Source organism: Carcharhinus amblyrhynchos, chromosome 10 (assembly GCF_965287045.1).
Source record: "Carcharhinus amblyrhynchos chromosome 10, sCarAmb.v2.hapA, whole genome shotgun sequence".
In the NCBI taxonomy this organism is placed as follows: Eukaryota; Metazoa; Chordata; class Chondrichthyes; order Carcharhiniformes; family Carcharhinidae; genus Carcharhinus; species Carcharhinus amblyrhynchos.
Window position 1 is genome coordinate 96268686 of NC_137333.1, and position 72089 is coordinate 96340774.

General features: G+C 45.8%; 1 protein-coding gene and 1 long non-coding RNA gene across 2 annotated transcripts; both read right to left on the minus strand.

Annotated features, from left to right (window-relative positions):
- Nucleotides 1-5912: 5912 nt before the first annotated feature.
- Nucleotides 5913-29023, minus strand: LOC145349437 (interleukin-5 receptor subunit alpha-like). Its single transcript, XM_080197976.1, has 8 exons — nt 28890-29023; nt 23762-23882; nt 23504-23667; nt 23264-23403; nt 20027-20168; nt 16033-16126; nt 13911-14001; nt 5913-7044 (listed from the first exon to the last, which is right to left on the minus strand). The coding sequence occupies exons 2-8, from the start codon at nt 23824-23826 to the stop codon at nt 6964-6966; spliced, it is 777 nt and encodes a 258-aa protein (XP_080054102.1). The 5' UTR covers nt 23827-23882; nt 28890-29023; the 3' UTR covers nt 5913-6963.
- A 1299-nt stretch (nt 29024-30322) lies between these two features.
- On the minus strand, nt 30323-58807 carry LOC145349438 (uncharacterized). Its single transcript, XR_013888076.1, has 4 exons — nt 58717-58807; nt 34658-34794; nt 34392-34541; nt 30323-30475 (listed from the first exon to the last, which is right to left on the minus strand). It is a non-coding gene; the product is annotated as an uncharacterized LOC145349438 (long non-coding RNA).
- Nucleotides 58808-72089: the final 13282 nt, after the last annotated feature.

Consider the following 72089-nt stretch of genomic DNA (forward strand, 5'->3'; position numbering starts at 1 on the left):
AATTCCGGCTGGTTCCTGACCAGATTGGATCCAAAACATGAGGATCATAATCTGATCGACATGCAACTTATTCAATTTGCAAATTGCAGAAGCTGATTTTGAGCAGGGTCAAGAGTTTATTGCGTTGCACAATGTGCGGTAACTGTGTGAGAGAGCAGGCTGAATAGACCAGACAGCCTTCTTGGTCAGTAACTGTCTGTACGTGCAAATCCTGTACTTTGTGTTAAGGGATGTTGAGAAGGCCAAAGGCATTTTTAAGAGCATGACTATCAATAGCAAATTTCAATGTAACCAACAAAATCTGTATTCATCTGTTTCCCCAGAATGCAGTGACACAACAGAGCTAGAAGATGGACTGGAACTTGATTACAGGTGACGGCTTGGTTCGGGAAATAATGATCATGCTTTAAAAGTGGAAAATGATTTGGAGATTGAAATTTTGACTGCCCAGAGGGAAATAAATTGGGGTTGAATACTTTGGAATGGGTGATCTTACCAGCGCCATGGCAAGGAAGGATGGCCATTCGAAAAGACAGCAGGGAATGCATTCCTTGCCATGGCTGCCAATCCCACAGCAATTCCAAACGCCAACAAACTTAAACCCCCTCAGTCCAAGTGCAAAATTGTGTGGCGGGCAGGAACCGTGCCAGAAGGCCACCAGGAAATAATATATTCAGGCCCCTTCTGCCTCCATACCCACCAGCAGGGGGAAGGAAAATTATATCCATGGGTTTCTCAATCTGTAATCAACTGTCTTTTTGTTGTGAAGGGAATGGGGATGAACGTCTGGAAACCGAGAGGCTGCTTGAGCATTTTGACCTGACCTTTAATAAGCAGGTCTGGCAGCCTCTGCAGAGAGAGAAACAGAGAACTGAGTTTAACTTAGGCGGCTTGTTGGTACAGTGGATGGTATGGCAGCATTGTGGGCAGCAATGTGGCACAGTGGTCGGCACTGCGGCTTCACAGCTCCAGGGACCTGGTTTCAATTCCCAGCTTGGGTCATAGTCCGTGTGACGTCTGTGCGTTCTCCTCATGTCTGTGTGAGTTTCCCCCCACAGTCCGAAAGATGTACTGGTTAGGTGCATTGGCCATGCTAAATTGCCCCTTAGTGTTCCAGGAGGTGTAGTTTAGAGGGATTGGCAGGGTAAATATGTGGGATTACAGGGATAGGGCCTGGGTTTGATTGTGGTTGATGCGGAGCTGATGGGCCGAATGGCCTCCTTCTGAACTGTGGGAATTTCTATGTTTCTTGCTTGTTCACGAGCCAGCAAGGTGATGGTCGAGTGGTATTACCTCTAGACTATTAATCCAGAAACTCAGCTAATGTTCTGGGTTCGAATCCTGCCATGGCAGAAGGTGGAATTTAAATTCAAAAGTTAAAAAAAAAATGAGATTAAGAATTTGCTGATGACCATGAAACTACTGTCGATTGTTGGAAAAACCCATCTGGTTCACTGATACCCTTTAGGGAAGGAAATCTGCCGTCCTTACCTGGTCTGCACTGCATGTGACTCCAGAGTCACAGCAATGTGGTTGACTCTCAACTGCCCTCTGAACAAGGGCAACTAGAGATGGGCACTAAATGCTGGCCAGCCAGCGATGCCCATATCCCACAAATAAAAAAAGGGAATGTCTTGTTTCCTTCAGAAAACGGAATGTCACAACTCAGCAACAAATGCTGCAAAATCACAAAACACCACTCTAAAACTTTAATAAAAATCAGGGGACATGAATATATAGAATCATAGAATCCTACAGTGCAGAAAGAGGCCCTTCAGCCCATCGAGTCTGCACCGACCACAATCCCACCCAGGCCTTTCCCATATTCCTGCACATTTACCCACTAATCTACACATCCTAGGACACTAAGGGGCAATTTTTTTAGCATGGCCAATCAACCTAACCCGCACATCTTTGGACTGTGGGAGGAAACTGCAGTGCCCGGAGGAAACCCACGCAGACATGAGGAGAATGTGCAAACTCCACACAGACAGTGACCCGAGCTGAGAATCGAACCCAGGTCCCTGGAGCTGTGAAGCAGCAGGGCTAACCACTGTGCTACTGTGCCGCCCAAGGCTGATATATTCAGCCTTTTCATAGAAATTATACCTCAGATCAATTATCATGTTACTCGTTTAGTGATTAAATACCATTTAGACAATATGGGCAGGATTTTATGACCTCACCTGTCCCACAGCCAGAAAATCTCAGCCAAGCTCAACAAACCTGTCCATGCTCTGCCCCCTCCAATTGCCACAGCAGGAAGGGTGGTTAAAATCCCAGTCTATAAATTTACCACAGGACTACCTGCTTAATGCAAGAAAACAAAATGCGCACAGAGACATTTTAGGTTTTGAAAAATAAAACTATTTAATGCAATGTGACATTCTCACAAATCACAAAAAATATTTAAATCAATACACAACCCAGAATTATTTGTACATTTCTCTGCCAGCGAGCTGTAAGGCTATCTAAAAAAAGACTAAATGTCATTTTTTTAAATTTCAGATAGGCTAAAATAGGTAACCATTATCGAAGTCTTTTGCTTAAAAATACTCCTTGTAGTAATAATCTGCTTCACACACATTGACACGTTTCCACATCTCGTGAAAAGCTTTACACTGAGATAGCTGTGGCAAGGATTTCCCTCAAGATGTGAAAAATGCTACAAAAGGGAAATTCCAGTAAGGTTCTACAAGTGTAGAAATTGCTGATTGTTAATCAGCAAATATTTGAAAGTATTTGTTCGACATTTTATCCTTTATTTCAAAGAATGAAGAAAATTACGGTACAGGAACAGGCCCTCCAAGCCTGTGCCAATCACCATACCCTAATTAAAAAAACCTTTCTGCCTTTACTTGGTCTGTATCCCTCTATTCCCTCCCTATTCATGTACCCATCTAGATGCCTCTTAAATGTTGCTAATGTGCCTGCTTCCACCGCCTCCTCTGGCAGCGCATTCCAGGCTCCCATCACTCGCTGCGTGAAAAATTTTCCCCGCACACCTCCCTTAAACTTTCCCCCTCGCACCTTGAACCTGTGCCCCTTTGTAAGTGACATTTGTACCATGGGAAAAAGCCTTTGATTATCCGCCCTGTCTATGCCTGTTATAACTTTGTAGATCTCTATCAGATCTTCCTCTTTCCAGTGAAAACAACTCTGGTTTATTCAATCTGTCTTCATAGCCAATGCACGCGAGACCAGAGAACCTTCTTCGCATTCTCTTCAAAATTTCCATGTCCTTTTTGGTAGTGTGGTGACCAGAACTGCACACAATACTTCAAATGTGGCCTAACCAAGGCTTTATATAGCTGCAACATGATTTCCCAACCCTTGTACTCAGTGTCCTGGCTGATGAAGGTGAGCATGCCATGTGCCTTCTTAATCACCTTGGCCACCTTGGCATTGCCATTTTTGGGGACCTGTGGACCTGCATGCCCAGATCCCTCTGTTTGCTAATGTTCCCAAGGGTTCAGCCATTTACAGTATAATTCACACCTACATTTGACCCTGCAAAATGCATCACCTTGTATTTATCCGCATTCAGCGACTGCACTATGCCAATGAAAATTAGCATCTCTATTTAAATAATGGAGCAAACATGTCAAATGGTCCCATGTTAACAAATGTACACTGGGTCTCAAGATTGTGATTGCTCCGCCTTTATTGTAGAATCTAGTAATTCCTTGACAACAATTGTTAGGCTCACTGATCTAAAACTCCCTGGTATCCCATCTCATCTATCAATGGTGGCATCTGAAATATTGATCCTGAATTGAGAGCACAGCCAAGGATATAATTAGGGAATCTGCAATATTCTCATCTACATCCATCAGTTCCCTGGGATTTGACAGTCTGAGCAATTGCATGGCTAAAAAATAAAGGCAAATAGTAGAAATAAAAAGTTAGAATTCCTTTCACATTATTCAGGTCTTTCATCCTTATTTTTACCTGTCACCATTTACCCAATGACAGAGCAGAGAGCAAGAAAGAGCTGAATTTGAACAAATAGAAAAATCAGAACTGAATTAACAAAGCTATATTTTGGCAAAATGCACAGAAATAACTTCTTACTTAAGAGGATTGAAACACAACAGAGTAGGTTGCAATAAAACAGAAAATGCTGGAAATGCCCAGCAGTCTGGCAGTACTTATGGAGAAAGATAGAGAGTTAATGGATGCAGTCTTGGCATCAGGAGCAAATATCAAGAGTTGGATCAGCTCTGCAATGTTACCAGAAGTTCCCGAGCTGATGGTCTCCAAGTTTGCCCCGCCATTAAGGATGCTCGGCAGAAGAATCACGTGGATTCGAAACACTAACACTCTTTCCCCCCACAGGGGAGGCAGTGGCCAAGTGGTATTATCACTAGACTATTAATCCGGAAACTCAGCTCATGTTCTGGGACTCGGGTTCGAATCCCACCACAGCAGGTGGTGGAATTTGAATTCAATATAAAAAACAATCTGCTATTAAGAATGCCCTTTAGGGAAGGAAGTCTGTCATCCTTACCCAGTCTGGCCTACATGTGACTCCAGAGCCACAGCAATGTCAACTGCCCTCCAAGGGCAACTAATAGTCAATAAATGCTGGTCAGCCAGTGGTGCTCATGTCCCCTGAGTGACTAAAAAAGTGCTGCCGCACCTACTGAATGTTTTTTTTTATTAATCCGTGGATCCTGGGTGTCGCTGGCTGGCCAGCATTTATTACCCATCCCCAGTTACCCTTAAAACTGAATAGCTGCATAGGCAATTTCAGAGGGCAGTCGAGGTCAACCACATTACTATAGCTCTGGAATCACACGTAGGCCAGGCCAGGTAAGGACGGCAGATTTCCTTCCCGAAAGGACATTAGTGAACCAGATGGGTTTTTCCCGACAATGGTTTCATTGTCATCAGTAAATTTTTAATTCCAGAATTTTATTGAATTCCGATCCCAACATCTGCCATGGTGGGATTCGAACCCAGGTCCACAGAACATTAGCTGAGTTTCTCGATTAATAGTCTAGCAAGAATATGACTTGGCCATGGCCTCCTCAAGTTTTTCTAGCAGTTTCTGTTTTTGGTTCAGACTTCCAGCACCTGCAGGATTTTTCTTTTATCTAGGACGCTCAGTCAGGTTTAGATGCTGCCGACCCAATCGAAGTAAGAAGTCTCACAACACCAGGTTAAAGTCCAACAGGTTTATTTGGAATTGCGAACTTTGGAGCGCTGCTCCATCAGGTGAGCTGGCATCTCCTGATGAAGGAACAGTGCTCTGAAAGCTTGCATTTCCAAATAAACTTGTTGGACTTTAACCTGGTGTTGTGAGACTTCTTACTGTGCCCACTCCACCCCAACACTGGCATCTCCACATCAAGACCTAATCAAAGGACTGGCATCAAGGATATTTTGGCCCTGGAGGGAGTGCAGAGGAGGTTTACTAGGCTGATACCGGAGTTGAGGGGGTTGAGCTATGAGGAGAGGCTGAATAAACTAGGCTTGTACTCGTTAGAGTTTAGAAGAATGAGGGGAGATCTCATTGAGACGTATAAGATGATGAATGGGATGGATAGGATAGAGGTGGAAAGACTCTTCCCGCTCAAAAAAGACAGTAGGACTAGGGGGCACAGCCTCAAGATAAAGGGGGGGCGGTTCAGAACGGAGTTGAGGAGGAACTTCTTCACTCAAAGGGTGGTGAATCTCTGGAATTCTCTGCCCGTTGAAGTGGTGGAGGCTGCCTCGCTAAATATTTTTAAGAAGCGGGTTGATGGGTTTTTGATAGGAGAGGGGATTAAGGGTTATGGGGAGAGGGCGGGAAAGTGGAACTGAGCCACGACAGATCAGCCATGATCTTATTGAATGGCGGGGCAGGCTCGAAGGGCCAGATGGCCTACTCCTGCTCCTATTTCTTATGTTCTTATGTTCTTATCCCCGCATGTCTGCAATCTTGGCAGGTCCTTTGGGACAGACAGGTATACAAATGTAGGTTGGAGACTGTTAGACTGAGCTAACATGGAGATGCCTTCGCAGGACTGCATGTGACATGTTGGAAAGTGCCAACCTATGCAAATGAGAAACCCCCTCACTTCCATTTGTCTCGGCTCCAATTATGACTATCGTGCATGTTGCCCCCTTTAGCTGGCACAGTGGCAGAGTGGTTAACACTGCTGCCTCACAGTACCAGGGACTAAGGTGCGCTCAATGGCTTGGGTCACTGTGTGGAGTTTGCACATTCTCCGCTTTCCTGCCTGGGTTTTCTCCAGATGCTCCGGTCTCCTCCCACAGTCCAAAGGTATGCGGTTTAGGTCAATTGGCCATGATAAATTGGCCCTCAGTGTCAGGCGGACTAGAAGGGTAAATATATGTGGGGTGGGGGGGGTGCTGGGTGGGATTGTGGTCAGTGCAGACTCGATGGGTCAAATGGCCTCCTTCTGCACTATAGAGGTTCTATGATGGAGCCTTCTGTTCCAGTGGCAACCCCAGATTGTAGCAGGAAGGTTGCCTCCATTAAATTGGGGAGGTGGAGGAACTGCTTGGTGTATCAGAAAAATGTTGGTGAGTATTCTAGATAGAATCATCGGTTCCCTACAGTGTAGAAGGAGGCCTTTTGGCCCATCGCGTATGCACCGACTCAGGCCCTATTGCCCCCAACTTCCATGGAGCAGGGTTCCAATTCCCAGACCACCGCAGTGAGAAACCCCCCCCATGCTACTACAGCACCCCCCTACTATTTTCCTAGCTAGCCTTTCTTCAGCCCACCCACAGGACTGGGAAAATTCATCCCAGCACTTCCAGTCGGAGACACTTGCTTTGGAACTGATGCTGAGGTACGCGGAAACACTGACCGACAATAAGTAACAGCTCATAATGGCTAAGACACGGGCAGAGTGAAGCATTCTGAACACTGGTTTGTACACGCACTCAGGACGATGGCAGTCCACCAAATGCAAAACCTCGTTTTGGTGAAAGCTTCTTCATTTATATTTACATCAGTGGATTTTCTTCAATGGCAACTGGATGGCATTCATCAACTTTTGCGTCTGGAATCTGATAGTTAATCCAGTTCTGCGGAGGAAGGAAAGACTCAATTTAATATTCATGCTTTCAGTTAACACAGAATCATGAATGGAGCTGGCACCAAAGCAGGCCATTCAGCCCATCATGCTTGTGCATTGTAATGACTTCAATCAATGACTTCTCATGATGCCATTGCTACTTTTTGCCAATTATCATAAATTGTTCTTTCAAGTTCAAAGTTTATTTATTCGTGTCACAAGTAGGCTTACATTAACACTGCAATAAAGTTATTGGCCTATCAGAGTATGAACTCCCTGATTAAGGGGCCAATTTATGGGTCAGTCAGGGAGGCTTTACTTTGTATCTACCTGACAGTGTCACTCCTGAAAGTAGATTGTTAACTGACAGCGCTCCGTGTACTGCTGATGGAATTGTAAGTAAAGAGGTTCTGGTGAAGGGATTTCTGCCTCTGTGAACTTATTACATGCACGCACTGGATGGTAGAATGGTTACAGCACAGAACGCTATTCAGCTTCCTGTAACAACCCCCGTGCCTTCTCCCCGCAGCCCTGCACATTTTTTCATTGCGGATAACAATTCTATCACCCCTCTGAAGCATTTTACCACCAACTTCTCAGGCAGTGCATTCCTGACCACATGGTGTGTAAAAAAATATTTTTTCTCATGATGCCATTGTTACTTTTTGCCAATTATCTTAAATTTGTTCTTTCAAGTTCAAAGTTTATTTGTTAGTGTCGTAAGTAGGTTTACATTAGCACTGCAATGAAGTTAGTGAAAACCCCCTAGTCACCACACTCTGGCGCCTGTCCAGATACACTGAGGGAAACTTTAGCATGGCCAATGCACCTAACAGCACATCTTTCGGACTGTGGGAGGAATCCAGAGTACCTGAAATCGGTGCGCTGTCATCCTGATCCTTGAACTAATGGGACCAGTTTCTCCCTATTTACTCTGTCCAGACACTTCACGATTTTGAGCATCTCTATCAAATCTGCTGTCAACTCTTAGTTCATAGAATCCTACAGTGCAGAAGAAGGCCAATTTCCCCATCAACCACAATCCCATCCAAGCCCTCCCCCCATACCCTAGCTATTTTCCCTGACACTAAGGAGCAATTTAGCACGGCCAATCCACCTAACCTGCACGTCTTTGGGAACCGGAACACCTGGTGGAAACCTACGCCGACACTGGGAGAATGTGCAAATTCCACACAGGCAGTGACCCAAGCCGGGAATCGAACCCAGGTCCCTGGCGCTGTGAGGCAGCAGTGCTAACTACTGCCACCCACATCTTCTCCCAGGAAAAGTCCTGACTTCTCCAATCTGTCTGCATGACTGAAGTTGTTCATCTCTGGGACCAATCTTTTCAGTATCCTCTCTAATGCCTTCACACTCTTCCTCAAGTGTAGAGCCCAGGACTGGATAAAACTTTCCATTTGAAGCTGTACCAATGTTTCATGCAGGTTTAATATAACTCGGCCCAGGAAGCAAATTTATTCACCACAATTTCAATCTGTCCTTCCACCTTGTGGTTTATGCAAATATGTTCCAGATTCCTCTACACCCGCACTACCTTTTTGCATTGTACATTTTATATGGCCTCCGCTGCGCTTTTCCTAATAAAATACGTCACTTCACACAACTCTGCATTACATTTCACCACCAACTTGTCTATGTCATTTTGAATTTCGATAGTAGTCATGATGTGGGTATGCCGGCGTTGGACTGGCGTAAACACAGTAAAAAGTCTGACAACACCAGGTTTTAGTCCAACCTATTTATTTGATAATATACTCACAAGCTTTCGAGGGGACTGCCTCTTCGTCAGGTGAATGGAGAGTTCTGGCCTCAGACAGAGCATATAAAGCACAGACAGTTTAGAGATTACTGATTAAAATGCGAATCCTTACACCTAACCTGCTGTTCAAGACCTGAAGTGGCTGATAATGTGAGTGTAAAGTCCAGGACTTCTTCACTGCACAGAATCTTCAACCGATGCTGTACACTAGATACATCGATGACATTTTCTTCCTTTGGCCTCATGGTGAACAATCACTGAAACAACTATATGATGATATCAACAAATTCCACCCCACCATCAGACTCACCATGGACTATTCCCCAGAATCAGTTGCATTCTTGGACACACGCATCTCCATTAAGGACGGTCACCTCAGCACCTCACTGTACCGCAAGCCCACAGACAATCTCACAATGCTCCACTTCTCCAGTTTCCACCCTAAACATGTTAAAGAAGCCATTCCCTATGGACAAGCCCTCCGTATACACAGGATTTGCTCAGATGAGGAGGATCGTGACAGACACCTCCAGACCCTGAAAGATGCCCTCGTAAGAACAGGATATGGTGCTCGACTCATAGATCGGCAGTTCCGATGCGCCACAGCGAGAAACCGCACCGATCTCCTCAGAAGGCAAACACAGGACACAGTGGACAGAGTACCCTTCGTCGTCCAGTACTTCCCCGGAGCGGAGAAGCTACGACATCTTCTCCGGAGTCTTCAACATATCATTGATGAAGACGAACATCTCGCCAGGGCTATCCCCACACCCCCACTTCTTGCTTTCAGACAACCACACAACCTCAAACAGACCATTGTTCGCAGCAAACTACCCAGCCTTCAGGAGAACAGTGACCACAATACCACACAACCCTGTCACAGCAACCTCTGCAAGACATGCCGGATCATCGACACGGATACCATCATCACACGTGAGAATACCATCCACCAGGTACATGGTAAATACTCTTGAAACTCGGCCAACATTGTCTACCTGATACGTTGCAAGAAAGGATGTCCCGAAGTATGGTACATTGGGGAGACCATGCAGACGCTACGACAACGGATGAATGAACATCGCTCGACAGTCACCAGGCAAGACTGTTCCCTTCCTGTTGGCGAACACTTCAGTGGTCACGGGCATTCAGCCTCTGACCTTCGGGTAAGCATTCTCCGAGGCGGCCTTCACGACACACGACAGCGCAGAGTCGCTGAACAGAGACTGATAGCCAAGTTCCGCACACATGAGGACGGTCTCAACAGGGATCTTGGGTTCATGTCGCACTATCTGTAACCCCCGTGACTTGCCTGGGTTTGCAAAACCTCACTCACTGTACTGTCTGGAGACAATACACATCTCTTTAAACTGTGATCAGTGCTCCTTCCACTCACATTATCAGCCACTTCAGGTCTTGAACAGCAGGTTAGGTGTAAGGATTCGCATTTTAATCAGTAATCTCTAAACTGTCTGTGCTTTATATGCTCTGTCTGAGGCCAGAACTCTCCATTCACCTGACGAAGAGGCAGTCCCCTCGAAAGCTTGTGAGTATATTATCAAATAAATAGGTTGGACTAAAACCTGGTGTTGTCAGACTTTTTACTGTATTTTGAATTTCTACATTCTGCCCCTCAGAGTCCCAGTACTTACAAGTTTTGTATCATCAAGTTTTATATGAGTATAATATCAAGGGTAAGACTCTTAGCAGTGTAGAGGATCAGAAAGAACTTGGGGTCCGGGTCCATAGGACTCTTAAATTGGCCTTTCAGGTAGAGGATGTGGTTAAGAAGGCGTATGGTGTACTGGCCTTCACCAATCGAGGGATTGAGTGTAGGAGTCAGGAGATAATGCTGCAGCTTTATAAGACCCTTGTCAGACCCCACTTGAGGTACTGTGTGCAGTTCTGGTTGCCTCACCACAAGAGGGATGTGGAAACTATTGAAAGGGTGCAGAGGAGATTTACAAGGATATTACCTGGATTGGGTGGCTTGCCTTATGAGGATAGGTTGAGAGAGCTCAGTCTTTTCTCCTTGGAGAGACAAAGGATGAGAGGTGACCTGATAGAGGTGTATGAGATATTGAGAGGTATAGATCGGGTGGATTCTCAGTGGCTTTTTCCCAGGGCTGGAATGGTTGCTAAAGTACTGAGGAGATATCAGGGGTAAGTTTTTCACTCAGAGGACAGTGGGTGAATGGAATCGGCTGCCGTCGGTGGTGGTGGAGACAAATTCAATAGGGTCTTTTAAGAGACTTCTGGATGAGTACATGGTACTTAATAGGATTGAGGGTTATAGATAGGTCTAGTAGGTAGGGATACGATTGGCGCAACTTGTGGGCTGAAGGGCCTGTTTGTGCTGTAGTTTTTCTATGTTCTATGTTCTACCTGCAAACTTTGGAACTGTGCCCTTTAAGCCAAGATCTAGGATCTTAATATATAATCAGAGAGTGATAAAGGAGACCATTCAGCCCATCAAGTCTGCACCAACCACCGTTCCAACCAGTCCCTATCCCCAAAACCCCATGCACTTACTCTAGCTAGTTCACTTGACATAAGGGACAATTCAGCATGGCCAATCCACCTAACCTGCACATCTTTGGGAACTGGCACACCCGGTGGAAACCTACGCAGACACTGAGAGAATATGCAAATTCCACACAGACAGTCACCCAACCCGGGAATCGAACCCAGGTCCCTGGCGCTGTGAGGCAGCAGTGCTAATTACTGAGCATGGTAACAGCACAGGATCTACATCATGAAGAGCAGGAGTTCTTACACTGATTCTTGTAGTCTCACAATAAACTTTCCTCCGTTTCAATAAACAACTAATATTCACTGTTTCCTATCACTCAGCCAACTTCATGTCCTTGTTGCTACTGTTCCTTTTATTCCAGGAGCTGGAAATTCACTTAAAGATCTGTTTTGCAGGAAACACCTTTTGAAAGCCATGTATGTCACATTAGCAGCATTGTACTCATCAAACCTTTCTGTTGCCTTGTTTAAAAACCCAGGTAATTTGGTTAAACTGGATTTACCCTGAACAAATCAGAGCCGCCTGCACCCGAGTGACTGTTGATTTTGATCCGTTTCTGGAAGCTCTCTAACGATTTTAATCAGGCAATTGAGGCGGGCCAGCTTTATTATGAATGCCCTGCCAAATTAGGCATTCATGTGGTCCAATCAACGACCCCATGTAGTTAAACAGGTGTGTCGGTTCCTCTGGCACTCCAGATGAAGACTGCTAATCGAATGCAATCTGTACAGTGTTGTCGGATCTTGAAAATAAATGAATTTTGTTATCGGGCTTTCCGCCTCTGAGGTTAAACTGACCTGACAGGCCATTCAATCTTATAGAGGTCTACAAAATAATGGGGATAGATCAGCTAGATAGTCAACATCTTTTCCCAAAGGTAGGGGAGACTAAAACTACAAGGCATAGGTTTAAACTGAGATGGGAAAGATACAAAAGGGTCCAGAGGGGCAATTTTTTTTTTATTTACAGAGGGTGGTGAATGTCTGGAACAAGCTGTCAGAGGTAGTAGTAGAGGCAGGTACAATTTTGCTTTTTAAAAAGCATTTGGACAGTTACATGGGTAAGATAGGTTCGGAGGGATATGAGCCAAATTCATGCAATTGGGCTAGCTTAGTGGTTAAAAAAGGGCAACATGGACACACTGAGCTGAAAGGGCCTGCTTCCATGCCGTAAACCTCTATGACTCTAATGTCCTACCCACTATGCTTTCCTCTTAGCCCCCACCATTTTATTCCTTCATTTCACCAACACTGAATGACATGATTGAATTCATTTTCCACATCTTGTCAAGTTGCAAATCTGAGATCATCACAACTTGTGCAAAATAAATGTTTCCTCAGGTTCTTTTCCCGATTACCTTAAATCCATGTCCTCTACTTCTGCCATTTCTCTTTATTCATGACTAAAAACATTTCATTTTGAACATCTCTATAAAATCCCCTCTCAGCCCTTAGAAGAACAATTAAAGCTTCTTCAGTCTTTCTATGTAACTAAAATTCCTCCCATCCCTGGTACTACTTGTAATAATCCAAGAGGCAAAAGTACCATCACCAAAAGTTCCTTTGTTTACAAGATCCCACCATACTACAGCATGGTATCAATGGGGACAAAGTAGAAAGGATTGAGAACTTTTTTTAGGTGTCCAGATCCCAACCACCTGTCCTGGTCCTCCCATGCAAACATTATAGTTAAGAAAGCCCACCAATACCTCTACTTTCTCAGAAGACTAAAGAAATTTGACACGTCAACTACAACTCTCACCAACTTTTACAGATGCACCATAGAAAGCATTCTTTCTGGCTGTATCACAGCTTAGTATGGCCCCTGCTCTGCCCAAGACCACAAGGAACTGCAAAAGGGCATGAACATAGCCCAATCCATCACGTAAACCAGCCTCCCATCCATTGACTCTGTCTACACTTCCCCTGCCTCGGCAAAGCAGCCAGCATAATTAAGGACCTCACACACCCCAGACATTCTCTCTTCCATCGGGAAAAAGATACAAAAGCCTGAGGTCACGTACCGACCGACTCAAGAACAGCTTCTTCCTACTGCTGTCAGACTTTTGATGGGCTTACCTTTCATTAAGTTGATCTTTCTCTGCACTCTAGCTATGACTGCAACACTACATTCTGACTGTCTCTATTAACAGTATGCTTTGCCTGTATAGCACGCAAGAAACAATACTTCTCCCAGTATGTTAATACAAGTGATAAAAAATCAAAAAGAGTGATATCAGGACTGAAGAGAGACTGACACTCCTGTTTAAGTACAGGACATGGGGTTCCCGGATTGGGCCATTGATTGAAGGGTTCATACTCAAGCCAGCCAACCTCAATTGCCTGATCGAAGTCATCACACGATTCAAGTCGATAAAGGCAAAATACTGCAGGTGCTGGAATCTGGTAAACAAAATGCTGAAGAAACTCAGCAGGCCTGACAGTGTTTGTGGAGAGAGAATAGAGCCTGGAGTTTCGAGTCTGGATGACCCTTCATCAGAGCTCTGATAATCAGGTGCCGTGTATGTGATCTTGAAGAATGTAGCATTTTGTTAGTGCCTGCTTACCTGGAAATTACCATTATATTCTTCAAACAACGCTTTGAATTTCCTTTGAGGATCAGGGATTGGCTTGAATACAATTTCCAACACTTTGTACCTAAGCAACATTAAACACATTAATTAAATCCACGTAAGCTTTACATTTTCTTGCATATACATACAGAAGAATGTTTCAGGTTGATCATAGCTTTGTGTGACAATGAAAAATGTGTGGGCCGGAATTTTATCGTCCCGCCCGCTACGGGAATCGGAGCAGGTGAGGAGTGGAACATGGAAAGGTCCATTGACCTCAGGCAGGATTTTCCAGTTTTAGGATGAGCGAGGCTGTAAAATCCTGCCCGTGATATCAGACCAGCAGCTTGGTACAGGTCTGTCCTCATTACTATCTCCATTGAAATCAATGGGAAAGCTGTAAACAGATCAGCAATTCATTATCACCCATTTTTACACTGTCACACAAAATCAAAATCTAACCTTTGCATTAAAATAAACCCTGTATGAAGAAATCCCGCCTAGCCCTATTCCTATAACCCCACATATTAACTCTGTTTAATCCTTCTGACACTAAGGGGCAATTTGGCATGACAAATCCACCTAACCCGCACATCTTAAAGATCAATCTCACATAACCGCTAATCATCTTGAATTCACTACTGAGAAGTAGCTGACTCATTTCATTTCTAACTAAACACTTGTCAATGGGAAGAGTCCCAATGCAGCAGCCAGGAAGATTTTGGTTAAAGATTGTGGCCAGAATTCTCTGACCTCCCAGCTGTGTGTCCCACGGGATTCTCTGGTCCCACCACTGTCAGTGGGAATTCCCATTGACTTATAATAATGACATGACTTCTTATTCTCTGAGGTTCACAACCCTCATAATCTTGAACTGTCTCAATCATTCTGTGTTTTCCCTATAATCGAAACAAAATCATGATTACAATGGGAAATCTTGGACCTGAAAACCACTATTTTGGACCAGACCAGTATTTTGGAGAGTGGCACTGTGTTTAGCACTGCTGCCTCACAGCACCAAGGATCCTAAATCAATTCTGGCCTTGGGTGACTGTCTGTGTGGAGTTTGCACATTCTCCCCGTGTCTGTGTGGTATTCCTCCGGGTGCTCTGGTTTCCTCCCACAGTCCAAAGATGGGCAGGTTAGGTGGATTGGCCATGCAACATTGCCCCTTAGCGTCAGTAGCAGGGCAAATGTGAGGGGTTATGAGAATAGGGCCTGGTTGGTCGATGGGCCGAATGGCTTCCTTCGCTACTGTAGGGATTCAATGAATATTCTCCTCACACGGAGAATCCCACCACCATGAATGACTGGAGAAATCTGGCTCACGTCTAAATGATATCCAGTCATCTCAGTTTGACCACAGAGAGGTAACTGTCTGACTTAATTGAAACTTTTGTTTAAAATTGCCAATAATTGTGTTGGATTTAGTGTGGGTTTGTGTCAAGCATAATTCTTGATCTCCAAAGGCATAAAGGTGACAATAGTGACTAATAATTCTGACCACCTTAAGAAGTAAATGGTAAGATAAGAATGTGTAAGAAAAGAAATAAAGAGAGTAAGATAAGGGAGAAGTAGGTCATATTCCCAAGTGTGATTTACCAGAACACTAGTGAGCACCAGCAACCTGAACCGCCACAGACAAATAGCACGAGCTTCCAGTTGAACAGTTTCCCAGAGAGTTCTAGTTTTAAATTTATGTATTAGTGTCACAAGTAGGCTTATATTAACACTGCAAGAAAGATACTGTGAAAATCCCATAGTTGCCATACAATTTAGCACAGCCAATGCACCTAACCAACATGCCTTTCAGACTGTGAGAGAAAACCAGAGCACCCAGAGGAAACCCATGCAGACACAGGGAGAAGGTGCAGACTCTGCCCAGACAGTGACCCAAGCTGGGAGTTGAACCTAGGCCCCATTGTGCCACCTTCACATCAAATCTGTGGCGGGAGATTGGGAGAATCCCTGATGAATTTCAATAGTCCTGACTTTTCGGCAAGGAGCTGAAACCCTTTGGAGTTGAGCTCTGATGCCAGTCAGTGCCATCAGGACAGGTGCTGGGCAAATCCTAATACTGATTAGAACTCAATAAACCTCTGGAAAGAATCCTTACCTTGTGAATGTAAACAGTAGAAACAGCAATATCATCATTGTGATTGTGGGCAGTACAAGCAACAGCAAATATTCACGAGACGATTTGCTACGTTCTGTAGATAAACAAGTCCATTATTATAGATCACAGATAACATTCATTGTTTCAATAGATGTGAAAGTTGATTGAAACGAAGTTGCAATGTGATAAGTAGGGCAAGATTTTCCGGCTTTCCCTCTGGTGGGATTTTCCAGTCCCGCCGCACGTGTCTCCCCATGGCATATTCCCCAACGGGCGAGCCATTACAAAATGCCATTGAGTTCTCTCTGGCGGCCAGGGTTAGGCTAACTTCCATCACCAAAGAGCTTGCAGTGGGGAGGATGGTTGGAGGGGCAGGGGGGATGTAGAAAATCCCACCTATAGGAAAATGCTTGTGCATGGACACATTCAAAGATCTTAACTGATAACACCTTGACCTCCAACACAGATACGGCAAGGAAGCAGCTCCCAAATCTATTGCCAGAACAGGGATCAAACCCATCTTCCTCCCCAAGGAGTGCATTTTTACTGTGCATCTTGCATTCTGGAGCTGTGCAAGGTGCTGGTAGAGGCTCCAGTTTCTTTCCATCGCATGGAATCTCGCCCACGCTCAGTGCCTGCCATTTGGTGTGTATTGAAAGGATGTTTGAGTGTTTTCTTTGCCCATTAAGTTCTGGACTGGGTCTTGAACCCAAAGTTACAGGTAGGGGCAGTAATCATCACACCACAAGTCCCTCATATTCAATGATTTGACCATAGAAATTAGACTAGAATCTCATTAGGTGAATGCAGTCTGCATGTGCTGCACTGGGATCACACACTAATTTTGTGCAGTCACATTTCCAGACCTGGTTTGATTAAAATACTCATATGTGACACAAGTAAAAGAATCAAGACATTCCAAAGCGCTTTCCAGCCCAGGAGTGCTGAGTCACTGTGGTAGTGGAGGAAATGTGCCAACTCAATTTTACACAGAAATCTTCCACCAATACCATTGTCATAATAACCACATAATCTGATTTGTGATGCTGATTGGGAGATTCCAGGGCACCAGGGTTAACTCTCTTGCTTTCATAGAAATTATAGAAATGTCCACAGTGTAGAAGGAGTCTGCACTGATCATCACCCCACCCAGGCCCTATCCCCGTAACCTCACATATTTACCCTAAAAATCTCCCTGACACTAAGGGGTAATTTTATCACGGCCAATCGATCTAACCCCCACATTTGTGGACTGTAGGAGGAAACCGGAGCACCAGGAGGAAACGCACGGGGAGAATGTGCAAACTCCACATAGACAGTGGCCCAAGCCGGGAATTGAACCCGGGTCCCTGGTGAGTCAATAGCGCTAACCATGTGCCGCCCTTTGCTTTGAAATAATGCCTCTGAATCCTTTCTATCCACTTGAGAGAACAGGCAGGGTTTGACATCTCATCCAAACAATGGCACCTCCTGCAGTATAGCACTCCCTCAGCTGGAATATCAGCCTAAATTTTTGTGTGCTCAAATCCCTGGATTGGGAGCCAAATGCAGAAATTTTCACTCTGATGCAAGACCAATGTTCTCTGACTTGCTGAGAGTTATCAGTATTTGCTGTTGTTAATTTCAATTTCCAGCTGTATTTTGCTTTTCTTTGCGTATGCAGATAGACATATCCAACTATGTGAATAGAGAAATGATGGCCTTGTTATCGAGGGATTACAGCAAAGGTTTACCAGGCTGATTTCTGGAATATCATGTGAGGAGACACTAAGTCGGTTAGGATTATATGCAGTGGAATTTAGAAGAGTGAGAGGGGATCTCATAGAAACTTATAAAATTCTAACAGAGTCATAGACGGTAGATTAAGAAAAAAATGTTCCCAGTGGTGGGGGAAGTCCAGACTGAGCGATCATAGATTTTGGATGAGGGGTAAGCCATTTAGAACTGAGATGAGGCGAAATTTCTTCACCCAGAGGGTGATGAATATGGGAATTTCACAGTAACTTCATTGCAGTGTTAATGTAAGCCTTACTTGTGACTGATAAATAAACTTAAAAAAAAAAGAATTCACGGTCACAGGAAGTAGTTGAGGCCAAAATGTTGTCTGATTTCAAGAAGAAATTAGAGAGGGCTCTTGGGGCTGAAGGGATATCGGGGAAAAGAGGGATCAGGATATTGAATTTGATCAGCCATGATCAAAATGAATGCCAGAGCAGGTTTGAAGGGCCGAATGACCTACTCCTGGTTTTAGTTTCTATGTGACTTAATGAAATGGAGAACTTACTTCCATCCATGAAGAAACATTATCAATGGATTTATTGAAAGCAGGTTTCTTTTTAAATAGTGTATAAATAATCTGGCATACAGAACTAATTATTTGCTCATGAGTAATCATTGCCACGTTATGGGTCAGCATTTAAAATTCATCATGGACTGGTGGCCCGATTTCATTTGCAATCCATGATTTTTAAGACTAAATATCTCTTCATCCTTTTTAGGGAAGTGTTTTCTCGATAAACCACAGTTAAACCAGTTTGCTTTCAAACACATTCAGGAGGAAGAGCAAAGGGCATGGGACTTATTTGATTCTCGGCTCGGGTCACTGTCTGTGTGGAGTTTGTACATTCTCCTCGTGTCTGCGTGGGTTTCCTCCGGATGCTCCGGTTTCCTCCCACAGTCCAAACATGTGCGGGTTAGGTTGATTGGCCATGCCAAGAAATTGCCCCTTAGTGTCCAGGGTAGCGGAGGTTAGAGGGATTAATGGGTATAATATGTAGGGATATGGGGGTACGGCCTGGGTGGGATTGTGTTCGGTGCAGACTCGATGGGCCGAAGGGCCTCTTTCTTCACCGTAGGGTTCTATGGTTCTATAGGTCTTTCAAAGATCCAACAGAGACATGATGGGCCAAATGGTCCCTCACTCTGTAGAATGATTCTGTGATTTACTCCTGATTGATAAATCAATGACTTGTCCAATATGGTAGATTTTTTGAAGAATTGCTGAAGAACTCTGGTCTGTGTGGGGGAACGAAAGTCAGAAAGCCTGGGGAAAAGAGGGACCACATTACTGGACCCCATTTTGTGCAGAATGATAAGGTTCATAGGAACATAGGAATTAGAAGAAGACAAATTTAGCCCTTCAAACCTCCTCCGCAATTCAATCAGATCATGGCTGATCTCTCCCTGGTCTCAGATCTACCTCCCCACCTGTTCCCCATATCCCTTTAACCCATTTTCTATTAGAAATATACCCATTTCTTTCTTGAAACAAGTCAATGATCCAGACTCCACCGCGCTATGGGGCAGATACTTCCACAAATTCACCACCCTTTGCGAGTAGTTCCTCCACATCTCAGTTTTAAATCTACCGCCTCTCAACCTATACCTGTGACCTCTTGTTCTAGATTGCCCCAAAAGAGGAAACTTTTGGCATAAATTTACTTTATCAATCTCTTTAAGTGCTTAATATACCTTGATCAGATCCCTTTTCATCCTTCTAAACTCCAGCAAGTATAAACCCGAACTGTTCAATCTCTCCTCACGTGTCAATCCTTTCATCCCCAGAATCACTCTGGTGAACCTGCTCTGAACTTCCTCCAATGCCACCACACCCTTCCTCAAATAAGCGTCCAAAACTGGACGCAAATACTCCAGATGTGGTCTCATCAACACCCTGTATATGCTCCGGCCTGTTCCTTGCGGGGACATTGGCTAACTACACCCAACCCTTCTCAGGCAGCTTTCAGGAGTGGGAGGGATGGAGGGAAAGTCAATGGTAAGTTTATCTATTGCAACCTTTTTCTCTCGCTGATGCCACATTCAAGCTGAAAAACAAATAAAGGGAGAGGAACAAATAATAAAAATCAGGCCACGTTCTCACTGGCATTAGTGGAGAAAATGTACAGGTTTCAGAATCATTCAATCCATGCAGCAACAGAAAGGATGAGAAACCCTCAATGGGCATAACAATGGCTCCAGGAAAGACAAAGCTTACCAATAAAATCCTCATTGCTCCACTCACTCCAGAACCGAGTTTCTTTGCAATGTTGTAATTTCATCCTTACTTTTACTGAGTGCCGTTTTGTTGGGTTGAGGTTGACAAGAACATACTCTGTTTCATCATGGACGGTTAAAAGCTAAAGCAAAACAGTTAGAGATGTAGGCAAAACAATTAGGGATATAAAAAGCATCCTTTCTGGATGTATCACAGCTCGGTATGTTTCCTGCTCTGCCCAAGACCACAAGAAACTACAAAAGGTCGTGAATGAAGCCCAGTCCATCACTCAAACCACCCGCCCGCCCATTGACACTGTCTACACTTCCCGCTGCCTAGGCAAAGCAGCCAACATAATTCAGGACCCCACCCACCCTGGACATTCTCTCTTCACCTTTTTTTGTCGGGAAAGCTATACAAAAGTCTGAGGACCAACTCAAGAACAGCTTCTTCTCTATTGCCGTCAGACTTTTGAATGGACCTACCTTTCACTAAGTTGATCTTTCTCCGTACCCTAGCTATGATTTTAACACTACGTTCTGAACTCTCTTCTTTCCTTCTCTACAAATGGCATGCTTTGTCCGTATAGCGCGCAAGAAACAATACTTTTCACTGTCGACTAATACATGTGATAATAATGAATTGAATCAAATCAAATTCGGCTTTGTGCAATACACCACTCTATAAAGAAAGCAGAGGAGAGTTGAGAAGAATTTTCCTTTTCTATGCAGTGAGTTATGATAATCGGGAATGTCCTGGCTGAACAGAGTCATGAAACAAATTCAACAGTAACTTTCAAAAGGCAATTGGAAGCACGTTTGAAAAAGAAAAACTTCACAGGGCTATGGGGAAACAGCAAGGGAATGGAACCAATTGAAGGGCTGTTCCAAAAAGCTAGCACAGAAACGATGGACCAAATGGCCTACCACTATGCTATGCAGATATGCAGTAGATCTGCCTTCTCTAATTCTTACTTAGAGGAGGTAATTAATTGGCTCTGAAATCCTGTAAGTGAAATCCTGCCTCAAAAGAAATGGCATAAACAGCAGCCATTTGCCTGTGGGAGTTTCCATCGGAGTTATGACATGAGTTATAAACCCAGCCTATCACTCAAGCTAGCCCCCCATCCACTGACTCTGTCTACACTTCCCACTGCCTCAGAAAAGTAGCCAGCATAATCAAGGACCCCGCGCACCCCAGGCATAGTCTCTTCCATCTTCTTCCATCGGGAAAAAGGTACAAAAGTCTGAGAGCACATGCCAACCGACACAAGAACAGCTTCTTCCCATCAGATGTGTGTGCTTTTCTGTGAATGGTATGCTTTGTCGGTGTGGCGCGCAAGAAACAATACTTTTCACTGTATGCTAATACATGTGACAAATAATAAATCAAATCAAATCAAACATGGAGACTAGCAAAATGCATTTAAGGCAAAGCATGGTAAGCATGTGAGGGAGAAATGACATGGAAATGCCAGCGTTGGACTGGGGGTGGACACAGTTATAAGTCTCACAACACCAGCTTAAAGTCCAACAGGTTTATTTGGAATCACAAGCTTTCAGAATGCTGCTCCTTCACCAGGTGGGTCAGAGAAAGGAATGGGCGGAAAGGATGGTGAAGTAAGATGAAGTTGGCTGGAAAAGGGCTCATATGAAGCACAAAAACTGGAATACGACCAACAGTGCTGGAAAACTTTAATTTACTTGTCAGTGTCACAAGTAGGCTTACGTTAACATTTCAATGAGGTTATTGTGAAAATCCTCCAGTCCGCCCCATTCTGGCACCTATTTGGGTACACTGAGGGAGAATTTAGTACAGCCAATGCACCTAACCAGCACATCTTTCGGACTGTGGGAGGAAACTGGAGCACCTGGAGCAACTCCACACTGACACAAGAAAATGTGCAGACTCCGCACAGAGAGTGACTCAAGCCAGGAATCTAATGCGAGTCCCTGTAAGGCGGCAGTGCTAAAAATGTGACATTGTGATATTCTGTGGAAGATTACTCTTTGGTAGTTGAGATTGGGGAGATCGTAGAATCTCTACAATGCAGGAGAAGGCCATTTGGCCCATCAATTCTGGAATGACTCTCCAACAGAGCACCTTAACCCAGTTGCATCTCCATAACTCCATGTTATTACCCCGCTAACCCCCCCTAGCCTACAGAACTTGAGGCATGAAGGACAATTTAGCATTACCAATCAACCTAACCTGCACATCTAGAGAGGACAATACACCTTAGTTTCACGATTAATGGGAAGGATGTTGGACTTCCTTTTCAATACCCAGCGCAGCCTCTTATTTTTCAGCTTTTTATGGGGATTTGAGCAGAGAGGAGGGCCTGGGTGGGATGCTTTTTCAGGGAGTCAGTGCAGACTCAATGGGCCAAATGGCCTTTTTCTGCACTGTAGGGAATTCTACAGTTCTATTATTTTGTGAGATGGAAATTATGCTTAATCAATTTTTTGGTTATTGAATAATGAAGCAGGCTCGAGAGGCCAAGTGGCCTATTCCTGCTCCTAATTCACACCCATGGTAACCTCTTCCAATGATTTAATAGACCATTAACTTCTTGAGTAAGCCACTGATGGATCTTTCTTGCTATGTTTTCTTTTCCAATGGAAATGCATTTTTGCTAGATAGTTTGAATTTTAAAATGAAAAATTTCCCAATGTTTATTAACAGCTACACCTTTTAGCCCATCTACCCAGTCAACCTTTGAGACTTTCCCCTGATACTTATGGCTATTGTCTTTATTTAATTTTAGGATTCTGATTGGAGAACGTGGGTGGAATTTTCCCATCCCATCACAGCGTGGGTGGGGGAACGGACCACGGGGAAAGATCTGTTGACCTCGGGTGGGAATTTCCGGTTTCGGGGACGAGCATGGCCAGGAAATCGTGCCCTGCCACTTTCAAATTTAACATGTAATTTGGAATTCAATTGTAGGCACAAGTCTGTGTTTGATTCCCCATTTGGCGGAGTCTGCACGTCCTCCTTATATCTACGTGGGTTTCCTCCGGGTGCTCTGGTTTCCTCCCACAGTCCGAAAGATGTGCTGGTTGGGCGCATTGGCCATGCTAAATTCTCCCTCAGTGTACCTGAACGTGCGCCCAAGTGTGGCGACTAGGAGACTTTCATAGTAATTTCATTGCTTTCTTGTGACACTAATAAGTAAATTATATCAGTGGTTAGCAACTCACAAGACAGTGATGGGAGGTAATTCATAAACGTTACCTCGCTAGTACCCTCATCCAGATCTGTGACTTTCAATTGAAATGCAAAGCAGTCAATTGCCAGTTTATAACCGGGAGGCATGTCCCATTTCACAGTCAGGTTCGGTGAAGCCTGAAGATTTACTGGTGGGTTGTATATCTCTGAAAGTTAAGGAGGCAACCAGTCACAATCAATTGAACCTTTAATCCAATGAGAAACAGAAGAGTCGAATACAGGATTACGAAAGGGGCTGTTTCGTACCATGCTCCTGTGGATCAAACATTGTATAATATGGTCGAATAGCTGTAGAGTTGCTGGATCCATTAACACATACTAGAGTGTTATTTTTGTCAATGTGTTCAGCATGGCAGCCTTCGTTCACATCCGTTAAATGAGGAACACATTGGCTGATGACATTCCCCTGTCTTCAAGGAAAAACATCTTCAATTAACATGGAAGTAATTATCAGAAAACTTGGAGTTGTTTTAGCTTATTATGGACTCATATTTTGACACTTACTTGTAATACATTACATACTCGGTGTCTGGTGGTGCTTTGGTACCTCTTCTCCATGTACAATTCATGGATGAATGATTATATATAATGCACAAAAAGTTGGAAACCAATGTTTGTAGATCACCTGCGTTAATGAAACAAATGAGAGTTTAATTAAAACATATTTTCATCAAATATGCAGCCCATTAATAGTAAAGTTAGCACATTAAAATTATCAGAAAGGTTTTCTCTTAGAAAATTAACTGTAATACGTGACTGTAATATGGAATGAAAGTGCGAGTCCAAATTGTAAAACCGTTCAAGTGAATTAATAAGAATTTCCCCAGAGCTTTGCTTTTACAACGCATGTTTTCTCTTTAATATAGTTTCTTTAATATGTGTGGGAGTCACTGGCTTGCCAGCAGTTGATAGTCAACCACATTGTTGTGACTCTGAAGTCACGCATAGGCCAGACCGGATGCAATATATTGTATGCAGCCTAACCAAACCTTTGCAAGGGTTCAACCCAACCTTCCTGCTTTTGTACTTAGCATCTCACTCAAGGGGTAGGATCTTATGGCCTCGCTCAGCTGGTAATTGGAAAATCCTGCCCGAGATCAATGGGCCTTTCCATAGTCCGTCCCTCGCCTGCTCCAATTTCAGTGGCGGGCGGGGCGGTAGAATTCCGGCAATGATGTCCTCTTCCTTTCACAGATTTAAAAACATACTCACAGAGACCGTACTTGTTTAAAAAGGCTCGGCACAGCCTTCTCAAAGGCAATAAATAAATGTTGGCCTTGCCCATGTCACTAACATCCCAAGAATCTGGAATTAACAGTCCATGAAAAACACATCCAGTCACCCATGTTCTTTTAGGGAAGGAAATCTGCTGTCCCTTCCTGGTCTGGCCGACATGTGATTCTCAAATACCCCCTGGAATGGAGGGCAGTTAGGGAGGGGCAATAAATGCTGGCTCAGCCAGCAATGCTCCCATCCTGTAAATGAGTTTTTAAAAATTATGCGTGGCTGGCTAAAAAAAAAACCACGTTCTCATGAGATGTCAACGCTGATACTGTCATATTGCTGGCCCTATTTGCCAAGGCCAACCCTGGATCGGCTGCTGAGAGAAGATCGGTACCTCTTCATCATGACTGGCTGCCTCCCTAACTTGACCTGGTTTCAGTTACATTGACTGGGTCAGGGGTCCCCACACTGGTGTCTATGGACCTAGGGGGTTGGCAAAGCTGGCGGCAAATGCCGGTTCAAAGTTCAAAGTTTAAAAAGAATTGGAGAAATCAAATAGGCCAACCAGACCAAGGTCTCTCAGTTCGTCAGCTGATTCAGCATTCAGTGCTCCTAGACGTCTTGCTCCGATTTATTCAATCTTGCTTTTACTGGGCAGAAATGCCCGCTGCCTACAGTGAGGCCGAGGTGAGGCACGAGCTGGCAGGTGATGAAGAGCGGCATGGTGGCACAGTAGTTAGCACTGCTGCCTCACATGGCCAGGGATCCGGGTTCAATACCCGGCTTGGGTTGCTGTCGTGGGAAGTTTGCGCGTGTGAGTTTCCTCCGGGTGCTCCGGTTTCCTCCCACAGTCCAAAGATGTGTGGACTAGGTGGATTGGCCATGCTAAATTGCTCCTTAGCGTCAGGGGGTAAATGCATTGGGTTACAGATATAGGGCCTGGGTGGGATTGTGCTCATGCAGACTCAATGGGCCAAATGGCCTCCTTCTGCACTGTCGAATTCTATGACTGTACAATTCTATGAAATTACCAGAAGCATGGCAGCAACACGGGATGGGGTTCAGGCCTCAAGAAAGGAGTGGAGGAGTGGCTTCAGGCCTCAGAAAAGGAGCAGTAGGGTTCAGACCTTGGGAAAGGAACGCTGAGGTTCAGACCTTGGGAAAGGAGCGGTGAGGTTCAGACCTTGGGAAAGGAGCGGTGAGGTTCAGACCTTGGGAAAGGAGCGGTGGGGTTCAGACCTTGGGAAAGGAGCGGTGGGGTTCAGGCATTGGGAAAGGAGCAGTGGGGTTCAGGCCTTGGGAAAGGAGCGGTGGGATTCAGACCTTGGGAAAGGAGTGGTGGGGTTCAGGCCTTGGGAAAGGAGTGGTGGGATTCAGACCTTGGGAAAGGAGCGGTGAGGTTCAGACCTTGGGAAAGGAGCGGTGGGGTTCAGACCTTGGGAAAGGAGCGGTGGGGTTCAGACCTTGGGAAAGGAGCGGTGGGGTTCAGACCTTGGGAAAGGAGTGGTGGGGTTCAGGCCTTGGGAAAGGAGTGGTGGGATTCAGACCTTGGGAAAGGAGTGGTGGGGTTCAGACCTTGGGAAAGGAGTGGTGGGGTTCAGGCCTTGGGAAAGGAGCGGTGAGGTTCAGACCTTGGGAAAGGAGCGGTGGGGTTCAGACCTTGGGAAAGGAGTGGTGGGGTTCAGACCTTGGGAAAGGAGTGGTGGGATTCAGACCTTGGGAAAGGAGTGGTGGGGTTCAGACCTTGGGAAAGGAGTGGTGGGGTTCAGACCTTGGGAAAGGAGAGGTGGGGTTCAGGCTTTGGGAAAGGAGTGGTGGGATTCAGGCTTTGGGAAAGGAGTGGTGGGGTTCAGACCTTGGGAAAGGAGTGGTGGGGTTCAGACCTTGGGAAAGGAGTGGTGGGGTTCAGACCTTGGGAAAGGAGTGGTGGGGTTCAGACCTTGGGAAAGGAGCGGTGGGATTCAGACCTTGGGAAAGGAGCGGTGGGGTTCAGACCTTGGGAAAGGAGCGGTGGGGTTCAGACCTTGGGAAAGGAGCGGTGGGGTTCAGACCTTGGGAAAGGAGCGGTGGGGTTCAGACCTTGGGAAAGGAGCGGTGGGGTTCAGACCTTGGGAAAGGAGCGGTGGGGTTCAGACCTTGGGAAAGGAGCGGTGGGGTTCAGACCTTGGGAAAGGAGTGATGGGGTTCAGGCTTTGGGAAAGGAGTGGTGGGGTTCAGGCTTTGGGAAAGGAGCGGTGGGGTTCAGGCTTTGGGAAAGGAGCGGTGGGGTTCAGGCTTTGGGAAAGGAGTGGTGGGGTTCAGACCTTGGGAAAGGAGTGGTGGGGTTCAGACCTTGGGAAAGGAGTGGTGAGGTTCAGGCTTTGGGAAAGAAATGGTAAATTCAGGCCATGTAGGATGGGGTTCAGGCCTTGGGAAAGGAGGGGTGAGTTCTACTAACCATATCCAGGCTGTGCAATTACAACTTCTTAACCTTTCTCACCCTGCCTCTACGTCTTGGTGCATCCCCAACATGCAAAGCAGAGGTGGAGGCTGCCTGCTGTTTGCTTTGTCCTGTTGACTGCGGTGGTTTGATGGGCATCTCTTGGAGGGCTGAGACCTGGAGGAGTGCCCCAGCCTGCTTTTGGGGTCCTGATGTGTGGCAGTGTCCCCCCTCTCGGCCTGTGGAACTAAAGCTAATGAGGTCACAGGAAGGGGGGATTCATGACTCCCAGAGTCACCTGGTAGATGGCCCTAGGGTGTGTGCCAACTGATCATCCTAACTATGGGTGCCCAAGAGCCTATAGCTGCTTCTTTGAGAGATAGGAGGGACGAGAAACTTCTTAAAAATTTATTTGCGGGACATGGGTATCGCTGGCTGGCCAGCATTTATTGCCCATCCCTAGTTGCCCGAGGGAGCTGAGAGTTGACCACATTGCTGTGGCTCTGGAGTCACGTGTAGACCAGACCAGGTAACAATGGCAGACTTTCTTCCCTAAAGGACATTAGTGAACCAGATGGGTTTGTCTGATAATTGACAATGGTTTCATGGTCACCAGTAGATTCTTAATTCCAGATTTTTTTTATTGAATTCAAATTCCACCATCTGCTTTGGTAAGATTCGCATCCCGGCCCCCAGAACAAAGGACAAAGAAATTATAACACAGGAACAGGCCCTTCGGCCCTCCAAGCCTGGACCAACCATGCTGCCCGTCTTAACTAAAACTTCCTACCCTTCCGGGCACCATATCGCTCTATTCCCATTCTATTCGTGTATTTGTCAAGACGCCCTTAAAAGTCACCACCGTATCCACTTCCACTACTTCCCCTGGCAATGTGGTGCAGGCACCAACCATCCTCTGTGAAAAAAAATCTGCCTTGTACGTTTCTTTTAAACCTTGCCCCTTGTACCTTAGACCTGTGCTCCATAGCAATTGACTCTTCCACCCTGGGAAAAAGCTTCTGACTATCCAACATTAGCTGAGAACATTAGCGAGTTTCTGGGTAAAGAGTCTAATGATGATAACACTAGATCATTGCCTCCTCTGGTGATTGCAGCAGAGAGTGGAACCAGAAAATCACATCCTATGTATCAATGTGCCCTGTATTGAAGATACATTGGAAAGCATGGAACAATGAAAAGTCCATTCAGCCCAAGTAGCCCATGCATGTTTTTTTCTCCAAACAAACTTTCATTAAAGCCAGAAGCTGTCAATGCAATAAATGTTAATACTACAGGTATTAAATAACATATATACATATTTATAGCCAATATATGTAACCTATAGACACTGAAGTGTACATACATGCTGACATTTTAGTTAAGAAAGCCCACCAAAGCATCTACTTTATCAGAAGACAAAAGAAATTTGGCATGTCCACTCTGACTCTCAGATTTTACTTTTACAGATGCACCATTTAAAGCATTCTTTCTGATTGTATCATAGCTTAGTATGGCTCCTGCTCTGCCCAAGACCATAAGGAACTACAGGGGGATCATGAATGCAGCCAGTCCATCACTCAAACCAGCCTCCCATCCATTGACTCTGTCAACACTCCCCGCTGCCTCGGAAAAGCAGCAGCATAATTAAGGACACCACGCACCCCGGACATACTCTCATCCACTTCCTTCCGTTGGGAAAAGGATACAAAAGTCTAAGGGCGTGTACCAATCGACTCAAGAACAGCTTCTCCCCTGCTGCCATCAGACTTTTGAATGGACCTATCCTGCAATAAGTTGATCCTGCTCTCCACCCTAGCTATGACTATAACACTACATTCTGCACTCCCTCCTTTCCTTCGCTATGAACGATATGCTTGCCGTATTGCACGCAAGAAACAATGCTTTTCACTGTTTCCCAAGTAAAATATATCAAAAAATAAAAAAAACAAATACACATGATATTGATATATACACAGCCAGCTGCCATACCTGGTGGTGGTTGAATATCCTTGACAGTCCAGTTACTTTCTTTTATTGTTTTTCTTCTAACAGTGAGCACATTTTTAATTCGTAGTGAAACACCCCTGTGCAATTCAAATTCTTTAGAATATTCTGGCTCAAAAAGCCTGGAATCCTGTGACACAGGTTAAAACAATTGATGCCCTTAAAGATCACCCATTCAATTCAATGTCTCTTTACGTATTTTTCTAAATAATAAGATATCAATCCTTACAATACAGAAGAAGGCCCGTGTCAACCACAGTCCCACCTAGACCCTATTCCCATAGCCCCATGCATTTACCCTGCTAACCCCACTGAAACTACGGTCAATTTAGCACACCCAATCAACCTAACCTGCACATCTTTGGACTGTGGGAGAAAACCTGAACACCCAGAGGAATCCCACGCAGACAAAGGGAGAATGTGCAAACTCTACACAGACAGTCACCCGAGACCAGAATTGAACCTGCAACCCTGATGGTGTGAGGCAGCAGTGCTAACCACTGAGCTAGCGTGCCGCCTCATTGTTTGAACACTTAAGGGTCTAATCGGTTTCACAATGGGAATGGCCACCCAATGCTTTCCCTGTACCACAGCTCACCTGATGGACAGTTTGACGGCAAATGGGGAGATGGCAGGATCAGCTACCTGCTGGATTTTACATATCCCCTGCTTTCAAACCTGCCTGCTGGAAATGTAAAATCCATCCCTATGTGTGCTAGCTGTGACTCAGTAGGTAGCACACACACACATCTCAGTCACAAGGTTCAGTAAAGTAAAATAAAGTTTACTTATTCGTCACGAGTAGGCTTACATTAACACTGCAATGAAGTAACTGTGGAAATCCCCTAGCCGCCACACTCCAGTGCGTGTTCGGGTATGCTGAGAGAGAATTTAGCATGGCCAATGCACTTAACCAGCATACCTTTGGACTGTGGAAGAAAACCAGACTACCCAGAGGAAACCTACACAGAACATGTGCAAACTCCACACAGACAGTGACCCAAGCCAGGAAGCGAACCCTGGTCCCTGGCACTGTGAGACGGCAGTGCTGACCACTGCGCCACTGTGCCTAGGATGTGAATATAAAAGTCAAGGCTAGCACTCCAGAGCAGGAATGCTATATTGTCAGAGGTGCCATCTTTTGGGTGAGATGTTGAACTGAGGCTCCACCTACCTATTGAGGTAAATGTAAAAGAGCCCATGGTACCATTTTCAATTAGAGAAGGATAGCTACTGCCAACGTATTGGCCAATATTCATTCATGCTTGATGGACGTAATTATGATGGGACAGGGCTGGGCAGGGAAAAAGAAACTGTCCCCAGTGCTGGAAGGATGGAGAACCTATTTAAGATGACTGACAACATATTGGAATTAGCTTTGAACACAATACAGAGAAAAGAACTAAATCTTACTTCTTCCCAAGTGTCAGAATCGAGGTACTTATACTCAAACAGATATCTAACATAATCCATCTCTTTTATGTCTTCACTGAGGCCATCATTCCAAGTAAAAGTCAGTTTTCCGAGCTGTATATTTACAATCGTAATGTTGGTCGGTGGATTAAGTTCCGCTGTTTTAAAGGTAGTAAACAAACATTAATGAGCGAAAAAAGAAGCTGTAAGTATATAAGTTGAATTCACATTCAGGCTGCGGTTCAACACTAACAGACAATAAGAGAAAATGTACTTCTAGGAACTCTGTATAACTCTTAGTGAGATAGCAAGACAGGAAAGGCCCATTTACGATTCTCATCAAAACTTTCTGTCCTCCCCCTTTTTTGGAATTCTGCAAATAAGTTTTAATTTAAAGTTTAAAATAATTTAAAATTAATAACTTAAAATTAAATTCAAGTAATTTAAAACTTTAGCAAAGTTTAATAAATAAACTTAATTTTCAAGGCACACGGTGACACAGTGGTTAGCCACTGTGGTGCAGGCGCAGAGCAGTCTGGATACATGTACGCATGAACCACTGAAAGTAGCAGAACAAGTCGAGAGAGTGCAGAGTAAAGGGCATTGTTTCCTGGACTATGTTATGTTAAAGCTTCGTGAAATATTGGCATGGCTTCAAATGGAATAACTTGTCCAGTCCTGAGCATTACACCACAGGAAGAATGTGGAGGTATTAGAGAGGGCAAATCAACTTAACCTGCACATCTTTGGACTGTGGGAGGAAACCGGAGCACTGGAGGAAACCCAAGCAGATATGGCAAGAATGTGCAAACTCTACACAGACAGTGATGCGAGGCTGGAATGGAACTTGGGACCTTGGCACTGTGAGGCAGCAGTGCTATCCGCTGTGCCGCCATGCTGCCCTCCAGCACCTTACTACATAACCTTACTACATTATTGCACATTAATACTCTTCCACCAAATCTCATCACTTTACACTTGGTGGTATTGAGTTTCACCCGCCACTTGTTTGGCTGTTGACTGAGTTTATTGAGAACCTTTTATTGTGATAGATATTGGCCAATGCACCCAGTTTGACTTTAAATGTAAGCACTTTGATCGATATTCTGTCCTCTGTGCTGTTACAAAAACGATAAAGAGTAGAGGTTTCAACTCTGTGGGTTCCTAGTCTGCCACCTCCCTCTACATGACCAACCATTTCTATCGACCTTTCAGTCATGTATCAGTCTAAATGAATGTCTTGCCATCTATTCATTCTGTACGAGTCGTTTGGGATACTAAAAAAATCCTGCCAAACAATCAAGAAAGTTAATCTTTTCAGCAAGCTCGGAGTCACAATCTTATGGCACTCAGTGAAAATAAAGTGCCAGAATGCGATTCTCGCCAGTGAGGGTGGGGATCCGGAGATCGCCAGTGAAGCTGGCTGCTGAACGCTTAGGGCACCATTGCACTGGGAAGTTTTCTGCCACACGCCTCCCCCCACATACCCCACGGACATCAGGACCCCCCTGCTGATCGTCACCCCTGCAGATCTCCCCCATAGTCGTCCCTTCCCTCCCCGATCACTCCCGTTCACAGAATTCCCTCCCACCTCAATCACCATCCCTGTAGAGCTCCCCCCCCTTTTCTGTCCCTGTCATTGCTCCACCACTATTCGGGCCCAGTTGGCATAGCGTCTGGCGCTATTTTGGTGCCTGGTGGGCATTGCCAGTGTGCCAGGTGGGCAATGCCAGTCTGTCACTGCCCCACGGGCAAGGCCCAACCCTGCTCCCAACCAGTAGCCTCCAATTCCCCCCAGTAGGCAATCACGCCTGGTCTCCACAGATGGAGACAAGCTGTGATCTTGCCGGTGGGAAGCTCGACAAATGAGCAGGTAGATGTAGCGAGCCCGGACGATAGGATCCGGGACACCAAGATTGGGGGAAAGGCAAATTGTGCGGAGGGTGTGGAGAGTCTGCAGAAGGATCTAGATAGGCTGGGCAAATGGGCCAGGAAATGGCAAATGGAATTTAATGTTGGCAAGTGTGAGGTGGTCCACTTTGGTAGGAAGAATGGTAGGAAGGACTATTACTTACGTGGCGAAAAACTGCAGCAGGCGACGGTGCAGAGGGACCTCGGGGTCCTTGTGCATGAGTCGCAAAAACCCAGCCTGCAGGTGCAGCAGGTGGTCAGGAAGGCGAATGGGATGCTGGCCTTCATAGCGAGGGGGATTGAATATAAAAGTAGGGAGGTCTTGCTGCAGCTGTATAGGGCATTGGTGAGGCCGCAGCTGGAGTACTGTGTGCAGTTTTGGGCGCCGCACCTGCGCAAGGATATTTTGGCCTTGGAGGGAGTGCAGAGGAGGTTTACTAGGCTGATACCGGAGTTGAGGGGGTTGAGCTATGAGGAGAGGCTGAATAAACTAGGCTTGTACTCATTAGAGTTTAGAAGAATGAGGGGAGATCTCATTGAGACGTATAAGATGATGAATGGGATGGATAGGATAGAGGTGGAAAGACTCTTCCCGCTCAAAAAAGACAGTAGGACTAGGGGGCACAGCCTCAAGATAAAGGGGGGGCGGTTCAGAACGGAGTTGAGGAGGAACTTCTTCACTCAAAGGGTGGTGAATCTCTGGAATTCTCTGCCCGTTGAAGTGGTGGAGGCTGCCTCGCTAAATATTTTTAAGAAGCGGGTTGATGGGTTTTTGATAAGAGAGGGGATTAAGGGTTATGGGGAGAGGGCGGGAAAGTGGAACTGAGCCACGACAGATCAGCCATGATCTTATTGAATGGCGGGGCAGGCTCGAAGGGCCAGATGGCCTACTCCTGCTCCTATTTCTTATGTTCTTATGTTCTTATGTTCTTATGACTCACTATTGACATGCTAAGCATGTTGTAAATATTTAAATTGGCTTTGTTCCCTGTTGCTGATTTCGCCGGCAAAACAAGGCCAGTATGATCAGAGGGGGCGAGAAATCGGGAACGTTTTTCATTTTCCGCCTCTTACCCAGTTGTACCACCTCATCTCATCGAACAACAGTGGGTAACATTAACTGTCTTATCTGTGTGTAATCAGCTGTGTGACCGCATCAAGTTCCTCAAAGTTAACCAGCCATGGTATTCCCCTTACGAACTTAAGATTGCTCTTTCTAATCAGCCACTGTCCTTCCAACTCATTAATAATGGTCTTTCTTCACCAGAGTCTCAGCTGCCTTCTCCACAATGGCAATAAGGATAATCTTTAAAGTTTGTAATTTGAGAGCTTATTCTTGTCATAAAAACCCATCTGCTTCACTGATGTCCTTTAGGGAAGGATATCTGTCGTCCTTACTTGGTCTGGCCTACATATGACTCATGGTGCAGCGCAGAGGCGCAGTGGTTAGCACTGCTGCCTCACAGCACAAGGCACCCAGATTCAATTCTAGCCTTGGGTCATTGACTGCGTGGAGTTTGCACTTTCTCCCCGTGTCTGCATGGGTTTCCTCCACGTGCTCTGGTTTCTTCCCATACCTCGAAAGATGTGTGAGTTAGGTAGATTGTCCACGTTAAACTGCCCCCAGTCCTCAGGGTCAATTTTCCAGCTACAATTCCCATGGCAGACAGGAAGGGAAAATCCCACCCTTATTGTCCCAAAATGTGTAGGTTAGAAGTATTAGCGAGGTAAATACATGGGGTTACGGGCATAGTGCAAGGGTAGCATGGTGGCACAATGGTTGGGGCAACACAGTGGCACAGTGGTTAGCACTGCTGCCTCACAGCACCAGGGACCTGGATTCAATTCCGACCTCAGGTGACTGTCTGTGCGGAATTTTGCACATTCTCCCCGTGCCTGCGTGAGTTTCCTCTGGGTGCTCTGGTTTCCTCCCACAATCCAAAGATATGCATGCGGGTTAGGCTGATTGGCCATGCTAAATTGACCCTAGTGTCAGTGGATTAGCGGGGTAAATACGTGGGGTTGCACCAATAGGCTTGGGTGGGATTGTGGTCGGCATAGGCTCGAAGGGCCGAGTGGCTCCTTCTGCACCGTAGGGATTCTATGACTGTTAGAAGGAAATGGAAAAATAGACTCTGCAGCTGGTGGAAGTTGAATACTTACTCATGCCTACTGAGAACACTGGTGTTCCATCACTTAATGAAATTTGTAACACAAAGGAGATCGCAAAGCAAGGTGCCAGTCGGAACATCTTGTGGAAGCCTTAAGCAGAAATACTGCCGACTCTGAAATATGTTCAGTTAGCAAAAGTCCCTGAAAAAGAAAGCTGAGTGAAACAACATTTTATTATAAAACTTGAAAAAAAAACTTTACAAATATATTTTGAAATAAAGGATTTCTTCAGGATTATTTTCAGAACTTTAACTCACAGCTGGCCAGGCAGTCAAGCACAGTAAACTTTGTTTTGAAAGAGGATGGATCTGACAGGGTCGGCTTGGTTTGTGTTCTCATGCCTCTGACTCAGAGATGAGCATGCTAGTCCTTGAACCACAGCTGACCAACGGATCTATCGTATCAGAGGGGAACAGGAAGTTACAGAAATGAGTATGGAAGCAACAAATGGATTAACTTTACACAATGTTGAACAGAAACTATCCACGTGACAATCTTCTGCCTTGCAAAACTTAATATCATTTTACTCCTTTTGAACTGGGGACCATCTTTGACAACAAAATCAAGGCCGGAATTCTCCCAATTCTAAGTGTTGAACTTGCATGAAAACTGGAGTAATTCACGCGGCTTTTTTTTCCCAGCGGAACTCGGAGAAGAATCTCCCACACTCTGTACACTGCAGAGTGTGCTAGCATGTATGTCATTGTAAGGCTGGTGGATGGGGCCTATTACCGCTGGGTAGGCCGGAAACATAGCGCCGAGCGGGCCACTGAGCATGCACCAATCTGTCAGCACCGAAATTGGCGCATGCACACAGGCCCCTGCCTTCCGGCCTCCCGATTGCTGGCCAGCCCTGCGACCCCACAACGCCAGCCCTCCGAACCCTCCCCATGGCCCGATCGCTGGCACCCCCTCCCCCTAACCATTCCTGGGCCAGCCCCTGGGCATTGACACTCTGCCTCTTGGGCAGTGCCAGGGGGCACAGGCTGGTACTGCCAAGGTGCCAATGATGTGGCAATGCCGGCATCGGACTGGGGTAAACACAGTAAGAAATCTGACAACACCAGGTTAAGTCCAACCGATAGGTGCCAATCTTAAGGTGCCAATGCCCAGGGGGCACCAACCAACACAGCCTGCCACCCAACTATCTCCAGAGGGGTCAGGTTGCTAGTTCCCCGAAAGTGGGGAGCTACTTTGACCCCTGCTAGAATGAACCACTCTGGTGGGGCGGGGGGAATGCTAACGGGCCCGGAGACTTGGGTGTGCTAATCTCCTTTAAATGAAATTCAAATGAATATGTAAATGATTTCAACGCCTCCCCACCGATTTCCAGTGTGGAGCCAGCGCCGCTGGAAATCCAGCGCTGGGAGACGCTATTGCGGCTAGAACGCACGAGCGAATTCTACACATTGGCCCACGCGAGAATCTCCCGGCCCGCTCGCTAAAATATTAGCACAGCGGGATGGGAGAATCGCGGCCTTAACTTTGGGAGTTTCAAATTGCCCCTATTTGAGCTGATTCATGGCTTACGAAACAGGCCAATCCAGACCCGGCTGCAGGTTGCGAACTTTGGCCTGGAATCTCCAGGAGCTGAAGTTCAACCATCCAGGACAACCCTGGAGGTAAGGATATTCACAACTCTTGCGCTTTTTTGCCATTTTCTTTGAGCACTTCTCTTGACCAGATAAACAAAATAACCACAAAAGGGGCAGGGGACTAATGACCAGAATTTTCCGACCGTTTGCGCAGGCAGCATTCTCCAATCCCACCGGCAGCGCACCCCCACCCGGGGGTTTCCTGCCAGTGTGAGGTGACATTCCTACGGGAGTTGGAGTTTGTATTGACAGCAGTGGGACCAGAGAACCTTACCGCTAACAGACAGCGCACCGCCTCCCTTTGGTGAGAAGCACATGGCTAGGAGGTCAAAGAATCTGGCCCAATCAGTTTGGCTAATACTCAAGTATCATCCAGACTGGGAATGAATCTTTTCTCCTTTATCCCATTGGCTTTGGAAGACAGTGCATCACAATGGGTGACACGCTGGCACAATGGTTAGCACTGCTGGCTCTCAGTTTCAGGGACCTGGGTTCAATTTCCAGCTTGGGTCACTGTCTGCGCAGAGTCAGCACGTTCTCCCCATGTCTGCGTGGGTTTCCTCCGGGTGCTCCGGTTTCCTCCCACAGTCCGAAGATATGTGGATTCACCATGCAAAATTTCCACTTAGTGTCGGGGGAACTAGCTAGGCTAAATGCATAGGGTTATGGGGATAGGGCCTGGGTGGGATTGTAGTCGGTGCAGACTCAATGGGCCAAATGGTCTCTTTCTACGCTGTAGGATTCTATGATTCCATGAAGCGATAGGGCCCTGGACCAAAAACCCAAATTCCATTTGGAAGTGAGACTAAACCCCACCAATTTATCTATTTTGAAATAAATGTGAAGATAGGCTGCTTCACCTCAGGAGTAACTCCATTGGCGAATTAGGGATCCTTTATAGTAAAACAAACTTCATTTAATAACACAGTTTAAATATAATTCTAAAAATAGTGAAGCAAATTATTTCTTCATTAATAACAATGTTAAAAAATGAAAGGGAGCAACTTTAATTTCTAATTTACGCAGCATTCTCTAACAGACGTCAAATTCCACTTTAAATACAGATAGCAACCATAAATATACTTGTTCTATGTGATGTAATTAATCGTGGAGATTTCAGGGAGAGATTGTGAGTTTCAGAGCAGCTTACAGACTTTAAAACAAACCTCAGCCAGGACTGAAAGTTGTGTTTCTCTGGTATGTACCTCCTCCTATTAACCACATTATCAAATGACCCTGTCAATCAACCTAATCAGAAATCCGAGGGGAAATCTGCATCTATAAACAAAAATCCATTTTTTCACCCCTAAATAAACACTACTTGGCCAAAATGAATGATTATCCTGCTCTCCCAGCATTGGCGCTGTGTTCCCTCCAGGCATGATAACTGCCTGTAGAAATAAGCTGAACTTTAAAACATTCCCCTTAAAGAGTAATATATTTTATATATGGCAACTACTATCATCACACACAGATGGATGTGTCCATCGACTAATGGCTGGAACATGGGATGAGTCATGTAACCAATCCTCTCGGAATACATTTAATCACAATTTTGGCAACCTTCGTCCCAGCAATTACACACATGAGATTTCATAAAAGCATCATAAAATACTTGCATTTATCATAATTATAGCACTGACTCTTTGGGGTTACATCAAATTATAAGTAATGTAAGGGATTGTTTATATGTTATAAACACTGCAGGCCAAGGGAGGGCTGCGACTCCAGCAAAATCAAGCATGCCGTACAAAAATTCTCCAACTTTAGTTTTCCCTTAATAATGTACTGTCAGTGCTTGTGAAAGCACATCCCAGTCACAGTAGTAATTATTAAAACATCATAACATCAGAGCAGCACCGTGGCACAGTGGCTACGACTGCTACCTCACAGTGCCAGGGACCAGGGTTCAATTCCAGCCTTGGGTCACTCTTTGTGTGGGTTTCTCCCCGTGTTTGCGTGGATTTCCTCCGGGCGCCCTGGTTTCCTCCCACACAGTAAGAAGTCTGACAACACCAGGTTTAAGTCCAACCGATTTATTTGATAGTAAACTCGCAAGCTTTCAGGGTTTGCCCCTTCGTCGGGTGAATGGAGAGTTCTGAGAAACTGAACCTGGTGTCGTGAGACTTCTTCCTGTGTTTACCCCAGTCCAACGCCGGCATCTCCGCATCATTCCTCCCACACCCCAAAGATGTGTGGATTAGGTTGGCCGGTCATGCTAGATTGCCCCTTAATGTCAGGCTGATTAACAGGGTAAATATGTGGGGTTATGGGGATTATGCCTGGGTGGGATTGTCATCAGTGAAAGCTCGGTGGACCAAAAACAAATGGGCAGCATGGACAAATTGGGCCAACGGGACTGTTTCCATGCTGCAAACTTCTAAGACTCAGTGAAAGGCCTCTTCCTGCACTGTGGTGATTCTATAATTCTGTGACATCAGTAAGAAATTCCAGAAGTGTATTTCTCAAAATTCTCAAACAGTTGTCAGATCCAACAGTCTGCGATCAACAATGAGAATGTGTTTGTCGTGCAGGACAAGGTGGTGAAGGATTGTCAAACAGGATGGGAGGGACAGCAGGAAACGAACTCAGAGAAAGTCAGACAGCAAATGTGGTGGCGGGTTAGACGCGTGGGAAGGTTTGCACTCGCAGATGACTTGACATCCATACTTAAGGTGACCTTTAAATGATCCTGAATGAAAGTGAGTGGGGGACAGCAGGATGCTCGCTGCAATTTATCTCTACGGGAGCTGGAAGCAAGACAAATGTTGCATTCAGAAGAAAGGAGCCAAGGAGTAATCACTACCAAAAGATGGAGAGTTCATCGTGAATCCCATCTTCACTGAGCAGTTTGGATACATTAAGCAGCAGTGACAGATAGGCTAAACAAGGAACTATTTAAACTGATGATTTTCTGATGAGAGAAAAGTAAGTAGCGGGGTCTCCCAGGGGCAGGTGTTTATTTACTCTGGTGGCTGTCTGGTCACTCAGCCACAGTCCCCTAAAAGTAGCAACACAGGCGGCCAAGCTGATTAAGAAGGCACATGGCATTCTTGCCTTCATCGGCCAGGGTGTTGAGTACAAGAGTTGGGAAATCATGGTTCAGAGCAGCTTACAGACTTTAAAACAAACCTCAGCCAGGACTGAAAGCTGTGTTTCTCTGCTATATACCTTGTTTCTCCCTTGGTTAGGCAGCATTTCGAGTATGGTGTGCAGTTCTGGTCACCACACTAACAGAAGGATGTGAAAGCTTTGGAGAGAGTGCAACGATGGTTCACCAGGATATTGCCTGATCTCCAGGGTGTTGGCTATGAGGAGAGTTTGATTAAACTAGGATTGTTTTGACTGGAAAGACAGAGCTGAGGGGAGACCTGATAGAGGACTGCAAAATTATGAGAGGCGTAGACAGAGTGGGAATCAGAGGCTTTTTCCCAGGGTGGACGTGTCAATTACAAGAGGGCACAGGTTCAAGGTGAGAGGGGGAAAGTTTAAGGGAGAGGTGCAGGGGGAGCTTTTCACACAGAGAGTGGTGGGTGCCTGGAATGCATTACCAGAGGAGATGGTGGAAGCAGGCACATTAGCAACATTTAAGATCTGGATGGGTACATGAATAGGGCAGGAATAGAGGGATTTGGTCCAAGTGAAAGGCAGAAGCTTTTTGTTTAAGATGATGAAAGGGATGGATAGGGTAGAGGTAGAGAGATTCTTCCCGCTTAGAAAGGATAGCAGGACTAGAGGGCACAGCCTCAAGATAAGGGGGGGGGCGCAGTTTAGAACAGAGTTGAGGAGGAACTTCTTCACTCAAAGGGTGGTGAATCTCTGGAATTCTCTGCCCGTTGAAGTGGTGGAGGCTACCTCGCTAAATATATTTAAGTCACGGGTAGATAGGTTTTTGGTAGGCAAGGGGATTAAGGGTTATGGGGAGAGGGCGGGAAAGTGGAACTGAGCCACGACAGATCAGCCATGATCTTATTGAATGGCGGGGCAGGCTCGAAGGGCTAGATGGCCTACTCCTGCTCCTACTTCTTATGTTCTTATGTTTAGATTAGTTAGGTCATCATGATCGGCAAAGGCTTGGAAGGCCAAAGGGCCTGTTCCTGCGCTGTACTTCTCTTCATTTTTTTGTTGAAGCATACATATTGAAACAGCTACTGGCCCGAGGAAGTGTTGACAACCGAGACCCTCTGATCTCATAGGCCAGAAGTTTCCAGTCCCATTGGCACCAGATGTCAATGTGTCTGGGAGCAGAAAGCATCAGGAGATCACAAAAGTTGGTTTCACATCCTTGTAAAACCAGTTTGCAAGAATCCGCTCCACCAGTCAATGGCGGACTATGTTTCCCACTGCTGCACATTGGGAGCCTAATTTCAACACTATGGCATTTCATTGTAAGCTTTGCTCACTGAAACCATCCCCCACGCCTACAGAATCGTAAGCTCACATCAGTGTGACTGTGTGACAATGCGTTTCACACTGGTACATGAGTAATGTATACCTGGCGACCAGCACGTTGCCTCGAGATTTTGAGCTTGACCACCTCCAGAGTGGTGAGATTTCTGGACCTCCCCTCGCCAGAGAGGAGGTAGAGGATACCACAGCGAGCCCCCAAGAGGCATGCCAGGGGCAAGTCACTGAATACTTTTTGGCTTATGGCAACCATGTCTTTACTGGAGCAGTTCTGAGCTCCAACCATTGTTAACAACTGTGTGTGTGTGGCTGAAATTTAGGTACAGCACCCAGAAGTGAGAAAACAGTTAGGGAAGCGCAAAGTGGGTGACTCAGAGGGTGCTCACCAATGTGCTTCCTGTGCCAGTTCTGCACTTCTTAGAGCTGACACTATCCCTGAGCCTCTTTGAGCCCCACAGACAGAAAAACAACCACATCAATTAAACTGTATGGAGCTGGCATCCTCCCGCTGCCTCGTCAATTCTGGACTAATCTGGGAAACCACCGCTTATCACGGGCATGCTATTTACAGGGTCCTACAGTGCAGAAGGAGGCCATTTGGCCCATCAAATCTGCATCAACCACAATCCCACCCAGGCCCTATCCCCATAAGCCCATGCATTTTGCCCAGCAAGCCCCCCTGACACAAAGGGGCATTTCAACATGGCCAATCCACCTTACCCCGCACATCTTGTGGGAAGGAACCGGAGCGCCCGGAGGAAACCCACACAGACACGGGGAGGACGTGCAGACTCTGTACAGAGAGTCACCCAAAGCCAGAATCGAACCTGGGTCCCTAGCGCTGTCTGGCAACAGTGCTAACCACTGTGTCACCATGCTGCCCCTTTCACTGCCCTTTGAACTGACCTGGGACCTTTAAAATCGCCCAACAGGGTCGACATCTGTCCTTGGGCAGGGTCGAACGTATTAGCCTTTGGTGCATTCTGTACATGAGATATTGCAACCTCCCGTCAACCAAAGGTGATTCCCGCATGTGCAAACTAACAATGGCTTCACACCAAATACACACACAAAAAAATAGATTCCTTCACAAATAAAAAATAATAAAAGCCTCAAGACATGATGCGCAATAGAAATCTGATTAAATCAGAGCTTCATTCTGCCGCAGCAATGTAATGAAGTGAACTTTTTAATCTGTTTCCCTTATTGGACTGAGATGTTTAAGATGCGCCTGAAGTTTTGCAACTTGAAAGATGAGTCTTGATATCACAGGTCAACTTACACAATCAGAAACTTGTTCTTGGTGCAATTTCTTCCTGGGAAGGAAAAGTGCCATATTTTAACCTTAAGTGTTTTGAAATTAGAATCCTGACAGTGCAGAAGGAGACTATGTGGTCCATCAAGCCTGCACCGACAACAATGCCTCCCAGGCCTTATCCCCAGATACTTTCCCTGCTCATCAACCTGACACTGAGGGAGAATTTAACATGGCCAGTCATCCTAACCCGCACATCTTTGGACTGTGGGAGGAAGCTGGAGCACCCGGAGGAAACACATGCAGACACAAGGGGAAAGCGTGAACTCCACACATACAGTCACCCAAGCCGGGAATCGAACCCAGGACCCTGGAGCTGTAAAGAAGCAGTGCTAACCACTGTGCTACGGTGCCGCCCAACCAGTGTGCTACCTTGCCGCCTGCTGTTTCCTCCAGGTGCTCCAGTTTCCTTCCAGGAGTCCAAAGCTGTGTGGGCTAGATTAATTGGCCATGCCAAATTGTCCCTTAGTGCCCCAAGATGTGCAGGTTAGGGGGATTAACAGGGTAAATACATGGGATAACAGGGATAGGGGCTGGGTGGGATTGTTGTCCGTGCAGGCTTGATGGACCGAATGGCCTCCTTCTGCACTGTAGGGCTTCTTGGAACCTCTGGCTTCTTACCCAATTCTGAATTTTATCTTAGCATCTTAGACGGACATAACCTTCATGCCTAACCTGAAGCTCTGGATTTTTGTCTTTCATCTAATGAAATAGCTCCTCACGTGGCTTGGTGTCCAATTCTGATTGATAATGCTGCTGTGAAGCATCTTGGGATAATTTATCATGTTCAAAGTGCTGTAGAAACACAAGTTGTTGTAAAAGCTGGAATTATATAAATGACTTGGATGAAAACATAAAGGGGTAGGTTAGTAAGTTTTCAGATGCCACCAAGATAGGTGGAGTTGTGCAGGGTGTAGAAGATTTTCGAAAGATGCTGCGGGATATAGATCAGTTGCACATATGGGCAGAGAAATGGCACATGGTGTTTGATCCAGGCAAGTATGGGGTGCTGTACTTTGGGAGATCAAATGAGGGGTAAGTATACAGTTAATGGCAGGACCCTGAGTAGCGTTGATGTACAGAGGGACCTTGGGGTTCTCATCCATAGCTTTCTGAAAATGATCACACAAATAGATAGGGTGGTAAAGAAGGAGTATGGCATGCTTGCCTTTATTGGTCGGGGCATTGAGTACAGGAGTCGGGATGTCATGTCGCAGCTTTATAAAACTTTGGTTAGGCCGCACTTAGAGTATTGCGTTTAATTCTGGTCGCCACACTACAGGAAGCATGTGGAGGCCTTGGAGAGGGTGCAGAAGAGGTTGGCCAGGATACAGCCTGGATTAGAAGGTATGACCAAAAAGAAGAGGCTGAACAAATTAGGGTTGTTTTCCCTGGAGCAGCAGAGGCTGAGGGGAGACCTGATCGAAGTCTATAAAATTATGAGAGGCACAGACAGAATTTACAGTCAGAATCTTTTTCCCAGAGGTGAAATATCTAATACTAGGGGGTGTGCGCTGAAGGTGAGATGGGGAAAGTTCAAAGGAGATGTGAGGGGCAAGTTTTTTACACAGAGAGTGCTGGGTGTCTGGAATGTGCTGCCAGGGATGGCGGTGGAGGCAGATACTCTAAGGGTGTTTAAGGGGCTTTTAGATAAGCACATGACTATGCAAGGAATGGACAAAGAGCAGGCAGAAGGGATTAGTTTCATTTGGCATCGTGGGTTGAAGAGCCTGTTCCCGTGCTGCATTTTTTTTTTATGTTCTGTGCTCTACTCGCTGTTAATGGATGGTGATTTAAAGCTTTTGCACAGCGGTCCCAGTTTGTTATTACAAAGTTGACCTGTCTCTGAAGTGGAACGTGACCTTTCTGACACAGAATTGTGAGTGAAACTCACTGAGTCATCGATATCACCTCCGAAGGAGGTTCTTTCTGCGAAGGAGTCAGGGTGCCTGAAGGGTAACTATAGAATTTGAGTTTGATTACTTACTGACAAACTGCCGCGACCCAAGAGGTAATGTTATCTCCTGCAGTTTTCAAACTGTGAGACATAATATAGTTACAGAAAGGTGTAGGATATAGTGAAACTGAACACAAAACACACAACTACCATCTACTTCCTAAAGATCTGATATAATGCCGAATACTACTTATTATGCTACAGATTTCTTGTACATGGTTTAAATAAGGGTAACTATGTGAATCATGAACACTAAAGTCACAAGCAAGTTATAATTAGATGCAGTAGTGAGAATATTAATCATCCTTGTTGTATTCTATAGAAAACCACAGACTTGTTCCCCTAATGTGTGAGATGGGTGGCGTGAATCTGAGTCAGACAGAGGAAGGTACTAAAACCCTCATTGAGTTAAGAATTTGAATTTGAAGGAGAGTTGACATCAATTCTTTGAGGAAAGAACAACGGTGAAGGCACTTTTTATCAATCACAACTTGTAGATAGTCCAGCGCTTTTAGTGCAGTGGAATATCTCGAGACATTGGCCAGAACTCTCCAACCTCAGCGGCCACCGAATCGCAGCTGGCGAGGGCCCGACAACAAAAATCTTCACTGACCTCAGGTGGGAATTTGCGCTTTCACCCAAGTGAGGCCTTTATGTCAGAGGAGTATTAGCAGGCATAATTTGACTTTGAGTAAAGAGATAGTAGGTCAAAAAATAGATGATAAAGATAAAAATATTAATGTCACAAGTACGCTTACATTAACACTGCAATTAAGTTATTGTGAAAATCCCCTAGTCGCCACACTCTGGCCTGTTCGGGTCCACTGAGGAAGAATTTATCACCCAACCAGCACAGTGTGGGGGGGAAAACTGGAGCACCCGGCGGAAACCCACGCAGACACGGGGAGAATGTGTAGATCCGCACAGACAGTGACCCAAGCCGGGAATTGAACCCAGGCGCTGTGAGGCAGCAGTGCTAACCACTGTGCCACTGTAGGTTGTCTAAACGGAGGGAAGAAATGGAATCAGGCAGGGAAATGTTGAGAGCTGATTCCAGTGCACAGGATCGCAGCAGCTAAAGGCACAGTTGCCAGCGGTTTTGTGATTAAATTGGGGTAACAAGAGATTGGAATTTGAAGAATGCTGATATCTTGGATAGTTGTTTGGCTGAAGGAGGTTATGGTGGGAGTGAGGCCTTGAAAGAATATATAAACAGGATGAGAATGAGACGTTGTTTAACCAGGAACCAATGTGAACACAATGGTGGTTGGCGATGAGACTTGGTGCAAGTTAGGGCACAGATAGCAACATTTGCACTACAAGCAATGCTCATCTCAAAGGAGTAAGAATCTAACCGTCTGACTTTCAATGGCATTACCATTGCTGAACCCCCCACTAGCAAAGTCCAGAGGGTTTCATTGAACAGACGGTGAACTGGACCAGCCAGCTAAATACGGTAGCAACAAGAGCAGGTTAGAGGCTGGAGACTTTGTAGAGAGCTATTCATCTCAAGGCTCCTTTTCCGCCATCCACAAGGCACAAATCAGAAGTGCGATCAATGCCCTCCACTTGCATGGATGGGTGCAGCTCAAACAATATTAGCCAGGGCGTAGAATATAATAATGGGCAGCACGGTGGCACAGTGGTTAGCACTGCTGCCTCACAGTGCCAGGGACATGGGATCAATCCCCAGCTTGGGTCACTGTCTGTGTGGAGTTTGCACATTCTCCTCGTATCTGTGCGTGTTTCCTTCGGGTGCACCAGTTTCTTTCCACACTCCAAAGATGCTAAGTTGGAGTAGTGTCAGGGGGAGTAGCAGGGTAAATATGTAGGGGTAGCAGGGTAAATATGTGATAGGGCCTTGGTGGGATCGTTGTTGATGCAGGCTCAATGGACCAAATGGCCTCCTCCTGCACTCTAGGCATTCTATGATTCTATGAAGAACAGGGTTATAGTGGTGCTATAAAAACAATGCTGTGCAGTTCTGATTGCCACACAATAGGAAGGATGTGATTACAGCCAAGAGGATGTACTGGAGGTACACCAGGATTTTGTCTGGGCGTTTCAGCTATGAAGTGAGACTGTTTTTTCCCCCTTCAAGTAGAGGAGGCAGAGGTGAACCTGACCGAGGGACACACAATTATGAAGAATATAGACAAGAGAGAGAGGAAGGAATTTTTCCTCTTTGTAGCAGCAGGAGGTTTTAGAGGGGATTTGAGGAAAACCTTTTTCACCCAGTGGGTGGGGGAATCTGGAACTCGCTGCCTGAAAGGGAATTTGGGGGGTGACAACTGCCACAAGAGTCACCCATCCATTGACTTTGTCTACACTTCCCACTGCCTCGGCAAAGCAGCCAGCGTAATTAAGGAGCCCACGCACCCCGGACATTCTCTCTTCCACCTTCCCCTGTTGGGAAAAAGGTACAAAAGGTCACATACCAACCAACTCAAGAACAGCTTCTTCCCTGCTGCCATCAGACTTTTAAATGGACCTACTTCGCATTAAGTTGACCTTTCTCTACACCCTAGTTATCTGCATTCTGCACCCTCTCCTTTCCTTCTCTATGAACGGTATGTTTTGGAGGCATAGCATGCAAGAAACAATACTTTTCACTGTATGTTAATACAGGTGACAATAATAAATCAAACCAAAAATGCATTTGGATGAGTACTTGGAATGCCACAGCATACAAGGTGATGGATCAAATGTTGGAAAATAGGATTAAAGTAGATAGGTTCTTGTTTGCCGGCTGGCATAGCCATGATGGGCCAAAGGGTCTCTCTTCGTGCTGTAAAACTAAATGACTCAAGAAGCATGACACCATTGAGGACAAAGGCAGCTTGTTGGCACCTCATCCACCACTTTCTGGAATTGAAACAGCCAACTGGAGAAGTAACAAAGCCACAGATGAAGGTCTCAGAAGATAAACTGAAGTTTGGGTAGACTTGTGCAATGTTGAAAATGTAGAAATAGGCGGCCGTGGTGATGATATGGACATATGGTTAGAGGCAATAGATGGATAAGAACTAGAAGGGGCCCAAGAAGGACACAAGAGGCAACAGTGCAGGAAAACGAAAATGAATTGCAGGAGATACACTCAATGCGATTAGAGACGTAAGAATAAGACCAGGTGAGCGCAGTCCCACCTATCAGGAAAGGAACAGAAGTGTTGTCAACCATATGCAAAGGCTGCAGGCAGCGCAAAAACAGTGAGGAGGACAAGTTTACCATGTTTTACAGTCGATTGTGCCTTCTGTGTAAGATTTTTTAGTACTGTGGAGGCTGGAAACTTAATTAGAGGGATTGAATATGGAGTTCCAGGAGAAATCAGATTGGATTTGAGAAATAACGAAGGGGTCAGGCTGCGGATGGGATGGTAATTTACAAGGACTGAGCGGTCAAGGGTCACTGTTTTTGAGAAGGGCTGGTTTGAAGGGGGCGGTGACAGCACCTGAGGAACCAGGGCCATTCACAATATCAGCTGACACATGGGCCAAGAAACCACTTGGGTAGTCTGAGGTTTAGTGGGATTAAGTTATAGGGAGCAGGAAGTGGGTCTCATCAGGACTGTTGAATCATAGAATCTCTACATGCAGAAGGAGGCCATTTGGCCCTTTGAGTCTGCACTGAACACAGTCCCACCTAGGTCCTATCCCCATAACCACACATATTTACCCTGTTAATCGCCCCGACACTCGGGTCAATTTAGCATGGCCAAACAACCTAACCCACACATCTGTGGACTGTGGGAGGAAACCGGAGCAGCTGGAGAAAACCCAGGCTGACATGGGAAAAATGTGCAGACTCCACACAGTCAGTGACCCAAGCAGGGAATCGAACCCGGATCCCTGGCTCTGTGAGGCAGCAGTGCTAACCACTGTGTCATCATGTTTAGGTATAAGCAGAGATTAAGGAAGTTTGAGAGGGTTAGAATCAACTCCGTTGATATTAATCAATGCTGGTGGCAAAGTGCTATTGTCACTTGATTAGTAATTTAGAGGCCAAAGTAGTGACCTGGCGATCTGGTTCGAATCCCACCATGACAGAAATTTGAATTCAATGAAAATCTGGAATTAAAGATCCAAAGGTGACCAGGGAACCATTGTTAAAACACCCAGGGTCCACGAATGATCTTTAGAGGAAGGAAATCTGCCGTCTTTACCTGGTCTGCCCTACATGTGGCTCTAGAGCCACAGAAATGTGGTTGACTCATAAGTAATCACACGGTTCAAGGAAAATTATGGATGGGCTTGAAATGCTGACCTGAACTAACAAATGGTGTCCACATCTTATGAATAGATAAAAAAAAATCAAGGAGTATAATTAGTTGCCGGAACTTGGCCACCTCGCCTACCGTGGAATCGGAACAGGCGAGGATCCGACAACAGACGTCTCAATTGGTCTCAGGCGGAAATTTCCGACCTCGCTGGAGCAAGGCTGTAAAATCCTGCCCAGTGATTTCCTGCCTCTGGGCCAACAGCTCCAGGTTAGAGTCCCACCCCAGGACTTAATGACATCCATAACGCAACCAACAGGGGTTGGGAGAGTACCAATCTACAAAATCAGGTGGTGAAAACCGAACAGAGTCCTGGTCAGCTGTGGTTAATGCCGGCGCCCTCAAGCTATTAGCCTCTGTTGACAGGCCAACAGTGTGATCCAGGAAGAGATACAATTCTGCTTTGTGTGCCACTCGGTGTGGGGAGAAAAACAAACAATGCAAAGGGAAATTAGGTTTAAAAATAAAATGTTGTGTCACCCTGTGTCCTTGCAGTGCAGAAAGAGGTCACTCGGCCCATCCAGTCTGTACCGACCACAATCTCACCCAGGCTGCATTATAAGAAAGACGTGGAGGCATTGGAAAGGGTGCAGAGGAGGGTCACCAGGATGTTGCCTGGTTTGGTGGGAAGGTCTTATGAGGAAAGGCTGAGGGACTTGAGGTTGTTTTCATTAGAGAGAAGAAAGTTACGAGGTGACCTACTTGAGGCATACAAGATGATCGGGGGTTAGATAGGATGGACAATGAGAGTCTTTTTCCTTGGACGGTGATGGCTAACACGAGGGGGCATAGCTTTAAATTAAGAGGTGGTAATTATAGGACGGATGTCGGAGGTAGGTTCTTTACTCAGAGGGTAGTAAGGGCTTGGAATGCCCTGCCTGCAGCAGTTGTGGATTTGCCAACTTTAAGGGCGTTCAAATGGTCATTGCATAGGCATATGGATAACATTGGAATAGTTTAGGTCAGAGGGTCATTAGATTGGTTCCACTGATCGGTGCAACATCGAGGGCCAAAGGGCCTGTACTGTGCTGTAATGTTCTATGTTCCATGTAACCCCATGCATATGGCTAAGATCAAGTGTAGTATCGACATGCTGTGCTTGGTTGAAGTCATTAGGTTACATTTAGGTTCATTTGAAGCAATTTTTTAAAGCAGCATCTTGGAGTTTTGGCTAAGATCCAAATGAGATCAAGCCTTGGAGGAGGAGCTATACCTACTCCAAGGCAGGAGGTGAGAGCCCTGTCTTGTCAGCTTGGATCGGGAATGTCTCAATTTGTTGAGACTCTGAATTGGACTTGATTTGATTAAATTGGGATAAAAACAAACAAAAAAAAATCCCCCTGACACTGGGATCAATTTAGCATGGCCAATCAACCTAACCTGAACATCTTTGGACTGTGGGAGTTCAAAGTTTCCTCTGAGGAAATCCAAGCAGACACGGAGAGAATGTGCAAACTCCACACAGACATTTATCTGAGGCCTGAATTGAACCTGGGGCCCTGGTGCTGTAAGGTAGCAGTGCTAACCGCTGTGTCACCAGTCTCCTCCTTGCACGCCAAAAAGCATAACTCAAGGATAATTGAAAGAAACCAAAACCATGAATGCTGAAAAAGAAAGGATTTACTGGAAATACTGGTAGATGAATCAACAGGAAATAGGAGAACATTGAGGAAATGAATACCAGTAAGGCATCATGTCAAGCAAAATGTCTCTTGACAGTTCCTGATTTCTAATGTGAAATAATTAGAATATAAGTTTGTCCATTACACTGAGCGTGACACCCTCAAATGAAATGCTTTTGGCCTGGGTGGCACGGTAGCACAGTGGTTAGCACCACTTCTTCACAGCTCCTGGGTTCGATTCCCGGCTTGGGTGGAGTTTGCACATTCTCCCCATGTCTGTGTGGGTTTCCTCCAGGTACTCCAGTATCCTCCCACAGTCCAAAGATGTGCGGGTTAGGTTGATTGGCTGCGCTAAGAAATTGCCCCTTAGTATCCTGAGACGCGTAGGTTAGAGGGATTAGTGGGTATAATATGTAGGGGATATGGGGGTAGGGCCTGGGTGGGATTGTGTTTGGTGTGGACTCGATGGGCCGAAGGGCCTCTTTCTGCACTGTAGAGTTCTATGATGATTCTAATGAAGTGCAGCTCCTGTTGAGGCCAGCACTTACTTGGGACTGAGTGTTGTAAAAAAGGGATGCTCTAATATCTCTTTTTTGATCCTTCCACGGGAAGTAGGGAGTTGCTAGCTAGGCCAGCCATTATCACCCATCTCTAACTGCGCTTGCTGGCAAGTTGCCTTCTTGGAATGCTACATTCTATGCAGAGCAGGCATACCACCAAGGCGCTTTCAGGAAGGTAGCTCCAGGATTTTGTCTGAACGACAGCTCAGGAACAGGAATACAGTTCCAAGTCGGGAAGGTGAGTGGGTTGAAGGGGAAATTGTAGATGGTGATGTTCCCATGTGTCCTTCTGTCATATTGGTAGAATTTGCGATGTGCTGTCAGAGAAGCGTTGGTGAGTTACTGCAGTACATCTTATCTATAGTTAACATTGCTGCCGCAATTCATCAGTGGCGCTGGGAGTAGATGTTTAGGGTAGTGAATAGGGGTGCCAATTAAGCAGGCTCCTTTGTCCTGGGTGGCATTGAGCTTCTTGAGCGTTGTTGAAGCTGCACTCATCCAGGCAAGTGGAATGTATTCCTTCACATTCCCGACTTGGTGCCACGTAGATGGTGGACAGGCTTTGGGGAGCCAGGAAGTTGAGTTGCTCACCACAGAATGACCAGGTTTGCACTTGTAGCCAGAGTATTGATCTGGCTGGTCCAGTTCAAGTTTTGGTCAATGGTAACTTTTGTTGCTGGGAAATTCTATGAATGTAAAGGCAATGAATGTCAAGAGGAGGTGGTAAGATTCTCTCTTGTTGGAGATTTTCAATGCCTGGAACTTTTACATGGTGTAAAAATCAGCCCAAGACTGAATGCTGAACAGCTGTAAGATTAAGGAACCATAATCCACAAGATAAAAGCAGAATTGCAAACAATCTTAACTTGATTCAGCTGACTGTGCATCATTATAACAAATTATTTAGTTCATATGCACAGAATATGATTTGATTTCCTTTATCTCCACTACACCTTGGAGCCTAATAGCCATGAGCTCAGAAAAGAGTTGTTCATCACTCTTCACTCAACTGGTTCATTAATGTAGTTTAATCACAATTCCCCCCCCCCCACACTCCCCTGCCCCACAGTCCTTTCACCCTCTGAAGGTGGGATATAATGCCCCCTCCTCTCCCCCCGCCAGGGGTTTTCCGAGGCAGGGTGCCTATTTGATTGGGTCGGAGGTTGTGGGTTGCAGACTTTGCTGTTTTAACAGTATGTTCTGATCAATCTCACAGCATGAAGGATGCAGAGTGGGTCAGCACAGTGGCACAGTGGTTAGTGCTGTTATTTCACAGCACCAAGGACCTGGATTCGCTTCCCAGCTTGGGTGCCTGTCTGCGTGGAGTCCGCGCATTCTCCCCATGTCTGTGTGGGTTTCCTCTGGGTGCTCCCAGTTTCCTCCCACAGTCCAAAGTTCTACAGGTTAGGTGGATTGGCCATTCTAATTGCCCCTTTAGCAGGGGTAAATATGTGGGGTTACAGGGATAGGGCCTGGGTGGAATTGTTTCCACAGGCAGAATGTGCACTGAATAAAGAACAAAGAAAACTACAGTACAGGAACAGGCCCCTTGGCCCGCTAAGCCTACACCGACCAAGCATTGCTTGAACCCAGGTCTCTGGGGCTGTGAGGCGCAGTAAGAAGTCTCACAACACCAGGTTAAAGTCCAACCACAAGCTTTCAGGGTTTGCCCCTTCATCAGGTGAGTGGAGAGTTCTGGCCTCAGACAAGAGCATATAACAGCACGCACAGTTTACAGAATATTGATTAGAATGCGAGTCTTTACAACTAACCTGCAATTCAAGCCTTAAAGATGCTGTGAGGCAGCAGTGCTAAACCACTGTGCCACTGTGCTACCCCAAGTATCATGTAAAAAAATACTAGGAATCAGTCTTGGCCGTGATGTTCTTCGCAATCACTGGCTATGCTCACATATGAATTATGATATGATTGAATTCCTGGAGCATGACGTAGGATATATGGCACAGAAACAGGCCATTTGGTCCAAGTAGCCAATGCTGGTGCTTATGCTCCACTTGAGTTTCATCCCATCATTCCTTAGTCTGAATCTACCATTGAAATTCTATATTCCCTTCTCCCTCCAATGCTTAACTAACTTCCCTTTAAATGTAGCTGTAGTATTTCTCGTTCTATGATGTGCAACAAGAGTACAAAGCTAGCTGAGTCACAGGAAACAGACAATAATTGTTAACAGATGTCTCTAAGGCTGGAAGTTTACAGTGGAATTCCCCAAGAGTCAGTCCTGGAGCATTTGCTTTTTCTGATGCATATTAATAATCTCGATCTTTGTGTACAGGGAATGATTGCAAAATTTGCGATGCTACAAAACTGAGAAGCAATGTCAACTGCGAGGAGGATAACACCGCACTTCATAAGAACACTATCCGCTAGTTCCCCTGACACTGAGGGGCAATTTAGCATGGCTAATCAACCTAACCCGCACATCTTTGAGCCACGGGAGGAAACCCGCGCAGACATGGGAAGAAGGAATATGGGATTTAATGGAATTGAATGGGATTGAGAGTTATAGATAGGCCTGGTAGGTATGGATATGATCGGTGCAACTTGTGAGCCGAAGGGCCTGTTTGTGCTGTAGTGTTCTATGTTCCTTGTTCTAAAGTGCAAGCTCCACACAGACAGTGACCGGAGGTTAGAATTGAATCCGGGTCCCTGGCGTTGTGAAGCAGCAATGCTATCCACTGAGCCACCGTGCATTGGCAGTACAGACCTTGCTGATTTAACATAACATAGGACATAGAAAAACTACAGCACAAACAGGCCCTTCAGCCCACAAGTTGCGTCGATGATATCCATACCTACTAGGCTTACCTATAACCCTCAATTCTATTAAGTCCCATGTACTCATCCAGAAGTCTCTTAAAAGACCCTATCGAATTTGCCTCCACCACCACTGGTGGCAGCCGATTCCACTCACCCACCACCCTCTGAGTGAAAAACTTACCCCTGATATCTCCTCTATACCTACTCCCCAGCACCTTAAACCTGTGTCCTCTTGTAGCAACCATGCCAGAGCTTGGAAAAAGCTTCTGAGAATCCACCCGATCTATACCTCTCAACATCTTATACACCTCTATCAGGTCACCTCTCATCCTTTGTCTAATAATGTCCTCTGATCAATATCACGGCGTGCAGGGTGCAGGGTGTAGTGGCACAATGGCACAGTGGTTAGTGCTGCTGCTTCACAGCTCCAGGGACCTGGGTTCAATTCATAGCTTGGATGCCTGTCTGTGCGAAGTCTGCACATTCTCCCCATGTCCGTGTGGGTTTCCTCTGGGTGCTCCAGTTTCCCCTCTCCAAAGTTCTACAGGTTAGGTAGATTGTCCATGATAAATTGCCCCTTAGTGACAGGTAGATCAGCAGGGGTAAATTTGTGGGGTTACGGGGACAGGTCCTGGGTGGAATTGTTTTACACAGTAAAAAGTCTGACAACACCAGGTTTAAGTCCAACCGATTTGGACTTTTTACTGCGTTTACCCCAGTCCAACGCCAGCATATCCACATCATGGAATTGTTTTCACAGGGAGAACATGCAGTGAATAATGAACAAAGAAAATTACAGGACAAGAACAGGCCCTTGGCCCTCCAAGCTTGCTAAATTCTCACTCAGTGTGTTCAAACAGACACCGGAGTGTGGCGATCAGGGGACTTTCACAGTAACTTCACTGCAGTGTTAATGTAAGCCTAATTGTGACAATAATAAATGAAGGTGTGTGGTGGAAGTAGTTCCAATTAGGCACTCGAGAGCGAATTAGATGATTATTTGAAAATAGACGTCAGATGAGGTTCTCCAGCCTCCCGGCCATGTGTTTCCTGCCAGTGGGGGGTGGCGTGTTGTTTACGAGCAGCCGGATTCTCTGTTCCTGCCAATGGTCATTGGAAATTTCCATTGACTTCACCCCACACTGGCCGGTAACCTGCGGACGGGCGTGGACTGCCAGTCGGACCGGAAAATCCTGACGGCCGGAGAATTCCAGCCGTTGGGGCTCCAGGGAGATGGTGAGAGCGTGACACTAGGGGAATGCTCTATCGGAGAACTGGTATAATCATGCCGGGCCAAGTGGCCTCCTTCTGCTCTGTAGCAATTCTGCGACTCTGAGCTGCTTCAGTTTGTGGCAAAGCATCCCACATTCTCACAGCTTAATTTGGCGCAATTTGGATAAATAAACTTTAAAAGAAACTTTTAAGAAATGACAATCACATGGGGGTACAAGATCAAGGAAGGGGGGAAAGGTTCAAAGTTAAGTTTATTTATTAATCACAAATAAGGCTTACATTAACACTGCAATGAAGTTACTGTGAAATTCCCCTAATCGCCACACTTTGGTGTATGTTCGGGTCAATGCACCTAACCAGCATGTCTCTCGCACTGTGGGAAAAAATCGGAGGAAACACAGACTAACACGGGAAGAACATGCAAACTCCACACAGACAGTGACCCAAGCCAGGAATCGAACGCGGGTCCCTGGTGCTGTGAGGCAGCAGTGCTAACCACTGTGCCACCGTGCCGCCTGGTGGAGCTGCCTGGAGGAAGTTTTGTTACACAGAGAGTTGTGGGGGGCCTGGAATGCACTGCCAAGCGAGGTGGTTGAGGCAGACACGATAGCGACATTTAAGACTTATCAGGATTAGGTGCATGAGCAAACGGGGAATAGAGGGATACAGGTGGTTGTTCTAGATAAGACAACGTGATCGGCGCAGGATTGATGGGGCTGAAGGATCTGTTCCTGTGCTGTACTGTTATTTGTCCTTTGACTGTCTGACCTCGAAGATCCCTTTCATGTGGAGAGGAAAGTTAAATTAGAATCAATGCTTTCAGGAACAGAGGGAAGAAATGATCAAAAGAAAGCCCAAAAGAAATGTGTCAATAAAAGACAATTTGACAAGGTTTGCATTTTCAGTTTATGCAAAATGACTGGAAGAGAATGAAAAATGGAAGTGATTCAAAGTGATTTCTGAATTTTCCAGGAACTTGCAGCTCAGAAAGTCCCGCGCCTCCCACCCCCAGGCCCATTCCATGAAACCTAAATATTCCACCTCAGAAATGCAGCTATCTCTCACTCTTCCAAATATTTTTAATCTCTTCAAAACTTCCAGTTAGAACATCAGTTTTCAAAGGCTTCAGGCTGGACATCGGTATTTCATTAAAGGAAATTACCATTTCATAAATAGTTTCAGAAAAAAAAAGAGATACCAGCTAAACACCAGCCAACATACTCCCTGGGTAGCTTGGCTGGCACGTATGACAATATTAAACTGTCTCCAGCTCAAACCACTGAGTAAACAGAGAGAACACCGATAACATTTACACCCACTCAACAACACGGTGCTGTAGGTTATTAAAGGGGGAGGAGCAGGGGAAATGGAAGAATAGGGTGGCACAGTGGCACAGTGGTTAGTACTCCTACCTCACAGCTCCAGGGACCCGGGTTCAATTCCACCCTCTGTCTATGTTAAGTTTGCACACCCTCCCCGTGCCTGCATGGGTTTCCTCCGAGTGCTCGGGTTTCCGCCTACAGTCCAAAGATGTGCGGGTTAGGTTGATTGGTCATGCTAAATATGAGAAGGTGAGATAATAGATAATATGCAAGATGGGGTGGAGAAGTGGCAGATGGACTTCAACGCGGATAAATGTGTAGTGGTCCATTTTGGCAGGACCAATGGGATAAAGGAGTACAATATCAAGGGTAGGAGTCTTAGCAGTGTTAAGGAGCAGAAGGACCTTGGGGTCCGGGTCCATAGGACCCTTAAATTGGCCTCGCAGGTGGAGGATGTGGTCAAGAAGGCGTATGGTGTACTGGCCTTCATTAATCGAGGGATTGAGTTTAGGACTTGGGAGGTAATGCTGCAACTTTATAAGACCCTTGTCAGACCCTACTTGGAGTACTGTGAGCAGTTCTGGTCGCCTCACTACAGGAAGGATGTGGAAGCTAATGAGAGGGTGCAGAGGAGATTTACAAGGATGTTGCTTGAATTGGGAGTCAAGCCTTATGAAGATAGGTTAAGGGAGCTCGGTCTCTTCTCCCTGGAGAGACAAAGGTTGAGAGGCTGAGAGGTTTATAAAATGTTGAGAGGAATAGATAAGGTGGATTCTCGGAGGCTATTTCCCAGGGCTGAAATGGTCGCTACGAGAGGACACAGGTTTAAGGTGCTGGGGAGCAGGTACAGAGGAGATGTTAGGAGATGTTTTTCACCTAGAGGGTGGTGAGTGAGTGGAATCGGCTACCGTCAGTGGTGGTAGAGGCGAACTCGCTGGGGTCTTTTAAAAGACTTCTGGATGAGTACATGGAATTTAATGGGATTGGGAGTTACAGATAGTTCTATGGCCTGGTGGGTATGGATATGATCGGCACAACTTGTGGGCCGAAGGGCCTGTTTGTGCTGTATTGCTCTATGTTCTATGTCGAATTGTCCCTTAGTGTCAGGGGAATTGGCACAGTAACTGCGTGGGGTTATGGGGATAGGGCCTGGGTGGGATTGCTGTTTGTGCAGGCTCAATGGGCTGAATGGCCTCTTTCTGCACTGTAGGGATTCTATGAACCTCAACCCAGGTCAGGGAGAGAGCTTATGGCCTGGGCGCTTCTCCTGTTTCAAGGGTTCTTATCACCCCAGTTAATCCCACCCCAATAGGAGCTCTGGCAAACTTTGCATCAGAAGTGTGTACATGTACTGCAAATGTCATTTTGGAACTGTAAGAGGTCCCACATCTACCGAAAAGCTACTTTCACTCCCAGTACCATGTCCTTTTTCATTTTTGAAACTCACAAGGTGCAAATTCGGCGTCAGAATTTATTACGCAGCAACACTGACGACAGAAGTATTTCATAGTAACTGAGAGAAACGCTTTTGTGAGGTTTTGAAAGGAACTTGATAAACCAATTAGCCATCAAAGTGGTACCAGGGTTACATCGTCAGGGGAGGACAGGTCCCAGAAAGGGCAATGCCATTGAAGGAGGAGGCGGAAGGGAAAGCCACATCGTCGAGGGAGGAGGTCAGAAAAGGAGGGCCGCATCAGTTGGAGAGGAGGTTGTGAAGGGTGGGCTGCACTATTGAGGGAAGAGGCCTTGAAAGGGAAGGCTGCAGTATTGAGAGAGGTGGTCTTGAAAAATGGACTGCACCATTGAGGGAGGAAGTCTTGAAAGGAGAACTGCACTGTTGAGGGAGGAGATTGGGAAGGGATTTGTGGAGATCAGCTTAACGTCAAGGCAAAAGGCACTTTATTTTAGCTTAGATCTCAGTCTGGTCTGAAGAGTGAAGAAAGCACCCACTGATGTAACATCCAACAAAACTAGAACAGGACACAAAGTGAGCAAGAAAACGAAACAAGTTGTTGTGACATTGTCCAAAGTAGCCATCCTGTCCTGTAGAGAATCCCAATTGATAGGATGGTCAACCAATCAGCCCGAGCCACCTTGCCTTTTGCACCCCCTTCTTCCACGCCCTGCCCCCCACCATTGTCCCAGATCCTTTACTTGTCTCTATATTGCTGTCTCCCAAACTCATTATCAAAAATTACACTTGCGCTGATCGTTTTCCAGTATGTTCAGTCTCTAAAGACATTCTTCGTTCACATTTACAAACCAACAGCATAACAAGATAAATCACACTGAAATATCCATTGTTGCTTCAACCGTTGCATAAAAAATGGCTCACTTTCTCAAAACTGAGAAGTTCTCACTTGATGTCTTGGTTCATTTGTAGAGGCAACTTCGAGTGTGAGAGTGAGACACGCAGAGTAGGAAGGTCTGAAATTCAATCCTTGGTCCATGCTGAATTCAGAAAGGACAGATTTCCAGAAGATAAGGTCGCAGTGACTGAACAGACATTATTAATGCTGGAGTGAAGGGAGGGGGAGATCCATAAGACACCAGAGTCACAGGAAAGTGTGGGAGTAAATAAAGTGGGCAGTGTATAACTACAAAGTGAGCTTAGATTCTATCTCTCTTCTGTTTTAATTTTGGAATCCAGCTGTGTGTTTGCTATGTTTAATTTGCACTGGGCTTATAACTCCGTTCAAATTATTCGATCCCATTCTTTGCTGTTTAGTTTAGTTTATTTATTAGTGTCATGTGTAGGCTTACATTAATACAGCAATGAAGTTACTGTAAAAATCCCCTCGTTGCCACACTCTGGCCCTATTCAGGTACACTGAGAGAGAATTTAGCTGGTGTTGTCAGACTTTTTACAATAAACCTAACCAGCACCTCTTTCGGACTGTGGGAGGAAACCGGAGCACCTGAGGAAACCCACGCAGACACGGGGAAAATGTGCAGACATCTACTAGTTACATCCTGAAACATGATTTGAATTTGAAACAAGAAATTACAAAAGATTGTGAATATAGCCCAGTCCATCATGCAAATCAGCCTCCCATATCCATTGACTCTGTCTACACTTCCCACTGCCTCAGAAAAGCAGACAGCATCATTAAGGAACCCACCCACCCTGGACGTTCTCTCTTCCACCTTGTCCCGTCGGGAAAAAGATACAAAAACCTGAGGACAAATACCAACTGACTCAAGAGCAGCTTCTTCCCTGTTGCTGTCAGACTTCTAAATTGACTTACCTCGCATTAAGCTGATCTTTTACGACACCCTAGCTGTGACTTCAACACTACATTCTGTGCTCTCTCCTTCACTTCTCTTTGAATGGTACGCTTTGTCTGTATAGCATGCAAGAAATAATAATTTTCAATGTATACTAATACAAGTGACAGTAATAAATCAACTCAAATCAAACCCCTTTAACTCAAACCAGCACACTCATTCACTGCCTTGTCACCCCAGGCACTAGACAGATACATCAAGGGCAGATCACAGTTCGCTTTCATTTTTTTGTGTGGGGGAAGCTAGAACATGATGACCCAGTTTAAAAAATAAGTGAGCTCCCATTTGAGAAAGAGATGAGATATTTAATCTTTCGGTGGGTCTTTAGTCTTTGGAATTCTCTCCGAGAGAGCAGTGGAGGCTGGGTTATTGATTACATTCCAGTCTGAGTCAGGCAGATTTTTGATTGACCAGAAAGTTAATAGCTATCGGCCCAGGCAGTAAAGTGGAGTTAAGACCACAATCTAATCATCCAAGATCTTCCTAATGGTGGAGCAGGTTGGGTTGACAGAATGGCCTAATCCTGCTGTTAACTGTGACGATTATAGGATTACGTTCATTGGAGTTTAGAAGAATGAGAGGGGATTTCATAGAAACTTATAAAATACGAGCAGGGTTAGACAGGGTAGATTCAGAAAGAATGGTCCCGATGGCGGGGGAATCCAGAACGAGAGATCATAGTTTGAGGATAAATGTTTTAGAATTTAGAGGTGAGGAGAAATTTCTTCACCCAGAGGGTGGTGAATGTGTGGAATTCACAGAAAGTAAGTGAGACCAAAACATTGTTTGATTTCAAGAAGAAGTTAGATAAAGCTCCTGGGGGCTAAAGGGATTAAGGGATATGGGGGTGAATGGGATGCGGGGGGACAAATACTAATTGACTCAAGAACAGCTTCTTCCCTGCTGCTGTCAGACTTTTGAATTGGCTTACCTCGCATTAAGTTGATCTTTTGCGATACCCTGGTTATGACTGCAACACTACATTCTGTGCTCGCTCCTTTACTTCACTTTGAAAGGGAGAGTGCTCAGGATGTTGAATTTGATGGTCAGCCACACTTACCAAGCAGGCTCAAAGGGCCGAATGGCCTCGTCCTGCTTCTGCTTTCCAAGTTTCTGTAGTCTTATGTTCTAATTTCGCGAAACCCAACTTAGAAATGCCCAGCACTGTGTAGTCATACATTAACCAAGCACTGAGAGAAGTGAAAGAATAACTTCAACAGAGTTACATTTGTGCCAGATTTGTGACAAGAATTAAAACAATCTAAGCCTGAGGCAAAGCAGTGAACAAGTTGAGTATTTGTACAAGCTGAGTATCTGGTTTGTTGCAAGAGCAGTCAAAGTAACGAATTAAAGTCTCACCGTAAGAATCAGAGCCGCAGCGGCTGTGACAGAAGAGAGAATCAAACTGTCCCTTTCTTTTCCAGGACTGACTCAAAGTACAAGGTGGACACTTCGTCCAAGCCACAAGGAGATTCTCCTGCAGGTGTCAGCTTGTCGCTCTGTACAGTGCAATGTGAAAGCAGCTATTTAAGAGGCTCTGCCTCCCTGTCTGCCTCCTGCTGCTGAGGTCATTAACAAAACTTCCTGTTCATCTGATTTACTGCAATCTCTGAAGTCAGTGAGGCATCAGGCAAACGTCTCGGTGGCCTTGTAGTATTACCAGCAGTAAACTATTAATCCATAAACTGAGTTAATGTTCTGGGGACCCGGGTCCGAATCCTGCCACGGCAGGTGGTGGAATTTGGAATTCAATTTTTAAAAATCTGGAAATAAGAATCTACTGATGACCACGAAACCATTGTCAATTGTCGGGAAAAACTCATCTAGCTTTAGGGAAGGAAATCTGCCTGACCTTAGGGAAGCACAGTGGTTAGCACAGCTGCCTCAAAGCGCCAGGAAGCCAGGTTCAATTCCACACAGTGGGATTGTGGTCAGTGCAGGCTCGATGGGCCAAATGGCTTCCCTCTGCACTGCAGGGATTCTATGATTTCATCAACTTATAGCCTTGAATTCTGACTGAAGGAACTAAATGCAATGTGTGCATGCATTTTCCAAGTTAGAGTTTCCAGTCTGGCTAGATTGAATTTGTCATTCTTTTATCAACGTCAAGTCCAAAAGATGTGCTGGCTAGGTGCACTGGCTATGCTAAATTCCCCCTCAGTGTACCCGTACAAGCGCCAGAATCCGGTGACTGGGGGATTTTCACAGTTACTTCGTTGCAGTTTTAATGTAAGCCTACTTATAACATCAATAAATTTTATTTATTTACATTAACACCGCAATATTAAATCCCCTAGTCGCCACACTCTGGCGCCTGTTTGGCTACACCGAGGGAGAATTTAGCATGGCCAATTCATCTAACCAGCACATCTTTCAAACTGTGGGGGGAAGCCAGCGCACCCAGAGGAAACCCAGGCAGACATAGGAAGGAAGTGCACAGTCACCCAAGCCAGGAATCGAACACAGGTCCCTGATGCTGTGAGGCAGCAGTGCTAAATTTAATCATAATCTGGCTATTAATTCTGATTCCCTCTCAAGACTCATTAACGCTGGAACTATATTGATGGTTTAAGTATGAGCTGCGTAAGGTTATTTTAATACCAAAGCAAAATACTAAAAAATTGGAAACCTGGTATACATATTTTTCCACAAATGCAGCCAAACCTGCTGAGTTTTTCCAGTAGTTTCTGTTTTTGATTAAGGCTATTTTTATTTCAGCTGGGGATGTGGGAACTGTTGCGAAAGTCCAGCATTAAGGCCCACCTCCGATGGCTATTGAGAAGGTTAACTCTTGATTAACAACCATGACAACCACATGGTGTAGGTAAACCGGCTCTGCTGTCGGGGAGGGAGTTCCAGGTGTTGATCCGACACCAGTGAAGTAATCACTGGTGTAATTCCAAGTCAGGTTGGTGTGTGACTTGGAGAGGAACTTAAAGCTGGGGATGTTCCCATCCATCTGCTGAACTTGCCCTTCTAAGGTGTTAGAGGTCAGAAGTTCAAAAGGTCAGAGGATTAGCAGACAGTTGTAGTATCTGTTACAGACACACTATTGCCCTGATCACTCGTAGTTAAGAACGTGAAAGGGGTGCCGATCAAAAGGGTAGTTTTGTCCTGGCTGTTGCTTCATACAATCCCTACAGTGCAGGAGGAGACGCACAGAGGGGCCTGGGTGTGCAAGTCCACAGATCCTTGAAGGTGGCAGCACAGGTGGAGAAGATGGTGAAGAAGGCTTATGGCATGCTTGCCTTTATAGGACGGGGTATAGGGTGTAAAAACTGGAGCCTGATGTTACAGCTGTATAGAACATTGGTTAGGCCACATTTGGAGTACTGCGTCCAGTTCTGATCACCACACTACCAGAAGGATGTGGAGGCTTTGGAGACAGTGCAGAGGAGGTTTACCAGGATGTTGCCTGGTATGGAGGGTCTTAGCTACGAGGAGAGACTGGGTAAACTGGGGTTGTTCTCCCTGGAAAGACAGAGAATGAGGGGAGATCTAATAGAGGTGTATCAAATTATGAAGGGTATAGATAGGGTGAACAGTGGGAAGCTTTTTCCCAGGTCAGAGGTGACGATCACGAGGGGTCAGAGGTTCAAGGTGAGAGGGGCGAGGTTTAACTCAGATATCAGAGGGACGTTTTTTACACAGAGGGTGCTGGGGGCCTGGAATGCACTGCCAAGCAGGGTGGTGTAGGTGGACACGCTGGGATCGTTTAAGACTTACCTGGATAGTCACATGAGCAGACTGGGAATGGAGGGATACAAATGAATGGTCTAGTTGGACCAATGAGCGGCACAGGCTTGGAGGGCCGAAGGGCCTGTTTCCTGTGCTGTATTCTCCTTTGTTCTTTGAGACCATTCAGACCATCGAGTCTGAGCTGACAACAATCCCACTCAGGCCCTAGCCCTTAACCTCATGTATTACCCTGCTAGTCCTCCTGATACCAAGGGGTAATTTAGCATGGCCAATCAATCTAACCCGCATTTTTTTTGGAGTGTGGGAGGAAGCCAGAGCACATGGAGGAAACCCACACAGGCACAGGGAGAACAATGAGGGGGGGCAATGGCCTAGTATTATTAATCCAGACACTTAACTGATGTTCTGGAGACTTGGGTTCGAATTCTGTCACGGCAATGGTGGCATTTGAATTCAATAAAAAATATCTGGAATTAAAAATCTGCTGATGACCATGAAACTATCATCCACTTTTATAAAAACCATCTGGTTCATGTGTGTCCTTTAGGGAAGGAAATCTGCCGTCCTTACCTAGTCTGGCCTACCTGTGACTCCAGAGCCACAGCAATGTGAACATAGAACATAGTACATTACAGCACAGTACAGGCCCTTCAGCCCTCGATGTTGTGCCGAGCTTTGACCGAAATCAGGATCAAGCTATCCCACTCCCGATCATCCTGTTGTGCTCCGTGTGCCTATCCAATAACCGCTTGAAATTTCCTAAACTCCACTATCATAGCAGGCAGTCCATTCCACACTCCAACCACTCTCTGGGTGAACAATCTACCTCGGACATCCCCCCTATATCTCCCACCATGAACCTTATAGTTATACCTCCGAGCAATAGCTACATCCACCCAAGGAAATAGTCTCTGCATGTCCACTCTATCTATCCCCCCTCATAATTTATAAACCCCTATTCAGTCACCTCTCATCCTCCTCCATTAAAGAGAAAGCCCCAGCTCCCTCAACATTTCCTCATAAAACCTACCCTCCAAAACAGGCAGCATCCTGGTAAATCTCCACTGCACTCTCTCCAATGCTTCCACATCCTTCTTATAGTGAGATGACCAGAACTGCACACAATATTTCAAATGTGGTCTCACCAAGGTCCTGTACAGTTGCATCATAACCCCACAGCTCAAACCCCCTCTTAATAAATGTTAACACACTACAGGCCTTCTTCACAGCTCTATCCACTTGAGTGGCAACCTTCAGAGATCTGTGGATATGAACCCCAGGGTCTCTCTATTCTTCTACATTCCTCAGAACCCTGCCGTTGACCCTGTAATCCGTGTTCAAATTTGTCGGACCAAAATGAATCACCTCACACTTATCTGCCACTTTTCTGCCCAGCTCTCCATCCTATCAATGTCTCTTTGCAGCCTACAACAGCTCTCCACCTCATCCACTACTTCATTAATCTTGGTGTCAACAGCAAATTTACTGACCCACCCTTCAGCCCCCTCCTCCAAATCATTGATAGAAATCATAAATAGCAGAGGACCCAGCACTGATCCCTGTGGTACACCGCTGGTAACTGGTCTCCAGTCTGAAAATTTTCCATCCACTACCACCCTCTGTCTTCCATGAGATAACCAGTTACTTATCCAACTGAACAGATTTCCCTCTATCCCACACCTCCTTACTTTCTTCATGAGCCTACCACGGGGAGCCTTATCAAACACCTTAGTAAAATCCACGTATACAACGTCAACTGCTCTACCTTCATCTTCACACTTAGTTACCTCCTCAAAAAATTCAATCAAATTTGTGAGGCAAGACTTACCCTTCACGAATCCATGCTGACTATCCCAGATTAATCTGCATCTTTCCAAATGGTCATAAATTCTCTACCTCAGAACCTTTTCCATTAACTTACCAACCACCAAAGTAAGACTAACCGTCCTATAATTACCAGGCTCATTCCTATTTCCTTTCTTGAACAGAGGAACAATATTCGCCACTCTCCAGTCCTCTGGCACTATCCCCGAGGAAACAGAAAGAAATCTCACAACACCGGCTTAAAGTCCATCGTTGGACTTTAAGCTGGTGTTGTGAGATTTCTTTCTGTTTTACCCCAGTCCAACACCGGCATCTCCACATCATAACTATCCCCGAGGACAATGAGGACCCAAAGATCAAAGCCAAAGGCACCGCAATCTCATCCCTTGCCTCCCAAAGAATCCTAGGATATATCCCATCTGGCTCAGAGGACTTACTGATCCTCAGATTTTTCAAAATTGCTAATACATCTTTCCTCAGAACATTTACCTCTTCCAGCCTATCAGCCTGTATCACACTCTCATCCTCAAAAACATTGCCCCTCTCCTTGGTAAACACTGCAGAAAAGTATTCATTCATCACCTCTCCTATCTCTTCTGACTCCATGCACAAGTTCCCACTAATATCCTTGACTGGCCCTAACCTCACCCCGGTCATTCTTTCATTTCTCACAAAAGAGTAAAAAGCCTTGGGGTTTTCCTTTATCCAGCCCGCCAAGGACTTCTCATGTTCCCTCCTAACTCTCCTAAGCCCTTTTTTTTTAGCTGATTCCTAGCTACCTTGTAACCCTCAAGCGACCCTACTGAATCTTGCTTTCTCATCGTTGGTTGACTCATCAATGTGGTTGACTCTCAAATGAAGCGGCCTAGCAAGCCATTCAGTTCAAGGGCAACTAAGCATAAACAATGAACGCTAGCCCAGCCAGCCACGCCCCTGTCCCATGAATGAATTACAGAAAACACATGAGAAAACACACAAACTCCGCACTGACGGTGACCCAAGGTTACAATTGAACCTGGGTCCCTGGAGCTGTGAGGCAGCAGTGTTAAATAACAGTGTCACTGTGTCGCTGTTCTTGAACATTGTTGGAGCCTAATTCCATGATCTGGGCAAGTGGAGAGTGTTTTAGCGCACTCCTGTTGTGCACTTTCTAAATGGTGGACATGCTTTGGAGGATCGGGAGGTGAGTTACGCACTGCAAAACTTTTTATCTTTTTTTTACATGGCTGGCCTAGTTCAGTTTAGCGAGGTTTTACTATTTCTCAATAGTGTCCTGTAACATTGTACTTCGTGGCAAATAATACGACAATCTTAATCTGAAGCTACTGCTCATAAATAGCCTCTCCCAATATTCAACTGATATAACTACAACTTTTAATTGTTACTGATAGTGCTTTGATCATGGGCAGAGATAAGAGGAAATGTATAGTCGGCACAACGCGATGTTCAGAAAAGGAGCAAAAACCTCTTCTACTATGAAACCAAGCTTCAGTCTTGTGGTTTATTACTCGGCTCAGTACAGAAAGCAGCAGTGCACAGACAATAAATTCAACTCAGAGAAAGCCCCATATCTTGATCTAAATTCCAGGCTGCTGCTGCAGGTTGTGAGTTTAATAATGTAAAACAAAACTGGAAAATGCCAGAAATGCACAGCCGACCCATTAATTAGACGAACACTATAGGCATCAGTGGAGTTTCCCATCTGAATATAGTTTGGGAATTGTGCACAAATTGCCCCCAACATCGCTCTGGCTTAGTTACAGTTTCTGTTAAAACTTATCAGCTGAATCACAGATATAAAATCTTCTATGAATCTGCAATCAGACAGCATAATAAAGGAAGGGTGTCATTGATGGTAACCTGGAGAAGTCTTCTCAATACAGAGCAGTCAGTAGGTTAATTATGTCTGGAAATATTTAATGCCCAGGATGAGGGAGTACCAAGAACTCCCATACAAATATCAGGAGGCATTCCAGAGAGAACTGGATTGGATAAATGGGGTTAAAACTAAAATTTACCTAAGCCCTATCTACACCTCGGTGTTTCCGAGCTGGCTCAGTGGCCTACGCGCTACACCAGAGAGTAGAGGTGGAACTGAAGAGGGTGGAAGGCTGGAGAAGTACCAAGCCTATGCATCTTCCCGAATGGGTCACGTCTGACGTTGACAGAGGAATTAAAACAAAAAAAATTGGACAACGTGAAGTTGTCTGACCCGGCAAGCATCACCGCCAACAGCCAACCTGCACCCCAGGAAGTTGCACTCCAGGAACCCTTGCAATATCAGGTTAGCTGTAAAGACTCGCATTCTAATCAGTATTCTGTAAACTGTGTGTACCTCTATACGCCCTTCTCCGATCAGAACCTTCCACACATCTGACGAAGGAACAGCGTTTCCGAAAGCTGGTGGGTTTACTATCAAATAAACTGGCTGGACTTTAACCTGGTGTTGTGAGACTTTTTTACTGTGTTTACCCCAGGGAGTGGCCAGGTTGTCCATGGTGATGGCTTCATGTAGATTTTGTTGGGCCTTTTATGGGCCATGTGTTCCTAATCCTAGCAGATGCCCATTTCATGTGGCTGGACGTTGAGCTCATGTGATCCACCGCAGCCACAGCTACGACTGATAAAGTGGGGCAGATCATTGCGGCCCATGGTCTTCCCAAATGGAAACGGCATTCACAGATGATGAGTTTCAGACTTTCGTCAAGTCTAATGGCATTTGTCATGACACTACCGTCCCCAAGCATCCTGCCTCAAATGGCTCACTGCCATTAGCCAATCTTTAAGAGCCACATGACCTGACTGGAACCAATGGAGCGTGACCACATGCACCTTAAGCCAATTGGGAATGAGGGAGCGCATCCCTGGGCTGGGAGTCGGCAGAATGATTTGGGGAGTTGTTGGGAACAGACCTGCGTTGTTGTGTTGCAAATCCTTTGTTCTCATCGAACCAATCTTGTTTTATATCTACCGCACTGAGTCACCTTATTTTAATACATGGCAACATTTCAAAATATGCCAACAGGTGCCCACGTGAAGAACCTTCTCAAATAACCCTAAATAGATTTAGGTGATGGGATCTTGCCATCAAAGTTCTGATGAAAAGCCATGTTGAATGTTTTATACCTCAGATCTATGCAAAGCTGACCCTAATTTCTCGGGGCAGCACAGTGGCACAGTGGTCAGCACTGCTGCCTCGCAGCTCCAGGGACCCAAGTTCAATTCCCAGCTTGGATCACTGTCTGTGCAGAGTTTGCATGTTCTCCCCTGTGTCTGCATGGATTTTCTCCGGGTGCTCCGGTTTCCTCCCACAGTCCGAAAGACGTCCTGGTTAGGTGCATTGGCCGTGCTAAGTTCTCCCTCAGCGTATCCGAACGGGTGCCGGGGTGTGGTGACTCGGGGATTTCCACAGTAACTTCATCGCAGTGTTAATGTAAGCCTACAGTTGTGACTAATAAATAAACTTCACACTTTGTTCGTAAGAAGCTTTGTTAGCAGTTTCCATACTGTTGGGTATTTCCAGAATTTTCTGCTATTATTTCATATTTCCCGCATATTTTGCTTTTGTATGAAGTGGGACTGTCAAGATAAGAAGGGGTTAAGTCAACATTGTCCAGGTCCTAACAGCAAGGTAAGATAAGGGAGCTTTGTATACCCTGTGGCTACCTGATATTTCATTCTAGCGCCAGGTAGCTATCAGCCTTCCACGTCTGTGTCACTGATGGCCCAGTACTTTGACCTTGGCAGCAGGACTCTTCAATTTTTATTCCAGATTTCTTTTTTTAATTGACTAAATTTACAACCGATATTGGGACTCAAAAGTCAGAATTCTCCCATCCTACCTGGAACTTGTGCGGGCGGGTTACGGACAATGCAAAACCCCATCGACAGTCGAGCGGGAATTTTAGGCTCTTAATCCAGCGCAGCCAGAGAATTCTGCCCAATGATTGGAAATTTTGTGAAGGCAAGATTTCTCTTTGATTTGATTTGACTTATTATTGTCACATGTATTAGTATACAGTGAAAAACATTGTTTCATGTGCGCTATACTTACAAAGCATGCCATTCATAGAGAAGGAAAGGGGAGAGTGCAGAATGTAGTGTTACAGTCATAGCTAGGATGTACATAAAAGATCAACTTAATGCGAGGTAGGTCCATTCAAAAACTGATGGCAGCAGGGAAGGAGCTGTTCTTGAGTACATGAACTCAGGCTTTTGTATCTTTTTCCTGATGGAAGAGGGTGGAAGAGCGTATGTCCAGAGTGTGTGGGGTCCTTGATTATATAATCATACAAGCACTACGGTACAGAAGCAAGCCATTCAGCCCACCAAGTTTGTACCAACCACAACCCCCTATTCTCGTAACCCCACATATTTACCCTAGCAATCCCTCTGACACTAGGGTCAATTTAGCATGGCCAATTAACCTAGCCAAATATCTTTGGACTGTGAGAGAAAACCGGAGCATTCGGAGGAAACCCACACAAACATGGGGAGAATTGCAAACTCCGCACAGACAGTGACCTGAGGCTGGATTTGAACCCGGGTCCCTGGCACTGTGAGGCAGCAATGTTAGCCACTGCGCCACCATGCCATCCCCCGGCTTCTGGCTGGTTTTCTGAGGTGGGGTGGAGGCTCTGGCTCCAGACTTGCTGATCTGGCCATCGAGTTTGGTGAGGCTGCAGGGTGGGGAGGAGGAGACCCCAGCCCAAGGCATGCAGATCTGGCCAGTGGAGACTGGTAGAGTGAAGGCCCTGGCTTCTAGTGTGTTTCCCTGTGCACTGGGAACTGCTATCGGGAAGGCCCCGACTCTCGGACTACGTACCGGCTGTGGGTCTCACATGGACGGGTGATCCAAGTAGGCCTCAGGTGTCTCCAGGGTCCTAAGGATTAGTGAGGCTTCCCGCAACTTGTGCCACCCAGGCACTTAACAGTTGGGAGCTGGGCCTTCCCCCTGGGTCAAGGCTCCTGGGGATGCAAGTCCCATATGCTGAGGCCTGCCGATTACTCAGAGGCTGACACTCATCGTCAGTGCTACCAGGGAGGTTGCATCCCCTAGTTGCCACACTCTGTTTTTGGGTACACTGAGAGAGAATTTAGCATGGCCAGCACACCCAACCAGCACTGGGAGGAAACCAGAGGAAACCCATGCAGACTCAGGGGGAACATGCAGACCCCATACAGACCAAGCCGGTAATCCAACTGGGTCCCTGGCACTGTAAGGTGGCAGTGCTAACCACTCTGCCACCATGCTGCCCACTGGGCATCCCTCTCCGCCCCTTCATCACTTACCAGGCTTTGCACGTTCTCGCAGCTCCGTTAATAAGGCAGCAGCGGGGATGAGTCTCTTGAAGTGGGCATCAATTGCCCACCTGAGGGGCCTCAATTGGCAGCAGGGTATGATAGCCATCCATAGCTCTATCTAATCACAGTGGAGGCAGTGAAGGCGCATCCTGCCTGATGAAATGCTCCCCAGCACCAAGTGTGTGACGGGGAGGTCAGCCGATTGTGCTCATTGGCTCTGTTTGTCTCTCAAAGAGTATTGCAAGATCAGCTGAGTCTTTTCAGCATTTCCTGTCTTCCTTTCAGTTGCTTTTACAGTTAGTTGTGCATCTTTTCTCTTTGCAGAAATGATGAGTATCCTTCCCTTTATGAATAAGCCCGTGGTCGCTTCCCCCCTAATGTTACCCATTTAAATCTCCTCTTCAAGTTAATTCCTCAAAGTACAAACAGTGTTTCTCAACTCGAAATTTCTGCAGTACTGAAATGACAGCAATTAGGAATCTCCCCTTTTCCTCTTAGCCACTAACTGCTAAACAATTGCTTTAACTAAGATCACAGAATCTTATGCAGGTAACAAATGATACTTCATACATCTTGCATCAATCATGAAGGGACACCCTAATGTCTCCCCAGCTGATTTTGATTTAATCCAGAGCACTTGAGGAATCTATTCTAGATTTTGATCACTCTTTGCTCAGTGGGTTAGCACTGCAGCCTCACAGCGCCAGGGACCGGGGTTCGATTCCCAGCTTGGGTCACTGTCTGTGTGGAGGTTGCATGTTCTCCCCGTGTCTGCGTGGGTTTCCTCCAGGTCCTCCGGTTTCCTCTCACTGGCTGAAAGACATGCTGGTTAGGGTGCATTGGCCATGCTAAATTCTCCCTCAGTGTGCCCAAACAGGCGCGGGACTGTGGCAACTCAGGGATTTTCACAGTAACTTCATTGCAGTGTTAATGTCAGCCTACTTGTGACACTAATAATCCTTAAGAAACAAACTTTATGTGAAGAAATCTTTGGAAGTGGCAGGAACAATGTTAAAATGGTGAAAAAAAATTGGCTTTGCTTGGCTTTATTAATGTAGGTATTCAGTATAAAAAACAGGAGATTATGCTAATGTGTTATAGATGAATAATTAGGCCTCACATCGTGCCATTAGCAGAATCTTGTAGAGGTGATTGGGATTCCAGTGGCAGCTGGAGGGTTAGTGAGACCCTCGCTTCACCTCTTTTCGAGGAGGCCACTCAGGCACGTGACAGGCCAGCAATAGGCCTTCCCACAGAGCAAGGACCCTGGGCTTGGAAGTCCCATCTTCCAAGAGCTGCTGGCCAATCAGATGCCGACAGATAGAACATAGAACATAGAACACTACAGCACAAACAGGCCCTTCGGCCCACAAGTTGCGCCGATCACATCATCACCTACCAACCTACAGACCTATCTATAACCCTCAATCTCATTAAACCCCATATACTCATCCAGGAGTCTTTTAAAAGACCCCAGCGAGTTTGCCTCCACCACCACTGACGGCAGCCGATTCCATTCACTCACCACCCTCTGAGTGAAAAACTTACCCCTAACATCACTTCTGAACCTCCCTCCCCGCACCTTAAATCTGTGTCCTCTCGTAGCGACCATTTCAACCCGGGGAAATAGCCTCTGAGAGTCCACCCTATCTATTCCTCTCAACATTTTGTAAACTTCTATCAGGTCGCCTCTCAACCTTCGTCTCTCCAGGGAAAAGAGTCCCAGCTCCCTCAACCTAACTTCATAAGGCATGCCTCCCAGTCCAGGCAACATCCTTGTAAATCTCCTCTGTACCCTTTCAATAGCTTCTACATCTTTCCTATAGTGAGGCGACCAGAACTGCGCACAATACTCTAAATGAGGCCTGACAAGGGTCTTATAAAGTTCCAGCATTACCTCCCGACTCCTAAACTCAATCCCTCGATTAATGAAGGCCAGTACACCATACGCCTTCTTGACCACCTCCTCCACCTGCGAGGCCGATTTAAGAGTCCTGTGGACCCGGACCCCAAGATCCTTCTGCTCCTCAACACTACTCAGACTTCTGCCCTTGATAGTGTACTCGTTCATCCCGTTGGTTCTGCCAAAATGGACGACTACACATTTATCCGCGTTGAAGTCCATCTGCCACTTCTCCGCCCAGTCCTGCATCCTATCTATGTCCTGCTGCAACTTTTGCCATCCTTCCAGATCATCCACAACACCACCGACCTTCGTGTCATCAGCGAACTTACTTACCCATCCCTCCACTTCCTCATCCAGGTCATTTATGAAAATGACAAACAACAAGGGTCCCAGAACAGATCCTTGAGGCACTCCGCTGGTGACTGACCTCCATTCAGAAAAAGCCCCATCCACAACCACTCTCTGCCTTCTGCAGGCAAGCCAGTTCTGGATCCACAAGGCCAAAGGCCCTTGGATCCCATGCCCTCTCACCTTCTCAAGAAGTCTTGCATGGGGGACCTTATCAAACGCCTTGCTGAAGTCCATGTACACTACGTCCAC

Excerpts from the sequence above, each read along its gene's own strand:
- LOC145349437 (XM_080197976.1), bottom strand. The coding sequence starts at position 23,826 with ATGAATTGTACATGGAGAAGAGGTACCAAAGCACCACCAGACACCGAG. Across the intron at positions 23,404-23,503 it reads GTTTGATCCACAGGAGCATG|AGATATACAACCCACCAGTA; the intron begins GTACGAAACAGC and ends CTTAACTTTCAG. Across the intron at positions 16,127-20,026 it reads GAGCAATGAGGATTTTATTG|AACGTAGCAAATCGTCTCGT; the intron begins GTAAGCTTTGTC and ends GTTTATCTACAG.